We start from the raw sequence: 67,742 nt of genomic DNA, 5'->3' as shown, positions 1-67,742 counted from the left end.
AATAGGGGGTTGGCTGGATAAATCCACGTGAGACAACGTTATGCAGCCATTAAAAAGGATATTTTAAAAGATAAAAATATACCAGGGTGCCTGGGTGGCTCAGTCGTTAAGCGTCTGCCTTTGGCTCAGGGCGTGATCCTGGGGTCCTGGGATTGAGCCCCACATCAGGCTCCTCCGCTGGGAGCCTGCTTCTTCCTCTCCCACTCCCCCTGCTTTTGTTCCCTCTCTCGCTGGCTATCTTTCTCTCTGTCCAATAAATAAATAAAATATTTTTAAAAATAAAAAATAAAAGACAAAATTATAGACACAGATCAGTGATTGCCAGGGATTAGGGAAGGGAGATAAATAGGTGAAGTACACAGCATTTTTAGGGCCCTAAAACTATTCTATGAGATACTGTAATGGTAATTACATGACATTATGCATTTGTCAAAATCCATAGGACTGTACAAAACAAAGGGTGAACCTTAATGTAAACTATGAACTTTAACAATAATGCATCAATACTGGTTCACTAATTGTAACAAATGTACCACACTAATGCAAGGTGTTAGTAATAGGGGAACCTGTGGTGGGGTTGGGGGTTTATGGGAATTCTCTGAATTATCTGCTCAATTTTTTCAGTAAATCTAAAACTGTTCTAAAATATAAAGTCTAAAAAAAGAATGTTATAGAAGTATGTAAATATGAAAAGATGCTTATAAAACATTGCTAAGTTTAAAAAGAGCTACTAACCATATATTCAATATGCTCATTTTTGCAAAATTATACACATATACACAATATAATTTTGAATTTAAAATTCTGAAAGGACATATGCCAAAACATTTATAGTGGTTAACTCTTGGTGGAAGGATTATGGGTAATTTGTAATTTCTCCTTTATGTTTGCTTATTTAGAAATGCTCTTGGGTGGGGTGCCTGGGTGGCTCAGTCGTTAACTGTCTGCCTTTGGCTCAGGGCATGATCCCAGTGCTTTGGGATCGAGCCCCACATCAGGCTCTTCCACTGGGAGCCTGCTTCTTCCTCTCCCACTCCCCCTGTTTGTGTTCCCTCTCTCTCTGGCTGTCTCCCTCTCTGTCAAATAAATAAATAAAATCTTTAAAAAAAAAAAGAAAGAAAGAAAGAAATGCTCTAGGGTGCCTTGCTGGTTCAGTTGGTAGAGCATGTGGCTCTTGATCTTGGGATTGTAACTTCAAGCCCCACATTGTGTAGAGATTACTTAAAATACAAAAAGTCTTGGGGCGCCTGGGTAGCTCACTCGTTTGAGCATCTGCCTTCAGCTCAGTTGCCCTACCTGCCCCTACCTGCCACTAATGTTCTCTCTCTTTTACTCTCTCAAATAAATAAACAAAATCTTAAAAAAATGAGATTCGAGAGTGGGATCACCCACCAGCCTGTTGACAATGAGACCATCACTAGTGGTAGGTGGAGGATTGTTAGCTCCTGTGTGTGATAGTAATGCAATTGTTAAAATTTTCTCCAGTAATAAATTGGGATGTTTTGCCTGAGGAAAGGAATGCATGGGGGTGGGGGAAAACAATGTATCAGGCATTTGAGAAGTAATAGTATGTTTGTTGTTGAGAGTAATAGATACTTTGGAGAAAGGCCAAGTGTAAAAGTCAAAAGGGCCTTCTTGGCCATATATAGAGTCTACCACCTCCTGCAGCCAGAGGGCAGAAAAACCTGAGGATCGGGCTCAGGCGCAGGACTTAATTACAAGATTTGCCGAGCTCCAGAGAAGTTGAATTCTCGGCCATAGTAAATTGGCTACACTGAGGTTAGAGCTCTAATTGACAAGGAGTGGAAATGGGAGGCATGAGATGGCAATATCTGGGTCTATTTACCTGAAAATTTAGAACCTCCAGTTTCCTGGAGGGTTTATAACCTCTAGGCCTTTATAAGTTGCCCACTCCTTGTGAAAGATTAGTTTTGGGGTGCCTGGATGGCTCAGTAGGTTAAGCGTCCGACTCTTATTTCAGCTCAGGTCATGATCTCAGGGCTGTGAGATCGAGCCCCTTGTCTGGTGGAACCTGCTTAAGATTCTCCTTCTCTCTCTCTCTCTCTCTCTCTCTCTCTATCTCTCCCTCCCTCTCCCTCTCCCTCTCCCTCTATCCCTCCACAACTCCCCCCACCCTCTCTCTCCCTCTCTTAAAAAAAAATTAGTTTTTTCCCTTGCTTGAAGATGATGCAAAAATATCTGCCCTATACAAAATGGGCCTCCCCATCTGGATCCATCCCAACATCTCAACCTGGCCATTAGACCAATAACTAGGATTAAGTAACAACACAAATGACCAGGACATGGTAAGGGAGGAAGGGAGTATATCTAACAGAGCTGTAGAGCACAACCAATATACACTGACAGAGGCCAGGAGGATATAAACAGGACTACATTCTGAGAATTCTGAGGCTTGATCTAAGTAGGGCAAAGTTGAACCTGAAGTCAGATGAGGGGGAGGTTATCAATATGGGAACATTGTCCTGGGACACAGGGTTTAACACCCAGACAAGCACCCCGAGAAACAGTTCTAACATGTTGCCAGGATGGTTCTTAAGAGCTTGAAGAAAGCTATGGGTCATAACAAGTGAAGTAGAAATGTCAGAACTGCTGTGGGAGATGGGTGAAAGCAGGGGTCAAAAAGCTCAGAGGAGAAGGTTGAAGTGGATATATCATGTAAAGCCAGAAAACTCACTAAATGGCCCCGTTCCATGGGAGGGCCCTGAGGAATGTTCTGAGGAAAGGTCCACTGGCATCACTGAGAAGCTCCATAGCGGTTGCCCCTGCACTTTCAGAACAGGGTTTCTTGTTAGCAAATGAGAATGATAGGATCCTAACATAATAGAGGCCAGATGGAACCCCTAACCATCAGAAGCAAAGTAAATGCAATTATTGTAATGAACTATGAGGCTGGAATGGCAGCCAGAAGCATCTGACTTGCAGAGAGCTATGGAGATGGCTGATAGGACACAATGTTCCTAAGGGCAAGATGGCCAACACAGCAATTAAAATAAATCAAGGGTGGAAGATCAAGAGGCTGAGTCATGATTCATTGCCCAGTTTCTGGACTAGAACTTACAGTTTCCAGACCTAGAACGCAGTGACTAATGAAGAGGCCAGATCTCCAGAAGAAAGGGCTCTGCAACACCATGGCAAGTAGAGATCACAATGATACCTTCACTCCTTCCCCGAAGGGGTCTACTACCATTTACTTGGGCAGCCAGCACAGGGGAAAGGGAAAATATTACCCAAGGAATTCAAGGACTGTTGGACACAAGGAATTCAAAAGTCTGAGATAAAATTGATATTAGGGGATCAAAAACATCATTAGGTTCCCCCAGTTAAAGTGGGGACATATGGAGATCACATAATAAATGTAGTCCTGCCCCAGGTTCAATTTGCAATAGATCCACTGTGTATACAGATGCACCCAATAGTAATTCCCCCAATTCTCAAATGTATAGATTAAATTGACATATTTGGTAGTTAACAGAACCACCACATTAGTCTCATGACCTATAAAGTAAGAGCTGTCATAACAGAGAAGGCCAAGTAGAACTCTTTGAAACTTCCCCTTAACCCAACCAAGATAGAAATAAAAAGGATCACATCTTACAAGGAATGACAAATTAGTGACACTCTTAAAGATTTAAAGGATGTAGATGTAGTGGTCCCTATCATATTTTCGTTTGACTCAGCAGAATCCTAGACAGACTCTGGAGAGGATGACAGTGGTCTAGGAAAACTCACAAAAGTAGTAGCCCTGGTTGGAACTGCTATACCAGGCTTAGTATGTCTGCTAAAGCACATTAACGTTGCCTCAAATATATGATACGTGGCCACTGATTTGGTGAATGTATTCTTTTCCATCCCAGTGAGAAAGGAGGATCAGAAGCGGTTAACTGTCACGTGGGATGGACATAGCATGCATTTATAATCCTGCCCAAGAGCTGTGGTAACTTTCATGCCCACTCTCATAACGCATTCTGAAGAGACTTGAACCCATCTGGACATACCTCAGAACGTCACATTGGTCCCAATATCGAAGATGGAATATTAATCTGACTGGATAGGGTAAAAGTAGCAAATTTATTGGAAATCTTTGTAAAGACTTCCACGCGCTTTCTTTCTTATTTATTTATTTGAGAGAGAGAGCCCGGGGAGGAGCAGAGGGAGACGAACAAGCAGACTCTGTACTTGATCACTTCAGAGGGTGCCCAGGTGGCTCAGTTGGTTAAGCATCTGCCTTCAGCTCAGGTCATAATCCTGGGGTCCCGGATTGAGCCCCGCAATGGGCTCCTCTCTCAGCCAGGAGCCTGCTTCTCTTTCTCCCTCTGCCCCTCCTCCCGCTCATGCTCTCTCTCGGGCACTCTCTACCGATGTATAAATACATTTTTTAAAAAAATCTACCCGATGTATAAATACATTTTTTTTAAAAATCTAAAAAAAAAAGTTCTCATCACAAAAATAAGTAAAAGAACAAGAAGAGAAGGAAATGAAGGCTGCCTGACTGGTTCAGTCGGTAGAGCTTGTGACTCTTGATCTTGGGGTTATAAGTTCAAGTCCCACGTTGGGTGTAGAGGTTACTTAAAAAAATCTAAAAAAAAAAAAAAAGTTCGACTTGTCTAAAGTATCCATCAATAGAGGAATGGATAGAGAAGAAATTATATATATATATTATATATAGAAGAAATTATATATATATATACATATATATATACACATATATATACATATATATATATACACATATATATATGTGTGTATATATATATATTACTCAGACATAAAAAAACAATGAGATCTTGCCATTTGTGACAACATGGATAGACCTAGAGGGTATCATGCTAAGTAAAATAAGTCAACCAGAGAAATGCAAATGCTAATTACCATATGATTCCACTTCTATGTGGCACTCTAAAAAACAAAACAAATGAACAAACAAAACAGAAACAGACTCATAGATAAGGAAACAAATGATTGGTTACGGGGGGGGGGGTACTTAGTGGGGCAGATGAAAAGGTGAAGGGGATTAAGAAGTACAATACAGGGGTGCCTGGGTGGCTCAGTTGGTTAAGCGTCTGCCTTCAGCTCAGGTCATGATCTCAGGGTCCTGGGATCCAGCCCTGGGTCAGGCTCCCTGCTCAGCAGGGAGTCTACTTGTCCCTCTCCCTCTGCCCCTGCCTCCCACTGGTGCTTTCTTGCTCCCTCTCAAATAAATAAATAAATTAAATATTTTTAAAAAAACAGAAGTACGATACAATAGTAAGTCTTGGGGTTGCAATGTACAGCATAGGGAATATGGTAAATAATATTATAATAACTTTGTATGGCGACAGATGGTAACTAGACTTATCATAGGGGTTATTTCTTAATGTATAAAAATATCAAAACACTATCATGTACCCCTGAAACTAATACTGTATAGGTATTGTATGTCAATTATACTTAAGTTTAAAAAAAATGTTTAGCATGGTGCACTGGGTGTTATACGCAAATAATGAATCATGGAATATTACATCAAAAACTAAGGATATACTGTATGGTGACTAACATAACGTAATAAAAAATATTATGAAAAATGTTTACCTTGAACTAATCAAGACTGTATTTTTTTAAAAGATTGTATTTATCGGGGCGCCTGGGTAGCGCAGTCATTAAGCGTCTGCCTTCAGCTCAGGGCGTGATCCCGGTGTTCCGGGATCGAGTCCCACATCGGGCTTCTCTGCTGGGCGCCTGCTTCTTCCTCTCCCACTCCCCTGCTGTGCTCCCTCTCTCACTCTCTGTCTCTCTGTCACATAAATAAATAAAATCTTTAAAAAAAAATAAAATAAAAGATTTTATTTATTATTTATTTGACAGAGAGAGAGCAGAAGCAGGGGGAGTGGCAAGCAGTGAGAGAGGGAGAAGCAGGCTCCCCACTGCGCAGGGAGCCTGGTGTAGGGCTTGATCCCAGGGATCAGGACCTGAGCCAAGGGCAGACGCTTAAGTGACTGAGCCACCCAGGCGTCCCCTAATCTAGCCTTTAAATCTAACTTCCAGTTACAGGAAATAGAAGAACAAAGTCAATGACAGGTCAAGGAAGCAATCAGAAAAATCCAGTAAACACAGGTAAAGTGGTCCAGGTTCTTTAGTAAGCCAGTGTCATGAAAGAAAGAAAGAAAGAAAGAAAGAAAGAAAGAAAGAAAGAAAGAAAAGAAAAGAAAAGAAAGAGGGAGGGAGGAAGGAAGGAAAGAAAAAGAAAATTAAAGTATTCTTAAAATGGTTAAAGTGGAAAATTACAAAATTAAATTTAAAATGTTTAAATTATTGTTTTAAATTAAATAAGTTAAAGTACTATGAAAATATGCAAATTTTTCTGAAATGTGCTTTTTTAAAAAAGATTTTGTTTATTTGTCAGAGAGAGAGAGCACACAAGCAGAAGGAGTGTCAGGGCAGAGGGAGAAGCAGGCTCCCCACTGAGCAAGGAGCCCGATGGGGGGACTCAATCTCAGGACCCCAGGATCATGACCCCAGCCGAAGAGAGCCGCCTAACTGATTGAGGCTCCCAGGTGTCCCGAAATGTGCTTTTTAAAAAAAGATTGTATTTATTTGAGAGAGAGAGAGAGAAACAGAGCTCAAGTGAGAGAGAAAGCACAACTGATGATGGCTCAGTCGGAAGAGTATGTGATTCTTTTTTTTTTTTTTTTTTAAGATTTTTTATTTGGGGTGCCTGGGTGGCTCAGTCATTAAGCATCTGCCCTCAGCGGGGGTCATGATCCCAGTGTCCCCGGATCCAGAACCGCATCAGGCTCCCTGCTCAGCAGGGAGCATGCTTCTCCCCCTCCCACTCCCCCTGCTTGTGTTCCCTCTCTCGCTGTCTCTCTCTGTCAAATAAATAAATACAATCTTTTAAAAATATATTTTTTTTATTTGAGAACGAGAGAGAGCGCGCTGTGCGCGCGTGAATGCATGCTCGAGTTGGGGGAGGGGCAAAGGGAGAGGGAGAATCAGGCTCCCCCGCTGAGCTGGTAGCCTGATGCAGGGCTCGACCCCAGGACCTTGGCATCATGACCTGAGCCAAAGGCAGACACTTAACTGACTGAACCACCCAGGCACCCTACCTTACTCTTTTCTAACATTTTCATACTATTCAATTTTATTTATGTATCAAAATTCTATCCATTCATTAATTCAACAAGTATCTTTTTGCTATCTATGCACTATGTGCTAGTGAAAGAGCAGAGACCCATGCAAGTACACAAAGAACAGGACCCCTAGGGAACAGCAAGTCCAAAGATCTAAAACAAGAAAATGCTTGACACATTCAAGGAGCAGCAAAGCCAGTGTTGGTGAAAAACAGTGAGGGAGGATGAAAGTAGAAGGGAGTAAGATGGAAGAGGTGGCCAGAGGCCAGATCACGCAATCTTGTAAGGTCATCGAAAGACTTTGATGTTATTTTAAAAGTGGTGGGAAATCATGGAGGGTTAGAGCTAGTGTGTGGCATGCCCTGATTTATATTTTAAGATTTTTAATAATCTCAATACCCAGTGTGGGGCTCAAACTTACAACCCCAAGATCCAGAGTTGCATGCTCTACTGACTGAGCCAGTCAGGTGTCCCTGGTTTATATTTTAAAAGGATCCTATCAGGGACGCCTGGATGGCTTAGTTGATTAAGCTTCTATCTTCAGCTGGGGTCATGGTCCCAGGGTCTTGGGATCGAGCCTCACATGGGACTCCCTGCTCAGCAGGAAGCCTGCTTCTCCCTCTCCTTCTGCAGCTCCCCTTGCTTGTGCTTTCTCGTGCTCTCTGTCAAATAAATAAAATATTTTTTAAAAATTAAATAAATAAAGGGGTCTCATTGGCTCCCAGATGGTGAATGGATCGTAAAAGGGCAAGAATGAAAACATGGAGAACAGTTAAGAAATGATTACAGTATGTACTCTAGGCTAGAGATGACAGTAGCTTACAACTAGTGAAGTAGTAAAGAGTTGAGCAGAGACCAGATTCTGCATGTCTTAAATGTAGAACTGGTAAGATTTGCTGATAGATTGGGAATATCAGCTGAGTCAACAATGTAGACTGATTCCGGTCTAAGTGCAACAAAAGTCCACTGTTTACGTTGCCCTGAGGCACTAGAATACTCTGTATGTGTTGACAACATGAGAGTATGAGGACTGCTGGGAGTAGGTAAGCAAATAAGACAGAACTAACATTCTCTAACATCTGCACAGCAGTGTTCTGAGGTTGCAAGTAACAGAAACTGTTTCAGTCTAGTGTGATACAGAAAAAGGAAGTTATTGGAAGGGCATGCAGGTGTTGACAGTCTTGAAAGAACAGCTGAACCACCAGGCCTTAGAAAAGACAAGAACCAGGTGGCTGCAGGAATCTAGATGGCAAGAACTATTGGATAGTCTCTTCAGGGTGACTCTGGCATGAATCATCTCCAACCCTTGTCCATCTCTGATTCACCCTTCAAAGGATGCAAATTATAGGCATTAAGGATCTGGCTAGCCTCAATCATGTCAGCTGCCCACTCAGCCAGGGCAGAAAGGCTTCTTGACTAACAGACCTACCATTAGAGTATGTAGCAGGGGAAAGGTAGTACCCCACGGAAAAATCAAAATATGCTACTAGGAAAAGGAAAATCAGATACTAATAGAGGCAAAAACAATAGATACCACCACAGCTTAGCATGTGTTTGGCATACACATACTTCATCTCATTTGTTCATCACAATAACCCTATGTGATAGATATTAACATCTCTCAGGAAGGCTCAAGGAGGTTAGGTAGTTTATCCAAGATCATGAAGCAACTAGGCAGTATAACCAGCATTTGAACTAAGGTCAAAACGCTGCTTTCAAAACCCACGCTCTTTCTGTTACACCACACTATTCCACTGGGTAGAAGATTCAATTTCTACTATTCCTCAGTTTTCCCATCAGTGGAAAGAAGTAATTACTTGCTCTGAGTCTCCTGAGAAGCTTGGATATCTAAGCTAACAGGTTTGCAGAGTAGCCAGGGCTCCCTTGGAAGTGAGTGGCTATTCCCTTTATTTCTTGTTATTGATTAGAAGAGAAAAAGAAAAAAATAGTTTAATGAAATAATATTAGCCATTTTTCAAATGTTTACTATGTTCTAAACATAGTGTTTTGTATCCATCTTTGCATTTAATTCTATTAATAGTCCCATAAGATAGATAATATTACTAACCCAAATTTACAGTCAGTCTTAGAGAATGGAAGTTACTTCCCAGTAACACTGGCTTTCAAACCGAAGTTCCTCTGACTCCAGAACTGGTGCTCCGAACCATCACACTGCACTGAGCTCTCCTGCCCTGGTGGGACTGATGCCAGAGGAGTTTCACTTCGCCAACCATTCTTGGTAAGAGGAGGTGGTCTCACGTTCCTCACTGACGTAATAAGGGAGTCAGATTTCCTCATCTCTGAAGGCCCCCCTAACTCTGATTTCTGCTTCTACTGACAAGGCAAAGAGCTGAGTTCTGTGTTAAGCAAAGAGCTATAAGATTCTGTGTTATCCCGATTGTTTCCTAAAAATATTACCTAAAATTAACATTTGTGCAGTGCTTTGCGGGAGCACTTCGGACATCAGTTCCTCAGAGGGTAGAGGTCCTTGCCACTGTACCTCTGGGCCCCAGAAACAGCCTGGCCATCAGGTGACTGACTGTGACTCTTCTGATTGTAACTCAGACCAGAAGATATACCAGAAAAAGGAGGAGCATTTCCAACTAGTGAGAGTGATCGGAAAGAAAAACTATGTGAGCTCACACTGATTCCCTAGGGGCATCACCCACAGAAACACACAAAAGTGCTTGTAAAACACAGGCAGAAGGAAGGGCAAGGTCCCACTTCATGGACTTTGTGACCCAACCAGCCAGGGACTCTGAACCAAGAGGTGTGGCTTATTCCAGTAAAGAAGGGGACTCCCAGGGGCACATGGTTGGCCTAGTCCTTAGAGCATGAGACTCTTGACCTTGAGGTTGTGAGTTCAAGTCCCATGTTGGGCCTAGAGATTATTTTCAAAAAAGGAGGGGAGCACTCTCTGGAAGACTGAGGATGGAGAAGTGGGGGGCAAATCACTCTTAGAAATGGCTGGGTAGAGTGAACAGTGCTATATAAAAAAGAGAAGTTGGTAAGAAAAGCAGACCACCTTTTGAAACAAGCAACTTTCTTCCTTTTCTATTTCCTCTTGCCCTCATCTTTAGCTCTATTTTCTTTCTTCTCCATATTTTTAGGAGACTATGGAGGAGTAGATGAAATGGAAGGGAAATTGCTGCTCAATGGCGAAAAAAAGAAAAAAAAAGCAAGAACTTAAACCAACTTCTCCTCATTCTAGATGATAAATAGGGATTGGAAAAATCCATTTTTGCTCATGATTTTTCACTATAAAGAATAAATTTTCATCAGATCAATACACTATCTTTACTAGAATTCTGCTATAACATCACTAACCCATATTTAAGTGCAGAAAAGGCATTCCACCCTCACCCTGATGACTCAGACTTGAACTTAAGTCAGGTCTGCAAAAGGGAGATAACGCTGCAAGAGTCTCCATGGGGGTGTGGGGGGGGGGTTACTTTTTCAGCCAGAGTAGGTTTCCACCCGCATGCAGCTCTTGGATATTGGTTAGTGGCCAAGAGTGAACTGATGTCAGATGGTTCTCTGATGTTTGCCAATCCCCAGGTATCAGGGGCACAGCTGGGTGGGGAGGATTTCAGCCTAGAGTTCCATCTCCCAGGCCTCTGAAAAAAGTGATCCCATAGCCAGATGGTAGGGGATGGGGAGTGGGGAAGCCTGGAGAAAGGGAGGATTGGCCAGATTAGCACGTGGTTCCTTCACCAGAGCAGGGGTTCATGCATCAAAGCAGGACACAGATGGTCTTCCAAGTAATTAGAGAAATTAAATCCCCAGTATTTTTAATCCCTGTACATCAGACTGCTTAAAAAAAAAAAAAAGGAAGGAAGGAAGGGAAGATATGAAAAGCCCTTTGAATCTTTGCTTAGGCAGGATGCTACATCTCGACATTCCTTTCCAGAAGCACTAGGATTTCTCATCTTCCTTTTTTTTTTTTTTTTAAGATTTTACTCATTTATTTCAGATAGAGAGAGCAAGAGAGCACAAGCGGGGGGGGGGGGGGGATAGAGGGAGAGAGAGAAGCAGACTCCCAGCTGAACAGGGAGCCCAATGTGGGGCTCAATCCCAGGTCCCTGAGATCATGACCTGAGCTGAAGGCAGATGCTTAACCAACTGAGCCACTCAGGTGTCCCCTTGTTTTCCTTTTTTACGATTTCCTGAATCATAGTTGTTTTGTTTTGTTTTGCTTTGCTTTGCTTTGTTTTTTAAGTAAACTCTCTGCCCAACATGGGGCTCAAACTCACCACCCCAAGATCAAGAGTCACATGCTCTACCAACTGAGCCAGCCAGGCACCCCTCCGAATCATTTTATCCCTTCCCCCTTCTTCTGGCCCCCCACCCTCTCCCATCTGGCTCATATATTAAGGAGAATTGGTTGAAATATGATCTCTTGGCTGTGGTCAGAAATTTCTCTCTTATGGGTTCTTGCTGATTATTTCAGCTGACTTCCCATTAACAGTAGAAAAACTCCATTATCAACAGACTCAGTAACGTTACAACTTGATGTAGGAGGCTGGGGTGGTGATTACCACTTGATTTTGACCCCACCGTTAACTAGCCGTGATGGGCAACTGCTCCCACCCTTAACTAGTTGTCACTTGCACTGACTATACGCTCATGGTGGCAAGCATGCAGGATGTGGTGTGAGAGGTACCCTTTGACTCTGGCCAAGAAAAGGGGATTTTACAAAGGACAGGAGAGATAAATGACCTTAGCAGAGCTACCTGTGCATAGAATGAACTTTCCAGAGAGTGATGGGCCTTTGTATTTTACAAGGGTTTGTTGTTGTTGCTGTTTTGTTTTGTTTTTTAAGTAATCTCTACATCCAGTGTGGGGCTTGAACTCATAACCCCAAGATCAAGAGTCGCATGCTCACGGACTAAGCCAGCTAGGTGCCCCTGGGCCTTTGTGAGTACTGATCACATCACTATAGAGGGTGAATGATGCCCCTAACAGTGTGATATAGGGGGAAGATTGGATGGCAATTAATGAAGTTTTAGTCCTGCCTCTGCCAGTAATTCGCTGTGTCTTTTGCAAGTTGCCTTACCTCTTTGAACCTCAAATTCCTCCTCTTTAGAATGGGGATAATACTCTTCAGAGTTTTTGAAAGGCTCAAGTAGAGAAGTGCTGTGATATTTTGAAAAGCATAAAGGGTTACAAAATATAATAGAGTATGAATTTATCTGTCTTCTCCCCTAATCATTCTTTTATATTTTGAATGTATGAATAAATCCCTTACCCAGATGCTTACTCCCAACAGAAGGAAGTTGAACTGGATTATGCAATGATTTCAGAAGGCACCAAGCATGAACTGAAATGGATTTGAAGAGATGTAGATTATTGGGCCATGATTTCACAGGTTCACTGGGGGCATGTTTTCACTCATTCACACAACAAATAAGGCAGAAGTGGAGGTGTTCTTTTCTGTTGCTACAACAGCTTGTAAAGGCCTCTGGCTAACTGCTTTTCTAACTACCATGCGAGCAATCAGCTGGTGCCTGGGTAGGAGAAATGCAGTTGTTGGTCTGCTCTTTCTGAAGGCTTTGGGATGTTGGTTTAGAAGATTTTTAAAAACATCTCCAGGCGCGTGGAAGCATCATTCACAGGTTAAAATGTAGCAAGTGGCTAGGTTTCTTTTTCAGACTAGCAAATATTTAGACATTAATAATATTTAGTGTTGGCTAGGATGTGAGAAAATGGGCACTATCACAAAAGTATAAATTAGTAGCATCTTTGGAGGATGATGTGGCCATACCCATTCCACTCCACCCCAAATTTCACAACAGAATCAGGCTATGGAAAGGAAGAAGGATATTCCTAGATGCTGAAAGTCCATTTTATTATAATTCTGAACATGTTTAAAGCATTTTACAATTTATATATGTAATCTTATGTGATCTTCAATATAGTTCAACAATGTGTGCATAATCGTATATCCATTTGACAGATAAAGAAATCACCAAGGTTCAGATTTATCCCCCTGATTTGTTCAGAGTCTCACTGTTATCAAGTGGTGGAGGCAGGATTAAGAACCTTAAATTCCAGGTGGTACTCTTTTCCCAAACAACAAAATATTCAGAACACAGAGGAAGATGTTTTTTGCTAGAAGAGACTGACAATACTTCCTGGAATAAGATAGAGCATAAGTAAATTTTTTTAAAAAGAAACATTTGGTGGGGGGCGCCTTGGTGGCTCAGTCTGTTAAGCATCTGCTTTCAGCCCAGGTCATGGTCCCGAGGTCCTGGGATCGAGTCCCATGTTGGGCTCCCTACTCAGCTGGGAGTCGGCTTCTCCCTCTCCCTCTGCCCACCCCCACCCCCGCATCGTGCTCTCTGTTTCTCTATTTCTCTCTCTCAAATAAATAAATAAAATCTTTTAAAAAAGAAAAAGAAAAAGAAACATTTGGGTAGGCATAGTATATGCCAAAGGGTCACTTAGGGAGTTGAGAAATGGTTTTGATGTCCCCCATGGATTGTCAAAACGTGTTTGGTTGCAAGTAACAGAAACTACTCAAACTGCAGGAGGTTCCCAGTCATCAGGGTTGGTTACTCTCTCCTGGTTGTTTTCCTCAGTGTTGACTGTATTCTTAGATAGTCTTTCCCCATGGGATGGCAAACTGATTCCAGTGGCTCCAGCCTTGTATTCTTCTATTTATTTTAATGTTTTTTTATTATATTATGTTAGTCACCATACAGTACATCCCCGGTTTCCGATGTAAAGTTCGATGATTCATTAATTGCGTATAACACCCAGTGCACCATGCAATACGTGCCCTCCTTACTACCCATCACCGGTCTATCCCATTCCCCCACCCCCCTCCCCTCTGAGGTCCTCAGTTTGTTTCTCATAGTCCATAGTCTCTCATGTTTCATTCCCCCTTCTGATTACCCCCCTTTCTTTATCCCTTTCTTCCCCTACCGATCATCCTAGTTCTTATGTTCCATAGATGAGAGAAATCATATGATAGTTGTCTTTCTCTGCTTGACTTATTTCACTTAGCATTATCTCCTCCAGTGCCGTCCATGTTGTAGCAAATGTTGAGAACTCGTTCTTTCTGATAGCTGAGTAATATTCCATTGTATATATGGACCACAACTTCTTAATCCAGTCATCTGTTGAAGGGCATCTCGGCTCCTTCCATGATTTAGCTATTGTGGACATTGCTGCTATGAACATTGGGGTGCCAGCCTTGTATTCTTCTAGTATAGTAACGCCTGCATTATGAAAACCTTGTCCCTAATACTTCCAGCTTTGGCCAGAACTAGATTATGTATCCAATCCTAGAGTCAAACAGTTGAGTCAGCTTTAGGCCAAATCACGTGAATTAAGAGTAAAATCAGAATTCTGTTATCAAAAGCACAGATACTGTGAAGATCAAAATAACACTTACAAGACCCCGTAAGGTAATGCGGAGAAGTTAGAAGTTTTGGTGGAAAGAAAGCAGAAGTTCTGATGGAAAAAAAGAACATAAGGCATCTGTGATGCCTTACACTTAAGACTTCCTCAAATGCCCTTTTATGGAAAGAGAGAAAGCTTCCCGGGAACAAGATGAGCTCCTTTATTCCCTGTGAATCCAATTGTACAAGGAAGGCAATCCCCTCTGCTCTCTGTGACAAGGGAGATGTGCTTGTCCACTGCCTGGCCAGATGCCTCCTGCCTCACTGTGCTCTGTGGGGAGCTTCTGAGGGAGGACACGGTTTCCATCCTAGGGTTATTTCACTGGAGGCTGGAGTTAGCAGGAAAAACACAGAAGAGATGAGTCCACTGATACAGCTAGAGCTAAAAATCTGGAACCAGTAGGATATGGAAGAGCAAAGATGTGCGTTTGTGTGAGTCTATGTGTGTGTATGTGTGTATACATTAAATATAACTGCAGGAAAAGGAGGATGGATTAAAAGAAAGGAAGGGAAGGGGACATCTGGGTGGCTCAGTGGGTTGAGAGCCTGACTCTTGATTTCGGCTCAGGTTATGATCTTGGGGTCCAGGGATCGAGTCCCATGTTGGGCTCTGCACTCAGCAGGGATTCTGCTTCTCCCTCTCCCTCTGCCCCTCCCCCCACTTGTGTGCTTTCTCTCCCTCTCTCTCTCTCTCTCAAATAAATAAATAAAATCCCCCCCCAAAAAAAGAAAGAAAGAAAGGATGGGAAGGAAAAAAAGAGAAAGACAGAGAGTTTAGCTTTCTAAGGAAGTTTTGTATTCTCATGGCCTTTCTCCTATTCTTCCTGCTTTTCTTAGCATATTGACTAGACAGAAACAAAAATATCAGTGGCTTGATCAAGGTGAAAGTTTCTATCTCTCCCAGGTAAAAGTCTGAGCTGATAGACCATGAAGACCCGTCAGATCGGGGGCTCTGCTCCCCAAGGTCCTCCTGGAACTCAATTCTGTCCATCTTGTTGCTCCACCTGTGGCGTTACCTTCCTCATGCACAAGGTAGAATTTGACTCACCATTACCAAATCCCACAGACAGGAAGAGAAGGGTAAGCAGCTTCCTATTGAAGGTGTGACCTGAGAGTTGCCAAGATCATTTTAGCTGACTTCTCTTTTGGCCAGAAGGTAGTCATGTTGTCCTATCCAGCTGCAAAAGAAGTTTAAAATGTAGTATAGCTGACTGCCAAGTACCCAGCTCAGCTTAAGGGGAATCTATTACCAATTGGAAGATGGGCACATTAGGGAACAATTAGCAGTCACTGTCCTTCACCCTTCTAATCAAAGCCAGTTTCTACCCATCTTCTCCCTTGAAACCCTCTACATCCTTCAAGAATTAGCTTATGTGACCTCTTTTTTCTTTTCTTTTTTTAGACAGAGTTCATGCAAACAGGGGGGTGCAGAAGGTGAGGGAGAAAGAGAATCTCAAGCAGACTCCCTGCTGAGCATGGATCTGCCCTGGGCTCAATCTCAGGACCCTGAGATCATGACCAGAGCCGAAATCAAGAGCTGGACACTTAACCAACTGAGCCACCCAGGTGCCCCAATGTGACCTCTTTTAAGAAGCCATTCCACATCCTCTTGCTCCACTGAGCTCCCGTAAGTCCTTAGACTGTCTGGTATTTAGTTAAATTGGTTCTCCTACTAGTCTTTGAGTTCCTTGAGGGCAGGGATAAGGTCCAAGTCAGATCTCTGCCATCTACCATAACTATTACACAATAGGGCCCAAGAAATGAATACTAAATTAGTAAACCTTCTTCTCTTTTATGGACCTTTTGAGAGTAAATTGGAAATATCATTTGAATGTTGAAAAATTAGGTACGGCTGGTGGTTCAGTTGGTTAAGTGGCTGCCTTCAACTCAGGTCATGATCCCAGGGTCCTGGGATTGAGTCCCATGTCGGGCTCCTCACTCAGCGGGGAGATTGCTTCTCCCTTTGTCTGCCTCTCCCCTGGCTTGTACACTCACTCTCTCCCTCTTGCTCTCTCTGACAAATAAATAAAATATATATATTTTTAAAGATTTTATTTATTCATTTAAGAAAAAGAGAGACCATGATGGGGGGAGGATCAGAGAGAGAAGCAGACTCCTTGCCGAGCAGGAAGCCCAATGCGGGACTCCATCCCGGGACCCCAGGATCATGACCTGAGCTGAAGGCAGTCACCCAACCAACTGAGCCACCCAACGCCCTAAATAAACAAAATCTTTTAAAAAGAAGACTGTGCTATATTTAAGATTTATAGGAATGACATGACCAGATTCCTGTCTGTACACAAAGATCAACTGACCAGGGACAAAGAAGTTACATGACCTTCCTCATTTGTTTACAGATGTCAATCACCTTTTGATTTCAAACCTGCCCCAGCCCCACTTCTTCCTTTTGCTAACAAAAAAGAAGAAAAGAAACTTGAATTTCATGCTGAGGGGTTATGGTTCTTTGGGACAATAGTCCACCATCTCCTTGGTTTGCTGGCTTTCTGACTAAAGTTGCTTTCCTTGTGGCAACATCTTGCTTCTCAACTTAGCCTTTCTTGTGGTGAACAGAACAAGCTTGGACTCGGTAACAACAGCTGTACCTTTCCATTTTAGGAAATGCTTTTCTGAATTTTTAATTGACTCATTTATTTATTTTTTAAACTTCCCATTTAAAAAAATTTTTTAAGTTTATTTTTTTTAGCAATCTCTATACCCAATATGGGACTTGAACTGGTTGGTGCCTCCAAGATCAAGAGTCACATGCTCTTCTGAGTCAACCAGGCACCCCTAAAGTATCTTTTTTTTTCTTTTTTTTTTTTTGAGAGAAAGAGAGAGAGTGGGGGGAGGGGCAGAGAGAGAGAGCAAGAGAAAATCTTAACCCAGCTCAACACCCACTGCAGAGCCTCACAAGGGGCTCGATCTCACAACCTTAAGATCATGGCCTGAGCAGAAAGTAAGAGTCAGATGCTTAACCAACTGAGCCACCTGGGCACCCCCTAACCTTTCCATTTTTATTTTTACTTTTTAAAGATTTCTATTTTTAGAAATTTCTACACCCAACATGGAGATGGAACTTACAACCCCAGGATCAAGATTCACACACTCCACTGACTGAGGCAGCCAGGTGCCCCAAACTTTCCATTTTTAAATAATCTTAGATTTATACAAGTTACAAGAAAATATTGGGGCACCTGGATGTCTCAGTTGGTTGAGTGGCTGACTCTTGGTTTCAGCTTGGGTTATGATCTTGGGGTTCCAGCTCCACGTAGGGCTCTGCACTCAGCAAGGAGTCTGCTTCAGGATTCTCTGTCCCTCTGGCCCTCCCCTCACTCACACTCTCTCTCTCTCTCTAAAATAAATAAATAGGGCACCTGGGTGGCTCAGTTGGTTAAGTGTCTGGCTTCAGCTCAGGTCATGATCCCAGGGTCCTGGGATCGAGTCCCACATCGGGTTCCATGCTCAGTGGGGAGTCTGCTTCTCCCTCTACCCTCCCCCCTGCTCATGATCTCTCTCTCACTCTCTCTCTCTCTCAAATAAATAAATAAAATCATTAAAAAAACAAATTAAATTAAATTAAATTAAAAAATCAATTTAAAAAAAAAAGAGGCAGGAGGCAAAAACCAGGAAACTGGATAATTTACAAACTTTATAATCAGTTCCTGAAGGACTGGAAATTGTACTTAACACAAAATCTATCAGTGTGCACCAAATTATACATAAAATATAGAAATAGAATTTCTGCTCTCAAAGTAGTTGATGCTCTAATAAAATTTTTCAGGTTCTGAAAAAAGAAAAACGATGAAAGTACTAGGAAAATGCTAAAATAAAGACCACTTGCAACTTCAACTGGACCCAGATATTTAACGTGGCAGAACCAAAAATAAACTAGAGCAGAAATCCTGGGTTCCAGTCCTCACTCATCCACTGCATGACTTGACTTTTTTGGCTTCAGTTTTCTGTAAGAGTATGAGTTTAATGAGATGCACATTCTCTATAGTGTCTTCCATCTTTAGTAATCTATGCCCCAGGATCTGAAAAATATTACCATTCACAGGCCTTGGAGACCTCTAACATCTTTACATCACCAGAGAGCAGTTACTGAGTGCTTACCATCTGTCCCTGTTCATGTTCCCATGTCCTCCAGGTCTCTTCTTGCTGTTTTTATTATGGTTTGTATGAATTAAAACCCAAATCCTTTTTCCTAACAGAAATGCTTTCTTCCCAAGCCCTTTGCTAGCAAGGCTAGTTAATTAGCTCCAACACATTAAGGGTAGAGTCATACAGGGAATTGTGGCAACATCTGCTTTGTTTGTTCCAAGGAAACTGTGCAAATAAACAGGAGGCATTACTGTTACTGAGCATGTATAACATAATTAAATTTGTCCAAAGTATTTTAGACTATTTTCTTGTTATTTATTCTTCCTGGCAAGACCAAGCCAAATAGAATGTAAAAGGTAAGCAGGTCCTGGGCTCCCTGACCTACTGTACATCACATTGTGAAGGAAGCTTGTAAGGACTAAGTTGGAGGGATGGGAGTGAAGAGGACTAGAAATGTTGGGGTTTTTATTTAAAGCTAGAACAATAGTACAGTTTGAAATTATCTTTAAAAAGAACAATATGTAGGGGTGCTTGGGTGGCTCAGTCGGTTAAGCATCTGCCTTTGGCTCTGGTTGTGTACCCAGGGTCCTGGGATCAAGCCCTGAGTTGCCTTAGGCTCCCTGCTCAGTGGGGAGTCTGCTTCTCTCTCTACTTCCCTCCCTGTGTTTGTTCTCTCTCTCTGTCTCAAATAAATAAAATATTTTTAAAAATATTTATTTATTTATTTATTTATTTGAGAGAGAGAGAAAGCACCAGCACGGGGGTCAGAAGGAGAGGGAGGAGCAGACTCCCCACTGAGCAGGGAGCCTGACATGGGGCTTGATCCCAGGACCCTGAGATCATGAGCTGAGCTGAAGGCAGATGCTTAACCGACTGAGACACCCAGGTGCCCCAATAAATAAAATCTTAAAGAAAAAAATGTCCCACACCCAGAAGCCTCCTTGTGTTCTCCTCCCAGTTAGTAACCGAGTTAGTAGAGTTAGTAGTAGTTTGACTTTTTTTTTTAAGATTTTATTTATTTATTTGACAGAGAGAGAGAGAACACAAGCAGGGGGAGCGGCAGGCGAAGGGAGAGGGAGAAGCAGTCTCTCTGCGGAGCAGGGGAGCCTGATGTGGAACTCAATCCTAGAACCCTGGAATCATGACCTGAGCCGAAGGAAGACACCTACCCGACTGAGCCACCCAGGAGCCCCTACTCTGACTTCTATTACTATAATATTGGGATATCAGATACGTATTTGGTCTTTGTTCTGCTTCCTGGCACAAGAGTTCCTAAAACTCTTATGATTTTCTAAGTGATAATGGTGAAAAGCACATCTTTTGTTATTTATAATAAGTCTGTCTCAACCAAACCTGAATTTATGTTAATGGGGTGACTCAAGATGTTTCCTTAGGGGCACCTGGGTGGCTCAGTCGTTAAGCGTCTGCCTTCAGCTCAGGGCGTGATCCCAGGGTCCTGGGATCGAGCCCCGCATCGGGCTTCTCCGCTAGGAGCCTGCTTCTTCCTCTCCCACTCCCCCTGCTTGTGTCCCCTCTCTTGCCGGTTGTCTCTCTCTCTGTCAAATAAATAAATAAAATCTTAAGAAAAAAAAAAAAGATGTTTCCTTAGATGGCTTCAGGAAAGGGGCTGGTTGCCAGGGGAACCAACCATGTGATTCCAGGTTTGGAATTTTCAGCCTCAACCCCCCAGCCTCTGGGAAGGGAGAAAGGAATGGGGATTGAATTACCAAACGTTAATGATTTAATGAATCATACCTTCATAATGGAAACTCCATATAAACCCTAAACTATGGGGTTTGGAGAGCTTCCAAGTTCGTGAATATATCTACACGCCATGAGGGTAGTGCACCCCAAACTCCACAGGGGGAGAAGCTTCTGTGTTCAGGACCCTTCCAGACCTCACCCTATGTACCTCTTCACCTGGTTGTTCATTTGTATCTTTTATAATATCCTTTATAATAAACTGGCAATGGTATTTATTTTCCTGAGTTCTGTGAGTCATTATAGCAAACCTAGATAGGTTATCATGGGAACCCTCAATTTATCTACTACTGATTGACATTTGAACTATTTCCCATTTGTGGCTGTTATGAATAAAACTATGAATATTCTTTTGCCTTTCAGGGGGCAGAAACACTCATTTCTGTAATTTAACCAGAAATAGAAGTTCTGGATCATAAGGTACACATACTCAGCTATAGTAGGTACTGCCATAGATTTTTCCAAATTGTACCAATTTACATGCCCACCTGCAATGTATGAGCGTTCCAGTCATTCTACCTTCTTACCAATTCTTGGTATCATCAATGGTTTTTTGTGGGTTTTTTTTTTTTTTTAGATTTATTTATTTATTTGAGAGTGAAAGGGAATGAGAGAGACAGAGAGACAGAGAGAGCATGAGTGGGAGGGACAGAGGGAAAGAGGGAGAGAGAATCCCAAGCAGACTCCACACTGAGAGAGGAGCCTGACATGGGGCCAATCTCACAACCCTGAGATTATGACCTGAACTGAAGTCAAGAGTCGGACACTCAACCAACTGAGTCACCCAGGCTCCCCCGACAATTGCTTTTAAAATACTGATGATATCATGGTGCCTGGGTGGCATAGTCAATTAAAGCATCTGACTCTTGGTTTCGGCTCAGGTAGTGATCTCAGGGTGGCGAGATCTATCCCCATGTTGGACTCTGCACTCAGCAGGGAGTCTGCTTGAGATTATCTCTCTGCCCCTCTGCACCTGTGTGCTCTCTCTCAAATAAATACATAAATCTTAAAAAAAAAAATAAAAGCAATTGTGGACTTTTAAATTTCCAGGTGAATCTTCATTCCACAGAAATTGTGAGCTCTGCTGGGAAGTGCATTTGGGGCTAGTTCCTGGGATGCCAAGATGAAGTACACTAACCTTAAGGATGAGCCTGCAGCCTCTGACATGGGCAGATAACCAGGATCCAAGTGCAGCCCAGCATGAGCCTAGAGATTCTCAAAGGAATTCCAGACTCTTGCCCAATGGGCTTCTGGGTCATCAAGGGCATTGTGAGGCAAGACAGAACTGGAACAATAGGCTCAAAAAGGAAGCTGAACCACTTCTGACCCATTCGCTCTGTGCATGTCTCTGAAGGGATAGGCCTGACCAAGTAAGATGGTGCCGCCTTTCCCAAGGTGGCATTAGAGATTAGCGGCAGTGCCCACTTGGGATGGCAGAGGACCCTGTCTCAATCTGGTCTTTGTTTCGACTTGGAAAACAAATCCAAATCTTGTAGGCAGAACTTCAGATGGGTCAACAGAACTCCCTGGAGGTATGAGGCCTGAAGCAACCAGCAGGTAACTGGGCACTACAGCCCGAGGCCGGTCAACCCTAAGCAAGAGCATCCTGCTTCCTCAAAGGGTTTCTTTGCCTGAGGAAAGTGGAAGCCAGCACTCAAATTCCTACAAAATCTTCTGAAAATGGAGGCAAGGGTGATCTTGAAGAAGCCCCCTTATCTAACTGATGGACAAGCAACGGCCACTCTCTGTGGTTCAGAATTTCACTCAATCTGCCTTCATGGAGATGCAACCAGGGTCCTGAGTGAGAGGCAGACAGTGGCAGTCCCCTGTTCCTGTCCTCAATTTAGAACCGCATGGGGGACGTAAGAAACAGATAAATTAAGGCGTGAGGTCTGTTTCATAAAGCACAAAAGACAGTGCGGCCGGCAGGTCAGGAGAATCTAAAGGGAGGAGAGGCCACAGCTGAGGGGAAAATGACCGGAGGGGCTGTTGCGGTTAGGACAGGAGGATTAGGCGGTGCCAGTGGCCAGCAGGGAGGCTGGAGACTGAGTGGAGAATGGAGCTTGAGGGCTCCCGAGGAGTGGGAAGAAGGCTGCCAAAAGCCCAGGGAGCAGTCTGGGCTGGTAATGCCAGGCAGGGCACCTACTCCGCAGAGGGGAAGTCTGGCCACGCGGGCGTGGATTCTGAGCCGGACAACACCTTGCGAGGGTGAAGGAAGGAGGTCCTGCCTCCTGACACAGAGTCCAGCCCTTGGTGGCAGGGCTCCGTTTGTGATAGGTTCGGGGAAAGTGCGGCGCTCAATAAGAGATAACCAGTGGCCGCTGCCGGGTAAAGGCGTGTGCTGGGCCGTATTCCTACGCGGAGCGAGGATAGTCGTCCTCACTTCCGGGTACTTGCGGATGGGCGGGCGGGGGTCCGAGGTCGGCCGCCAGAACGCAGAGTCCTCTGACCCCAGGTCTTCCACCTCCAGCGGCCGTCTGACGACCGTTGGAAATGCGCGGGCGGCAGCAAAACAACCGCCGCGGACTCTCCACTTGCAGGCCCTAAACCCCACCCCTGAAGGCCCGGCGGCATCGCCGTGGCGACATGCTGCGAAGTGCGGCTGCGCAAGGGTGACGGAGCGCGGGCGAGGGGGAGGGGGTGTTTTGGTTCTAGCCGCTCGCCGTCCTTTCAGACTCGTTGGTCTGAAAGCTTCTCGTTCCTTCCTCCCCTGCCCCTGCCCCTTCCCTTTCCCTTTCCCGGCCCCAGTCCTCCCTCCCTCCTTTCCCTGTGCTTGTCTTCTCGGGTCCGGGCCATTTTCCGGGCCAGGCGCACAAAAGTGCGTGGCCCCGGGGCCCAGTTTATGACCTGCCGTCTTGCTAACCCTCGCTACCCCCGCCCCATGTGGCTGCGGGGCCGCTGCGGCGCTGCCCACTATGGCCCGGAAAGCAGTTAGCAGGAAGCGGAAAGCGCCCGCCTCGCCAGGAGCTGGGAGCGACGCTCAGTGCCCGCAGGTGAGGGTTGAGAGGCCTGGACCCTTATATCTCCGAGGCACCCAGAGGGGGATAGGTTCTAAGGTCAGGGAACCGGAACCGGAGACCGAGGTCTGTAGGCAGAGGTGGGGCAAGAGCGGAACCCCAGGCTTTTGGGACAGGGACGGGCCCTCAGGAGTTCATAGGAGATCAGAAAGGCCGGAGGAATGAGGAGCTAAAGGGAAAGTTGGAAACGGGACATATTCCGCGGAAGCCCAGCAGCTGGTAATGGGGCTTGAGGGGAAACTAGAATCTTGGCTTTGGAGGAAGGAAAACCGACGAGGGGAATCAGAAAACCTCCCAGATGATACTGGGAGGGAGAGTGAAGTCCCTCTTCCTGGGCCCCGGGAAGGGGAGATGATTGCGTCCTTTATATGGGAAGGAGTTTCCGTCTGGATACTTAAAGCCCTGAGGTGGGCTTTTTTGGCCCTTAGGACCCATATAAAAAACAGCAGTTCTCAGGTATCATCCCTATAACGCCCTTGTTGAACGCCTATTCGGACTCAGATTTCCCGTGCCTCCTACCCCGTTAGTGTGTGATTTTTCCAATTCTTTAACCGCCTGGAGTGTGGGCCTGGTGACAGGGGGTCGCCCTGATAGCGCATCCCTGGAAGTCCTGGAACCCCAGGCTGGCCCCAGCTGCTCTCTCCATGCTCCACGGGGAGTACAGACTGGAGAGGAAGAAGGGTCCTGGGTAGAGATGCAGCCCAGTTCGGCATGGTAATAATTTGGTCCCTCATTCCCTTCCCTATCAAGGATAACTTTAGGGGCTCTGAATCCTTCACCCCTAACAGGGCTAGTAAACCTTTTGACCTCTTTTCTGCTTCCTTTCCCTTGTCTTTCAGTCCTTGTTTCTTGTAGGTAGGTTTGACTATGAGCAGCATCTTCTCAGTGTTGGAAGAGTTAAACTGGACTTTCTATATTGAGATTCCTATTCTCTTGTACTTGTATTTCTGTTGTACGTAAATTGCAGGATGAGTTCTTGGTGATTTCTTTGATTTATTCTGAAGAAAGGTAGCCAAAGCCCTAATTTCTAATGTTGCTTTCCACAGTTTGGCTGGGATCACTCACTTCACAAAAGGAAAAGACTCCCCCCAGTGAAGAGATCCTTAGTGTACTACCTGAAGAATCGAGAAGTCAGGCTTCAGAATGAAAGCAGCTACACTCGGGTGTTGCATGGCTATGCAGCACAGCAACTTCCCAGTCTCCTGAAGGAGAGAGAGTTTCACCTTGGGACCCTTAATAAAGTGTTTGCATCTCAGTGGCTGAATCATAGGCAAGTGGTGTGTGGCACAAAATGCAACACGGTAAGTGTCTGGGAGTTAAGTGAACCTTATCTTAGGGCCTGGATGCATTTGGGCTGCACATGCTCTGGAACCTCTCACTGCTCATTTTCTCCATCAGTTTCTTTTGGGAGGAGATTGCCTCACTCTGCTTTCCATTCCCTCCCTATCTGTTGTTAACTTCTTCCTGTCTTTCTGTCCCTTTTCCCATTTCCTCCTTTTCCGGATAAATCTTCAGAGGACTGTTTCTTTAGGCCTCTTGCCATACAGCTGTTCCACTGCTTTTAGAATTTTTTTGGCCTCACCTTTTTATGTTGCTTAAGTCAGAGACCTTAGAGGAAAGACTTAGGAAAGAATGATGCTCAGGGCATCAGTCAGGATACATAAAAGTGGAAACCTAGGTCTTATCTACTAAGCTAAGGGCATATATAAAAATATTTTAAGTAGCACTTGGAGCGTGCCTGGGTGGCGCAGTTGGTTAAGCGTCCGACTCTTGGTTTTGACTCAGGTCATGATCTCAGAATCATGAGATTGAGCCTGGTGTTGGCCTCAGCATGGAGTCTGCTTGAGATTTGTCTCTCTTTCCCTCGGCCCCTCCCACTTGCGTGTGCGTGCTAAGATAAATCTTAAAAAAAAAAAAAAGTATCACTTGGTTCAGGAGAGGAATAAAGCAAACCTTTTTTTTTTTTTTTTCCCCGAACATTCTTTTTTAGGAAGTAGAATTTAAAGTAGAATTAAAGATTTCCTTTAAGAAAGGGCAAAGAATGTGTGCTTGGTGGTATATTTCAGGTTCTTTGCAAAGTAGCCTCCTGAAAAGGATTCAAAAGAGAGAAAAATTAAGTATTACATGAGGAGAGTGTTTTTACACAGAATGAATTAGAAAATAGCTATAAGTGGATGAAGGGAAAAATTTATCAGCTATATAATAAGCACAATTAAAGGCATAGATAAAATATGTCAATCCAGGATTGGATATTGCAGATATGATTGGAACGGAGGGACACAAATATGATGTCAGAGGAATAGCAAGAGGCAGGGCCTGCAGGTGGGAAACGATTCCAAATGAAGCATGAGAAGAGATAGGATAGAGCCCCAACTCCTCTTTCCATTTTTCAGCTCACCCTGGGTGAACAGACAATAGACATGTCGTGATGGTAAATTCACCTTAAACGGAAACACGTCTTGGATTAACTGAAAGAGGGAAGGTTGCTGTAGATCAAGAGTGTCATAAGTACTAGAAGTGTTTTTTTATAAAGGAGATAGGCAAAGATTTAAACATGAGTTTTAAGGAAATAATCATCGTGGTGGTTGGGGCCCAGCTGGCATTTCCTCTTCTGTTGAAGGTTGCTACTTGTCATACAGAAGCCTTTCGAAACTGAATAGTGGTGGCAAGCCTCAACAAAACTTCCTTTTCCTAGTCTCTCAGGCAACCACTCTGGTTTACGAGAACTGTCATTATTGTCATTTGGAGTAGAAGAAGAGTCTCCCATTTGGAGAAATTCATTCCACTCTCCATATATACCATTATAGTGTTTTGCCCGGCAAATGTTGTTGAATTATAAACTAAGTTAATGATAGTCTCCTTCTTCTTGACTTTATTGGCCCTGTTTCAAAAGTTTGCATAATGTTAAGTAATAATTTAATGTACTCTTAATACCTACCTCTTTCATCCTGTTTCCTCATAACCTAACATGTTTACATAAGGGCCTGTTTTCTTTATAATTTGTTTTGTTATTTGTTTAGCTTCCAGAACCAAAGCAGGGAACCAGGAATGCTGCTCTTTGAACTTTGTGAGGTTTGACAAATGATTCCCTTATCTGCGCCTTTTTTCCCCCATCTGTAACGTGGGAGTGGTAATATCCAGAGCTGAGAAGGTGGCTGTGCACTTCTCGGGAAATACTTGAAGTTAACAATATCTTCCTTATGCAAAAATAGTAGTGGTGATAATGAATGCAAAGCTTTTTCCAATGTTCTTTGCATTCCCTGGGACTTCCCTCAGTTTGAAAGAAAGGAAAATTAAACAATTAGAATTGTCTTTGGATAGTATGTGAAGATTTGGGGGGAAGAATGTCAGTAGTAATGAAGTGTCAGTAATAAATGAAGTTTCGATGTATTGAAATTTTGCTATCAATGAAGCAATTTTAATGTATTAAGTCGGAAAAGTATACCACAACCATTTATATCCTAAAATAGCCTGTTAATTAATGTACCTGCAGCTCAGAAGCTGTTTTTGTCTTGGATGCTATTGGTATTCATCAGCATTTAACTGAAGGTACACAAATGCTAAAAAAGCCAGGTTATGGGGCTCCTGGGTGGCTAAGTTGCGTGTCTTCCTTTGGCTCAGGTCATGATCACTGGGCCCTGGGATCGAGGCCCCTGTTGGGCTCTCTGCTCAGCAGGGAGTTTGCTTCTCCCTCTCCCTCTCTGTGCTCTCTCTCTATAAATACAATCTTAAAAAAAAAAAAAAAAAAAGCCAGGTTATTTTCAAGTTAACTAGCTTGTGGCAATAGTATTGAAACCTCTGCTGAGGCATTAGATCATTCTTTTTGAAAAAAAAGGCAGCAGATATATTTTGTAAACCTTTCTGTAGCTTGATACCTGAGGTGAGAATTGCCCTCTGCTGTGGGCTAACACTTAAACTAGGAGCAGTCATTCAACCTTTGAATTTTCTGGGCCCAGTAAGCACAAGAAGGACTGTGAAAATGTCCAGCATATGTTTTAATCATTAATAATGTTTGTATGGTTATATTTTACTAAATTAATAAAAGAAAAAGGGGTAATAGCCTTAATTGGAACATGGGCCTGGAAACCAGGATGGGTAGGTATATTTCCCTGTTTTAGGGTTACAAAGTCAGATTGTCTACAGAGCTGGACAGAAAAACTAAATAAGAGAAGCTTGCCAGGGGCGCCTGGGTAGCGCAGTCGTTAAAGCGTCTGCCTTCGGCTCAGGGCGTGATCCCGGCGTACCGGGATCGAGTCCCACATTGGGCTCCTCCGCTATGAGCCTGCTTCTTCCTCTCCCATTCCCCTGCTCTGTTCCCTCTCTCGCTGGCTGTCTCTCTGTCACATAAATAAATAAAATCTTTAAAAAAAAAAAAAAAAAAAAGAGAGAAGCTTGCCAAGCACAAGACAGTAAGTTGTGGGGACTGCAAAGAGCCAGAGAAGGTATTCTTGGCTCCAGGCCGTTGTTGCCATGCAAGAATTTGAGCCTATTGAGCCTATTGTTAATTTTCCTTTCCTTTTCTTTCTTTCTTTCTTTCTTTCTTTCTCTTTTTTTTTTTTAAAGAGAAACTGGGAATCTGGATTTTTATGGGGGAAGTATCAACCACTTATGAAGATTATTTAGGATCTGGTGTGACAAGAGCTTTAGGTATCTGGAAGAGAATTGGGAGATTAACGTTGGAAAGGCTCTTTAGGATCAAATTATGGAAGCCATTGAGTGTCAAGCTAAGATTTTATTTGGTGGGGAATGGAGAGACAAGACCCAGGGATTTTAAGCAGGGAGTGACGCAGTTTTGGAGTAGTGCTTTAGGGAAAGCAGTTACAGGATGCTAGTGCTATAGTATAAATGAGGTAATAAGGGCCAAAAGCAAGATAGTGCAGGGAGAGAGAGGAGAAGACATAGAGAATATATTTTGAGAGAGGCGCCTGGCTGGCTCAGTTGGTGGAGCATGCGACTCTTGATCTCGAGGTTGTGAGTTTGAGCCCCATGTTGGGCATAGAGCCTACTTAAAAAAAAATTTTAATACATTTTAAGAGGTATACAATCTGTAGATGGTGATATGCTCAGATGTAATGCAGAGGATTAAGTTAAAATTGATACTGATGTCTTGAAAACCTGGGTAACCGGAAAGATGGCAAGAGGAAGGAGTATTGAACAGATTTGAAAAGAAAATGAGTTTAATTTTCTGCTTTCACTTAGTTGAAATTTAAGTGGGGGTAAAGATTGAAGTTAGTGGTTTGGGAATAGTCATCTATATATAAGGGATTATTGAAATTAGTGTACTACCATGGGGGAGAGGGTAAAGAAGACACTCTTAAGTTCCATAAACCTTCCCTAAAATTGCAAAAATTTCATTACATGAGTATTTTCTGGGCACAATGAGGGGGTTGTGGTATGGGGAGCAGTCCATAGTTCTCATTACATTTTCAAAGGGAGTACTGTGAGCCAAAAATGGGTAAGAACCATTGATATTGAAAGGGTACCTAAAGATAGAACCTTGGAGTAGGAACGTCAGAGAACTAGGAGGGGATATTTTGGGGCACCCGGCTGGCTCAGTCAGAAGAGCATGTGACTCTTGATCTCAGGGTCGTTAAGTTTAAGCCCCACATTGGGTGTAGAGATTACTTAAAATAAATATATATATTTTTTAAGATTTTATTTATTTATTTGACAGAGTTAGAGACAGCCAGCGAGAGAGAGAACACAAGCAGGGGGAGTGGGAGAGGAAGAAGCAGGCTCATAGTGGAGGAGCCTGACGTGGGGCTCGATCCCGTAACGCCGGGATCACGCCCTGAGCCGAAGGCAGACGCTTAACCGCTGTGCCACCCAGGCGCCCCAAAATAAATATAATTTTTAAAAAAGAGAAGGAAAGGGAATATTTTGAGAGGGGGCAATTTGAAGAGAAAGATGGTGATAGAGTGGTAATATATGTAGAGTATGAGGTATATAATTGTAGATTCTTATTTCTCATTTACTAATGCCCTTCAGCCAAAGACTATCAAGAACTTAGTATAGTAGATACAACTGCTTATTGCAGCTCCAGAGAACCTACACCAAAGGGAACCATGGGACCTCCCAGTAAGAGGGTGTTAGAAAGAACTTAAAAGGGCGATTTGGGGGGAATGCTTAAAGAAATGGGATTTTCACAGGAAAATTTCCTGTTAAATTATTTTCACCAAGACACCAAAGCCTAGCTGAGAGTACTAGGTTAACTCCTAGATGTCAGGGCTGCTTTCTTTTTTCTCACCATTTCCCAGAGTGATGGGCAGGGGTATACTGCTGACTTCACAGATAGAGTTGGTGGATTATAATGAAGCAGAAAAGGGGTGCCAGGCTGGCCCAGTTGGTAGAGCATATGAGTCTTGATATCAGGGTTGTAAGTTTGAGCCCCACATTGGGTATAGAGATTACTTAAAAATAAAGTTTAAAAAAAATGAAGCAGGGGCGCCTGGGTGGCACAGCGGTTGAAGCGTCTGCCTTCGGCTCAGGGCGTGATCCCGGCGTTACGGGATCGAGCCCCACATCAGGCTCCTCTGCTATGAGCCTGCTTCTTCCTCTCCCACTCCCCCTGCTTATGTTCCCTCTCTCGCTGGCTGTCTCTATCTCTGTCGAATAAATAAATGAAACCTTTAAAAAAAAAATCAAAAAAAAAAAAATAAAAATGAAGCAGACAAAATGAGTTTGGGCTGCGATTTGCAGTCAGATGGGAGGAAGGAGAACTTTGAGGAGCCTGATATTGGGTGTGGGGAGGAATGGTAGACATCAGGGTTGAGGAAATAGCTGTAATGTTGTCCCTGAGTTTCCATATGAATGATAAAAGCAGAATATGAAATCCAGTCTGATACACGGGAAAACAAAATATGGTGAAGTGTGGGAGTTTTGCTCTGACCAGATCTTTAATTCATGCTTCTTCATTTTACTATTTTATTCCCCAAAGGGATTATACCCTTTTATTTTTATTTTTTTTTTAAGATTTTATTTATTTGAGAGAGAGAGCATGCACGCACAAGCAGGGAGAGCTGCAGGCAGAGGGAGAAGGAGAAGCCAACTCCCCGCGGAGCAGGGAGCCTGATGTGGGACTCGATCCCAGGACCCGGAGATCGTGATCTGAGCGGAAGGCAGACGCTTAACCGACTGAGCCACCCAGGTGCCCAAATTAGCCATTTTTCAAATGACCTGATTATTCTCTGCCTAGTAAGAAATGTGCAGATTTATCCCAGAATTAGTCTTATGTTATTTTCAGAATATTTGACTCTCTTACTTTATTTTTAAAAAAGATTTTGTTTATTTATTTGAGAGAAAGAATGAGCAGGAAGGAGGACAGAGGGAGAGAGAGAAGCAGATTCCGTGTTGAGCAGGGAGCCTGACGTGGGACTCAATTCTAGCACCCAGAGATCATGACCTGAGCTGAAGGCAGATGCTTAATGGACTGAGCCACCCAGGCACACCTCAGAATATTTGACTCTTGAAGAGGAAGATTTTAGATGTAGAAATGATAGAATTGCTATGTTGATTCTGAGCCCCATTTCTTATTAACGTTCTGCTTATAGACAAGCCCCAGGTACCTTCTCCTAAGGCTTTCTTCTCCCACCTTTAAAATAAATGGAGAGAGAGTAGTACCTGCCCAGCAGAGTCATAAACAGAATTAAATAAAACGTTGGTTAGCACAGTGTGTAAAAGTTGTATTTAGTTGGGGCGCCTGGGTGGCTCAGTCATTAAGTGTCTGCCTTCGGCTCAGGGCGTGATCCCAGAGTCCTGGGATCGAGCCCCATATCAGGCTCCTCCGCTGGGAGCCTGCTTCTTCCTCTCCCACTCCCCCTGCTTGTGTTCCCTCTCTCGCTGGCTGTCTCTCTCTCTGTGTCAAATAAATAAATAAATAAAATCTTAAAAAAAAAAGTTGTATTTAGTAAATTGTTGATGTAATTAATCGTGGTGGTGATTTGATGATTCTAGATTTTAGGTGTATTTCTGGCCAGACTCAGGTATGCTTAAGGTAAATAGTGAACATTGCTGTATCCTATAAATGGCTTCTTTCTGTATGCCAGTCACATCCCAAGTAGCTTAAACACGTTTAAATAATTCATCTAGGGGCTTCTGGGGGCTCAGTCAGTTGTGTCTGCCTTTGGCTCAGGTCATGATCTTGGAGTTCTGGGATCGAGCCCCATGTCGGGCTCCCTGCTCAGCGGGGAGTCTGCTTCTCCCTTTCCCTCTGCCCTTCCATCCCCGCTCATCCACTCGCTCTCTCTCAAATAAAAAAAAATATATTTATCATATACTATTATTATATAATTATATAACAAAGTACAATTAAGAAATTATATTTCATTATAGAAAGAATACAGATAAAAGCAAAACATTTACTGTGTACAAATTATAATATCTAGTTGTGATAAGGATGTAGTGGAACAGGTACATATATACATTGCCACTAAAACCCTTTATTGACAGTAATTTGGTATTATATTTCAAAAATCTGGTACATATTACTTGTTGAATGAAGAGCCTAAAAGTATTACACCCTTTGACCTAATATTTTCAGACTAGGGAATTTATCCAAAGGAAGAGAAATCTTTTTTTTTTTCTTCAAGATTTTATTTATTTATTCATGAGAGACAGAGAGAGAGAGGGAGGCAGAGGCAGAGGGAGAAGCAGGCTCCCACCGAACTCCATCCCAGGACTCTGGGATCATGACCTGAGCCGAAGACAGACGCTTAACCAACTGAGCCACTCAGGAGCCCCAAGAGAAGTCTTTTTTAACAAGATAGTCATTGGAAGCTATTTTATCTAAACACTAACAAAAGGAGGGATGCCTGGGTGGCTCAGCATCTGCCTTCAGCTCAGGTCATGATCCTGGGGTCCTGGGATCAAACCCTGTATGGACTCCCTGCTCAGCGGGGAGTCTACTTCTCCATCTTCCTCTCCTTCTGCCCCTCCCCCTGCTCCTGCCCACACACACTCTCTGAAATAAATAAATTGAATCTTAAACAAAAAATACTAATAAAAGGAGAATACTTGAGTATTTTATGGTAAATCATATCTGCATGATATTATGCAGAAATTAACATAATTATGAATACTAATCGCACACAAAGCTTTTTTTTTTTTAAGATTTCATTTTTTAGGGCACCTGGGTGACTCCCATAGTTAAACGGCAGCCTTCAGCTCAGGTCATGATCTCCTGGTCCCAGGATCCAGCCCTGTGTCCCTGTTGAGCAGAGAGTCTGCTTCTCCCTCTCCCTCTGCCCCTCCGCGTTCCCCCGGGCCCCCCCATGCTTTCTCTCTCAAATGAATAAATAAAATCTTTTTTAAAAAAATGAAAAATTATTGTATTTCTTTGAGAGAGCAAGCGAGAGAGCTTGGGGCTGGGGGCAGGCAGAGGGAGAAGGAGAGGCAGACTCCCCAGTGAGCAGGGAACCTGAGGTATGGCTTGATTCCAGAACCCTGGGATCATGACCTGGTCTGAAGGCAGCCACTTAACCAACTGAGCCACCAAGGAGGCCAAACACACAAAGTATTTGATAAGTGTAACAAGGCATAAAATTCTTTTTTTTTTTTTTTAATTTATTTTAGTAATCTCTACACCCAGTATAGGGCTGGAACTCACAGCCTCGAGATCAAGAGTTGCACGCTCCTCTGACTGACCCAGTCAGGCACCCCAAGATACAAAATTCTATCTGTGCTTATTATAGCTACACACATTTATGCATGCATGTGGTTAAGGAGTAAACAGGAACTGGACAAATGAAAAAACAGATTTGAAAAGAGAGAGGGGGCACCTGGCTGTCTCAGTCGGTGGAGCGTGTGACACTTGATTCTCGGGATCATGAGTTAAAGACCCATATTGGGCATAGAGATAACTTAATAAAAATTTAAAAAAGGGACACCTGGGTGACTCAGTTGGCTGGGCGTCTGCCATTTCTTCAGGTCACGATCCCAGGGTCCTGGGATTGAGCCCCTCCTTGGGCTCCCTACTCAGCGGGGAGCCTGCTTCTCCCTCTGCCTGTGGCACTACTCCTGCTTGTGCTCGCTCGCTCTCTCTCTCACAAATAAATAAAATCTTTAAAAAATTTTTTGTTTAAAAGAGGATTCTGAGTGCTCTGTCTTGCTTTTTTTACTTCTATTGTTGATAAAATATTGTTAATAAACTTTTTTTTTAAGATTTTATTTTTATTTATTTATTTGAGACAGAGGAAGAGAGAACATGAGTGGAGTGAGGGGCAGAGGGGGAAGCAAACTCCCCACTGAGCAGTGAGTCGGACACGGAACTCCATCCCAGGACCCTGGGATCATGACCTGAGCCGAAGGCAGATGCTTAACCGACTGAGCCACCCACGCACCCCAAACTTGTTTTTTCTTTAAATGTTACTTCAGCTGAATGACTCTTGTTTTTTCTTAGCCTAAAACAGTGGCGGAAATGGCCTTGCTCAGTTACCATTCATTGCTTGTCTCCTGACAAAGATTTAACACAGTTATGTATTATATACCTCCTTTGGGGAGAGGGAATAAAATACACTGGTAGGATATATAACAAAAGGAGTTTCCTTTCTGAGTCACACAAGGAGTTTTTTGGAGCTCAAAATAACAGAGAGAGATCTTTCTTCTCAGTGGGCAAGTACACAACCATATTGTCCTTAAGTCTTTGTGCTATAATGCTCAGGAAATAAAAGTGAAAGAAAAAGGATTATATAGTATTATCATTGTTTTAATACTGTTATTATTGAAAGCTTATAATTTCTTAATATACCAGATAAGTAATTAATATGTGACTATAATCTCTGTTCTCCAGTAATTTGTGGCTTAGAGATAAGTAAGACTTGCTGCTAATTCTGAGTAGATGGCTTTATACCTAAAAATGCTGTAGGGGAAGAAAAAGCTGAGAATGTCTTGTATAGAAATTGTTTTCTTCTGAGTAATCTGTACATAAATATTCGCATCTTTGAGTGCTACAGAAATCAATTTCTGTCTTCCACAGAAAGAAGCGAGGACTTGTGTAAAATAAGACAGTAGGTCAGTTCTTTTATTTACCCTTCTATTTTTCTTTTTTTAAAATTTTTATTCATTCATTTATTTTTTTTTAAAGATTTTATTTATTCGTTAGAGCGAGCAAGCACACAAGCATGGGGAGTGAAAGGCAGAGGGAGAAGCAGGCTCCCTGCTAAGCAAGGAGCCCGATGTGGGACTCGATCCCAGGACCCTGGGATCATGACCTGAGCCAAAGGCAGACACTTAACCAATTGAGCCACCAGGCGCCCCTATTCATTTATTTTTTTAAGCTGGGCGTGGAGCCCATCACAGGACTTGAACTCAACCCTGAGATCGAGATCTGAGCTGAGATCGAGTCAGACACTCAACTGACTGAGCTACCCAGGGTCCCCGTGCCCTTCTATTTTTTCTGATTGGATGGTACCACTTGGAAGGAGGACACAGATTTTCTAATTATATGAAAGCAATACTCAGTTGGGTTCTGATTTTGTAGTTTTAAGAGGAGTTTTTTTAACCAAATGTTTGTCAAGGTACTTCAAGTAGCTAAACCTCTGTGGTATGCTGTCAGAGGCTCTTTACTTGTTGACTTTGGGGTGGGTACTAGGCAGAATCTTAGGTGTTGTGCTAAAAGTGACTTTGAGACTTATTTTTATGGGTTTTTTAAATTTATTTTTATTTTTTTTAGTAGGCTCTATGCCCAACATGGAGCTTGAACTCACAACTCCTAGATCAATAGTCGCATGCTCTACCAACTGAGTCAGCTAGGTGCCTCAGGACTTATTTCATTTTTAACAGAGCCCTCCAGAATCAGGGATTAGAAATCAATTTATTGGGGGCATCTGGAGGCTCCGTCAGTAGAGCATGTAACTCTTGATCTCAGGGTTATGAGTTCAAACCCCATGTTGGTTGTGGAGATTATTTAAAAATAAAATCTTTTTTAAAAAGCTTATTCGGGGGCGCTTGGGTGGCGCAGTCTTTAGGCGTCTGCCTTCGGCTCAGGGCGTGATCCCGGCGTTCCGGAATTGACCCCACGTCAGGCTCCACCGCTGGGAGCCTGCTTCTTCCTCTCCCACTCCCCCTGCTTGTGTTCCCTCTCTCGCTGGCTATCTCTCTGTCAAATTAATAAATAAAACCTTTAAAAAATAAAATAAAAAGCTTATTCATTTAATACCATAGCATGAACAGCTTTCCAGGTTAATAAATACCTCTACTCCATTTTTTTTTCAAGTAAACTGTACCCCCAGCAAGGGGCTTAAACTCATGACCCCAAGATCAAGAGTCACATGTTTTAACTGAGCCACCCAGGCGCCCCATTCTTTTTTTTTTTTTCTTTTAAGCTTTTATTAACTAATCTCACCCAGTGTGGGGCTCAAACTTACTACCTGGAGATCAAGAATCACATGTTCTTCCACTGGAGGCAGCCAGGCACGCCTGAGCACCCCATTCTTAAAAGCTCTATAATAGTCTATTATGTGGTTATATTGTGGTGTTTCACTATTTAAAAATTTATTTTAGGTGCACTGTGTGACTTGGTTGGTTAGGCGTCCAACTCTTTTTTTTTTTTTTTTAAGATTTTGTTTATTGTCAGAGAGGGAGAGAGCATGCACAAGCAGGGGGAGGGGCAGGCAGAGGGAGAAGCAGGCTCGCAAGGAGCCCCATGCGGGACTCGATCCCAAGACCTTGGGAACATGACCTGAGCTGAAGGCAGCTGCTTAACCGACTGAGCCCCCTAGGCGTCCCAAGAGTCCAACTCTTTTTTTTTTTTTTTTAAAGATTTTTTTTATACATTTGACAGAGATAGAGACAGCCAGTGAGAGAGGGAACACAAGTAGGGGGAGTGGGAGAGGGAGAAGCAGGCTCCCAGTGGAGGAGCCCGACGCGGGGCCGATCCCAGGACTCCAGGACCACGCCCTGAGCCGAAGGCAGACACCCAACAACTGAGCCACCCAGGCACCCCTCAAGCGTCCAACTCTTGATTTAGGCTCAGGTCATGATCTCAGGGTTGTGAGATTGAGCCCTGTGTCAGGCTCTGCACTGGCATGGAAACTGCTTAAGATTCTGTCTCTCCCTCTTTCCTTTCCCTCTTCCTCTCTCTCTAAGTAAGTGAATAAAAAATAAATACTCTTTTTTTTTTTTTTAAGATTTTATTTATTTATTTATTTATTTATTTATTTATTTATTTATTTGGCACAGTGTGAGAGAGAGAGAGAAAGCACGAACCAGGGGGCAGAGGGAGAGGGAGAAGCAGGCTCCCTGCTCAGCAGGGAGTCTGATGTGCGGCTTGATCCCAGGACCCTGGGATCATGACCTGAGCCAAAGGCAGATGCGTAACCAACGGAGCTACCCAGGCACCCCTTCATTTTATTTTTTTTTTTAAAGATTTTTTTAAAGGAATCTCTACACCCAGTGTGCCCACTGTGGGGCTCAAACTCAAAATCCCAAGATCAAGAGTCGCATGCTCCACCTGACTGAGCCAGCCTGGTGCCCCAAAATTAATGCACTCTAGTTAAAACTGTTCATCCATCATTATTTCCTTAGCTTAAGTTCCTAAAATTGAAAATTGTAGGGTTTACACTGTTTAATTTTTGATACATACTGTCTGACCATTTTCTATTGTTTTCTTCGTCTTGACTTTCTTCTTTGCTCTTACCCATCTTCTAGGTTTGGGATAGGGAATGGATTCTTCTGCTTCAGTTTCAGTTGTCTTCCCTTTACCCAACTTTCAGGAGACTTAGGCTGTCCACTTGCCTTTTCCTGTCGGGCTTAGAATAATTTATGTTTGTTTTTTTTTTTTTTTAGTAAGTGCTTATTGTTATTTTTCTTTTCAAATATTTTATTTATTCATTTGAGAGAGAGCATGAGCAGTGGGGAGAGGCAGAGGAAGAAGCAGATTCCCCCTGAGCCAGGAGCCCCACATGGAGCTCACCATGGGGCTTGACATGGGGCTCGATCCCAGGACTGGGAGATCAGGACCAAAGGCAGAAGCTTAACCATCTGAGCCACCCAGATGCCCCAGTATAATTTACCTTGTTGTCTGTGTGACCTATGTGGATTTACTTTCTTCATTAGGCTGGAGCTAAAACACTTTGGAATTTAAGTAACTTTGTGAGCCCCTCCATTTTATTAAGCTACCTTGATCTTTCTATGTGTACACATTTTGCGTGTACCCTACATACACTATACATACATTCAGAGATGTACTCTAGTCTTATAAGCTTCCTGATTGTAAGGACTTTGCTTTATTTTTTTCCCATCTATTCTAGAATGTAGGCTGCAGGGAGCCATTAAGACTCAAACTTACCTTGCCATGCTGCTAGTTCCTGGCAGGGATCCCAGTAGGTTAATGTAGAACAGCCCCATTCTGGGATTTGTTACAGAAGCTGCATGAAGCCTTGGTCCCTTGTCAGAGAGCTTGGGGAGATATTCTGTGGCAGCTCATTCACATCCCTTTCCCTTCCTTTGAAAAAGCAAAAAGGTTCTGTCCTACACATGGTGCTTTGTCATTCCTCTGCAAGAGTGAGGTTGGGGTAAACTCCTGGTGTCTTGGGCCCTCTGGAGACCCAAATGTTGCCAGCTTTTTCATTTTCCTTGTGTCAAATGTTTTTCATCAAGAGTAGATGAAACTACACCATACAAAACTGAACAAACATTGGAATAATGTATTACTATTAACTGTTACTTGTTCAGCACCAATTCTGTGCTGAGCCCTGTGCTAGACGCTTTATGTTTTATTAGATCTCTTAGCGACCCTAGAGGCAGATATTATTCTAGTTTTATAGATAAGAAACAGGATTCAAAAAGGTTAACTGACTTGCCTAAGATCGCACAGCTAATAGATAACAAATGTGAAATTCAAATCTAGATTTCTTCCAGTCCTAAAACTGGAGAGGTTGAACTCAACACTTTCTTGGACATGAATAGATGAAACCTTATCTTCACATCTTTTCTGGATGGCAGAAATGGAGCCCTGTTTTAAGACAGGAATGGCCAAAAAAAAAGGCAAAGGAATGGCCTAACACAGTGGACTAAAATAAGCTTTAGGCAACCCTCAGATTTCATAGGAGAAACTTGGATCTTTCCAGATTGCCGGTCGGTTTACTCTTGTATCTTATCAGATTCATTCATTCCTCTTAGTATACAGAGCAGATTCTCTCTACATCAGTGTTTCTCAAGCTTCAGTGTACCTGGAGATCTCGGGAAACTCCAGATTCTGATTTAATAGGTCTAGGGCGGGGCCTGAAATTCTTGGGTTCTAACAAGTTTCTCAGTGCTCTTTTGAATAGCAAGGGTTTAGTGATTGTTAAACCTGGGCAGTCATCCGACTTAACTGGCCTGGAGATCTTGGGAAGAAGGTCAGTTTTACAGGCCCCAAAGTCAGAAATTTCTAATTGGAGGAGTTTTAGGGTAGGGCCTGGGAATTGTTTTTGTTTTATAGTTTTTCTAAGAAAGAAAATTCCCCCAAGTTATTGTGATAATCAGTTTGGGAATCATTAGTCTAGAAAGTAACATGTTATAGATGCATTGTCCCACAAAACCACCAAGGTGTAAGTGGGCAGTTAATTTTGCTTCATTAAACATTTGAGTGGCTGTGTTGTATAGAGATTATTTGCTCTAAAAGAGTAAGAAACCCACTCATGTTTATTGGAAGGGATAGTTTGCAAACTCCAAGAGCAGGAAGTATCTCTGGATCTCAGAATGAAACAGAACTAGGTCTTAGAAAACCATTAGAAGCTAAGGATGCTCATGCTGTCTCTATTCTGTTTCCTTCTCTCTGGAGACTGGCTTTGGTAGAAATTAGCCGTCCATCCAGTTTGGTCTAGTACCACCAAGCCAGTTTCACATTCCTAAGAGAATTTGATCAGTCCAGTATAGACTCTGGACTGGTTCTCCCTGAGCCAGGAGGCCATCTCTGGATAGTTCTCTTATCTGGAGACCAGGGCTTACATCAAACACACCTAGATGTGGGGTTCCCCCTAACATTATTGGGCAGGCTCCCTGAAAGGTGTCTTCTACATGCACTTACTATGTAGCCTTGCATTGTTGAGGCAGAATTATAGAGCCAAATAAGATAAATCCCCTGCTCTTTGAATTTTAGCTTATTGGGGGAGAGAGACAAAGATTTTAAAGCGGTGATACAGTCTAAATGTTGTGGGTAGAGAGCTGACTGGGAAACCTATAAGAGAGAAACTTAGCCAGCCTGGATATTTAGGGAATATTCAGAGAGGACGTGTCTGAACTGAATCATGAAAAATAAGTACATGCTGGCCAGGTATAGAAAAGAGGGAGAAAGCATTGCTGGCATTGTGAATAGCATGAGCATGAAACAAAATAATTATATTCCATTAAAGATTTTTGTGTGAATAATAGTTAATAAGCTGATATTTCTAGATCATAGGTCCGTGGCAGGATGTAAAGATAGAGAGGTTGAGCCACGTTGAGGAATCTTGATGCCAAAACTCTAGGGAGTTTAGATTTAGGTTAAGAGGAACCAATGGATTTTTTTTTTTTTTAAGATTTTATTTATGGGGTGCCTGGATGCCTCATTCGGTTAGGCATCTGACTCTTGGTTTCAGCTCAAGTGGTGATTTCCTGGGAGCCCCATCCACGGCGGGCTCCTCACTCCGTGGGGGGTCTGCTTGAAAGATTCTCTCCTTCTGCCCTTCCCCCTGCTCGTTCTCTCTCTCTCTTTCTCAAATTAAAAAAAAAGATTTATTTTAGAGAGGGAATGTGCAGGCGAGGTTGTGAGGGTGGGGGCGGGGGACAGAGGGCATGGGAGAGAGAGAATCCCCAGGCAGACTCTCCATTGAGCCCAGAGCCTGATGCAGAGCCCAATCCTGTGACCCAGAGACCATGACCTGAGCAGAAATCAAGAGCCAGCTGCTCAACCAACTGAGCCACCCATGTGCCCCTATGGATTTTCTTTTCTTTTCTTTTCTTTTCTTTTCTTTTCTTTTCTTTTCTTTAAGTATTTTTATTTATTTATTTATTTATTTTTGCCAGAGAGAGTATGCAAGAGCATGCACGAGCTGGGTGGGGGGTGGTGCAGAGAGAGAAGCAGGCTCCCCACTGAGCTAGGAGCCTGACATGGGACTCGATCCCGGGACCCTGGGATCATGACCTGAGCCAAAGGCAGACGCTTAACCGACTAAGCCGCCCAGGTGTCCCACCTACGGATATTTGACATTGGGAAGATTGCCATTTTTATGAAGATGACTGATAGAATATAGAGAATAGTTTTGATGGTGCTCTTGCCTGAAGGTGCAGAGACCAGTTGCAATTGTCCAGAGAGGTGATGAGAAAGAGGATGAGAGGAAGGAGCCATCTGAAAGAATAGTTTCTCCTTTCATAGATCCTTCCTGTGCAAGCAGTAGGTTACTTTATACAAAGATCCGACATGATTTGGCTCCATCACAAGAATTGCTGAGAGGATTTTAAGCTAACTTCCTAGGCTAAGGTATATGAGGGTACAGATTATTTCTCTCTTGTTCATAGTCACATTGCTAGCACCTGGAACAGTACTTGGTATTTTAGTTGGTGCTGAATGAATGAGAGAGTGAATCATTTAATCCCATAAAGAGTTTAATTAAACACTCTAGGAGTGTTCTTTCTCTGAGACTGATCTTTCCCATAAAATGTTTTTCTGAGTTAAATCTTGCAGAGTGGAAAGGGGTTAAGTTGGAAAAGGGGTGGAGAAGAGCATTTCAGGCAGAAGCAGCATCATGAACAAGGCATGGAGGCATAGCAGAGAATGGCGTGTGTGCTACAGATAACTCTTACCTTGTCATATGTCTCCAGTCATTCCAGCAAACCTAATGTTTATAGTACATTTAATAGTAGTTGTGATGGGCTCTGGGAATTGTTTTGTTTCTGTGCATGGGTAAATGAGAATTAGATATATAAAATATGTCCAAACTGGCAGAAAAGCTTTAATTGGGTTCTTTAGGTCCATAGTCTAATGCATTTCGTCTTTGAAGCTGTCTTTGAATCCCAGGCAGAATTTACTACTTGCTAATCTGTTCATGTAACGTATTATGCCTATCGCGGTTGTATTTTCTTATTTTCATATTTCATTTGACTAATAGCCCTGACTATGCCTTTAACAATTCCCAGGCTCTAACATGTAGTAGACATTAATTTAAGTTTCATGGTTAATTGAGTGAATCGGTGTTTCTACCCAGGGTTAGCCACATGAAAGAGAAACTGTCAGCTTCTGTGTCCCTTTTCTTGTAGCTGTTTGTAGTGGACGTGCAGACAAGCCAGATCACCAAGATTCCCATTCTGAAGGACCGGGAGCCTGGAGGTGTGACCCAGCAGGGTTGTGGCATCCATGCCATCGAGCTGAATCCCTCCAGAACTCTGTTAGCCACTGGAGGAGACAACCCCAACAGTCTTGCCATCTACCGGCTACCTACACTAGATCCTGTGTGTGTGGGTGATGTAAGTTTCCCCAGTAACTGTAGTTAGAGGTAGCTTTGTTTTTAAGCAGAGTCTGATAGGTAACATGGACCCCCCTCCCACATGCCCCCTGGGAAAGAATAGTTTCCTCTAGATTTCTGCTGACTACAGGGCATGGGGGTGAGATGTGAGGGTAGAAATATCAGAATGGGGACTGACCTTCCTATAGGGAGGTATATTGACAGAGAGCATGTGTTTGATAAAGGGGTGAGCAGCATACTTCAGGGGCCAGCATCAGTGGGTTGGTGTTTGAATCCAGTGTCCATACAACTCCCACTGCCCATAGTCAGAGAGCAAAGTTTATTAAATCATTCAACTATTTATTGAGCTTTTTCTGTCCAGGCATTGTATTTTTATTTTTGGTTTTTTTTTTTTTTTTAAAGATTTTATTTATTTATGTGACAGAGAGACAGCCAGCGAGAGAGGGAACACAAGCAGGGGGAGTGGGAGAGGAAGAAGCAGGCTTGGAGCGGAGGAGCCTGATGTGGGACTCGATCGGGAACGCCGGGATCACGCCCTGAGCCGAAGGCAGACGCTTAACCGCTGTGCCACCCAGGCGTCCCCAGGCATTGTTTTAGACATTGGGGACATGCAGTGAATAAAACAGATAAAGTTCTCCACCTCTTGAAGCCTGCATTCTAGTGGAGGGAGACATATAAATCAATACATAGACCAATAAATATTTTCCAGGAGTATGTCAGAGTGTGATAAGTGCCATGGAGAAGAGTAAAGGCAGTTTAAAGGGATAGAGAGAGTGGTGGAGAATGCTTTTTCAGAGGGTGGTCAGGGAAGTCCTCGTTGATAAGAATGACATTTGAGTAGGGAGATATAGAGGAAATGAGAGTGAGTACAAGTCATGCTGAAGTCTGGAGGAAAAGAGTTCCAGACGGACGGAACAGGGAAGAGGTCGGGTATAGCTGTTGTACCAGGAAGCACAGAGGAGAGTGGTAGGATGAGGTTAGAGGAATAAGACGTGGGTGATTATGTGTAGAAGCCCAAAATAAAACATCCAGAGGTAGAAGGCCAGAGCTGTGTGTCTACCTGACATGTTCATTGCCTGTAGGAATGCCAATTTCATTCCACCTTTGAGCTCTTCAAGACAGAAGTTAAAAATTGTGGGATCCTGCCCTATGGGTTAAGATCATCAGAAATCAGAATTGTAATTTTTACAGATATATTTTCAGTCAGGCTATATGCTTTTCAGGAGTGTGAGTTGTAATCCTTTTTTACTCATTTCTTTTTTTCTCTCTCTCTCTTTCTTTACCTGTCACTCCTCTCCAAGGATGGACACAAGGACTGGATCTTTTCCATTGCATGGATCAGTGATACTATGGCGGTGTCTGGTAAAATTGACCTTTTGTATGGGGTTTTGATGTGGCAGGGTGGGAGGGAGACTAGAAGTTGAAAGGGGTAGCAATTGATTGGAAATAGCCCAGTAAACAGACCATTGGCCAGGAGATCTTATTACCAATATTGGCTCTTTCTCTGACTTACTGTGTGTCCTTGGGTAAGTCATTTCCCCTGTATATTCCTGATCTGGAAGAATTCCTTAGCATTCTTCATTTATTATTCATACTCTGCCTTGTTCCCAGAAGTATGTGTGACAGTGTGTTAGCCACAACGTTTTTGCGGGGCTTCATTGTGACAGTGGTTGTGAAAGTGTTTTGGAATATGTGTAAAGTGTTAGGAGCAGTTATTTTCTGTACAACTATATAGTTAGTGTGTTTCTTGTTGATAAAAGCTGTATAGGATTGGGGGAATCTCTTCCCCAGTGGTAGACGTCAGAAAAAAAATACATGGAAGTGAGTGTAGAGAAGGTAATCTAGAGATACACAAATGCTTTCTGGATTCCCACAGCAGCCTAGAAAGTAGGCTGAGAGTGCTAACGAGTTTGGCTTGAGACCTATATGTAAAAATACAGCCCCCCAGTTCTAGATTCCCAAATAAAAATAATCATAGTAGTAGCTAAATTAAGTCCCTCACATATGTTATTTCATATAATCCTCAGAGTAGTACTAAAAGATTTGCATTATTAGCCTCATTTCACAAATGAAAAGAGTTCAATTCTGAGAGGTTATTATAACCTGCCAAAGGCCACACAAATACTGACAGGTGGAATCAGGATCTGAATCCAGATCTGATTTCAAAGCCCATACTTAGAACTGCAGTAACGGGTGCCTGGCTGGCTCATCGGAAGAGCATTTGACTCTTGAACTTGGTGCCATGGGTTCAAGCCCCACATTGGGTGTAGAGATTACTTAAACAAATGAAACTTAAAAACAAACATCTACACCAGAAGCCAATATTGCATTGTATGTTAACTAACAAATTTTAAATAAAAACCAAACAAAAACTACTAACAGAGCTAAGGGAACATAAATATTTCTTCTTTCAGTTCTTTCCAAGGCAGTAGAAAGCAGCCAAGAGGGAAAATAAATCTAATGAATAAGCATGGTCAGAGGTCAGCATTACCCAGAAGTGGTTCAGAAGCTTTTGGATTCTCTGTCATTTGTCTCACCAAGGAACAAGAGCTGCTTGAGAGCAAAGGCCTAGTCATGTCAGGCCTTTTTCTTTTTTTTTCTTAAAGATTTTATTTATTTATTTGATAGAGAGCACAAGAGTGGGGTAAGGGGCAGAGGAAGAAGCAGACTCCTCGTTGAGCAGGGAGCCCAATGGGGGACTCAACCCCGGGACTCCAGGATCATGACCCAAGCCAAAGGCTGAAAGAAGCTTAACCGACCGAGACACCCAGGCACCCCCATGTCACCTTTATAATAGGGATTACCTGTATGACAGTAACCTGTACTAAATGTGGTTGTTGGGAGCCAGGACTTGGCTTTGCTTTGGGAGCCTCCCATCTCCTTCAGATACCCTGCCAACATCTATGTTTTCAGGCAGATAATTCCCAAGTCTACATTTTCTGAACCAGTATAGCAGGTTTTAAGAACACTGATATTAGAGGTCTGAATTTGAATCCTGGCCCTACCAGTTATTAGCACTGTGATCTTGGGTAAGTTACTTAAGCTTTTTGAGCCTTGGTTTTCCTCATCTGTAACTTGGATACTTCACAGGGTCATTGAGAAGATTAAAGGAAATAAAGCATACTGAAAATGCTCAGGGGTGCCTGGGTGGCTCAGTTGGTTAGGTGTCTGCCTTCGGCCCAGGTCGTAATCCCAGGGTCCTGGGATCGAGTCCCACATCGGGCTCCTTACTCAGCAGGAAGCCTGCTTCTCACTCTGCCTGCTGCTCCCCCTTCTTGTGCGCTCTCTGTCTGTCTCTCTCTCTGGCAAATAGGTGTATACAATCTTTAAAAAATAATAGAAAACTTAGTAATTTTTCCTTATTATAAGAGTAATATGTGTTTATCATAAGAAATTTTATATATATATATATATTTTAAGATGTATTTACTTATTTGACAGACAGCACAAGCAGGGGGAGTAGCAGAGGGAAAGGGAGAAACAGGCTCTCCGCTGAGCAGGGGTCCTGATGCAGGACTTGATCCCAGGACCCTGAGATCATGACCTGAGAGGAAGTCAGACACTTAACCGACTGACCCAGGCACCCCCATAAGAAATTTTTTTAATACAGATAAACAAAAATGCAATAAGAATTATCCTCAATATCTCTACCCAGGGATAACCACTGTTAATATTTTGAAATATATCTTGCCAGTCATTTTTCAGTACTTTTTTTTTTAGTTGGTTAAAATGGGATCATACAGGGATGCCTGGGTGGCTCAGTCGGTTAAGCGTCTGCCTTCAGCTCAGGTCGTGTTCCTAGTGTCCTGGGATGGAGTCCCTCATCGGTCTCCCTGCTCAGCCGGAAGCCTGCTTCTCCCTCTGCCTGTCTCTCCCTCTGCTTGTGTGTGTGTGCTCTCTCTGACAAATAAATAAATAAAATCTTTAAAAAAATAAATAAAATGGGATCATACAGAGGGATGAATATATAGATAAATGTGCCAAGTATAATGAAATGTTGGTTGTAGAATGTAGATGTAATTGAACAGTTCATTATAAAATTCTTTGAATATTTCTTGAGTTTTTCATAATAAAACTTGTGTAGCTTTATTTTTTAATTTGGATAATAAACCATGCATAGTTCTCCAGATGTGTCCTTCTCTCTGGCCTTTTCTAGATTTCACATGTAATAAAACCTCTGCTTTGAATCCCTGCCCATAAGCCTTATGATACAAACAAATTGAATGATATTTCTTTCCTGTTAGATAATTTGTACTACGAAGCATTCAGGAGATTTGTAGTGTGGGGAGGACACCTTCTAGTCTAAAGGAGAGTTGGCAAATAACTTTACTGGAAAGGAATTTTATTTTTATTTATTTTATCCATCCATCCATCCATCTATTTATTTATTACTTTTAAATAGGCTCCACACCCAGTGTGGAGCCCAATGCGGAACTTGAACTCAGGACCCTGAGATTAACCAACTGAGCCACCCAGGTGCCCCTAGAAAGGAATTCACTGCTTCGTTATTGTTTGCTAAGGAAAACTATCTTTTTAAGTATTCATTTTCTGTAGAACAGTCTTTTTATTTATTTTTTTTAAGCAATCTCTATGCCCAACCTGGGCTTGAGCTTATAGCCCCAAGATCAACAGTAGCATGCTGTACCAACTGAGCCAGCCAGGTGCCCTACAGTATCCCTAACCTTGGAATTATGGTCCCTGTGGGTCCATGGAAAGCCTTTGAGAGGTTCATGAACCGGGGCGCCTGGGTGGCATAGCGGTTAAGCATCTGCCTTTGGCTCAGGGCGTGATCCCGGCGTTCCGGGATCGAGCCCCGCATCAGGCTCCTCTGCTATGAGCCTGCTTCTTCCTCTCCCACTCCCCCTGCTTGTATTCCCTCTCTCGCTGGCTGTCTCTGTCGAATAAATAAATAATAAAATCTTTAAAAAAAAAAAAAAAAAAGTTCATGAACCTCCCTGAAATTGAATGTACAATGTGGTGTTTTGTGTATTTTCCTATAGAAAGGGGTCTTTAACATTCCTAGGTCTCTCAGAGGCATAGCACCACTGATTTAAGGTGGAGGGTCCCAAACCCTGCTACCCATCAGACAGCGCCTGTGCATGCATGCCCAATTGACCTAAGCATTTGGCTTGGAAAATCACTGAGCTTTCTCAAACTATTTAATAGTCTCTTTTAAAAAATCTCACCAAAGGTTAAAGGTTGTATTTTAACTCCTACATCTTAGTTGAATCATTCCTCTTGTAGCTATTAATGTGTACTGTTCGCTGTTTTGCGGTGGACCACCTGACCAAGCTTCAGCACATATGAGGATGATGTACAAAGAGCTAGACTAAGAAAGCACATCTTGGTTTCTGTAGAACTGTCCCATAGAGAGTGGGTGTGTCTGACATCTGTGGTCTCCTTGCCCCGTAGGCTCACGTGATGGCTCTATGGGACTCTGGGAGGTGACAGACGATGTGTTGACCAAAAGTGATGCCAGGCACAATGTGTCGCGGGTCCCTGTGTATGCTCACATCACTCACAAGGCCTTAAAGGACATTCCCAAGGAGGACACAAACCCTGACAACTGCAAGGTCCGGGCTCTGGCCTTCAACAACAAGAACAAGGTATGAGCTCGCCAAAGAGGAAGCCTCTTTCTCTTGCTTCAGCTTCTTGGCTTATATCTTGGCACTTGGCTTCTCCTTCCAAGTCAGTCCTTGCTAACATAGCTTAGGTCTGAGCCCATGGAGGATTAAAGGCTGAGGGTTGCTGGTGAGAAATTATAACTGAGATTATGAAACCCATCCCTTGCATTGAGCTCTGCAGTATTTCTCTGGAGGGTCCATATTTGTGTGTCAGCCTCTCAGAGTTACCGTAGGGCCACTCTGATTTGACTGTCTCTCATTTGCACATGCCTTTGCAGGTGCTTTATTTTGGGTGTGATTTTCATACATGCTTCTGAAAACGATCGCTTTTTTCTCTTTGGTATTCAGTTTGTTTTCATTCTTCACTGCCTCTTCTTAACCTACCAGCAGGTCTTACCTAATCATTGAGTCAGATCTGAAACTGGGGGTATTAAGTAGAATGTTGGGGTGGGGACTCAGAGCCAAAAGGGTAGAAAAGCTCCCAAAATCTGAATCAGGCCACATTTTGAAGGGTAGTTCCCTCAGTCTTGTATCTCCTGGCCAAAATTATGGCCTAAAGATAGATGGAGATCCTCCACCCATAGAAGCCATTTATGAAACTGCCCTTCATGTGTGTGTTTGCTGGAACTATCCAACGGGATGTCGTGGGAATGATTGCATAGTAAGAGCTTTTTGAATCATGGGTGTTTACATTACTGCTAGAACCTGGCTTCCTTCTTGAGTTCTCCCAAAAAGAACCTTGATTTAATACGCTGTCCAGCTGCATTCCATAGAGGGAGATGATGGGCTGACAATCCCTGGCCCCCCTGTTGGAATCATCATGGGATAAGAATGAAGAATGGGAGGACCCCAACCTTCAGGGTCTTCCCCTGCTTACTACCCTATATTAGTTGCTACAGATTGAAATATAACCTGTTTTTCATTGCTCTTGTAGGAACTGGGAGCAGTATCTCTGGATGGTTATTTTCATCTCTGGAAGGCTGAAAATACACTGTCTAAGGTGTGATGAACTGACTTAGTGGTTTTATCTAAAAACTCACCTTTTGGTTAAAATACTTTTATTCTCCCTGAGCCTTTTCATTCTTGTCTGAAGCCCCGGTTTTCCAAGGGTCTGATGTTACCGCACAGTGCGTGGAATTCTGAGTGTGACATGCCTATCTTAAGTCTTTTAAAGAGATCAGAGGGGAAGAATCTTTCACATTGCAAGGACTTGCTGAGAGACTCCTTTAACTAGCAGTCCTCCAGTCCACAAGGCATTTAAGTGTTTGCTTATGGATTATTGACCATTTGGCATGTTGAAAGGGCAGGAAAACCTAGAAGTTAGAAATCACCGGCAACTAAAAATCAGTTAAACTGGGGCGCCTGGGTGACTCAGTTGTTAAGCGTCTGCCTTCGCCTCAGGGCGTGATCCCAGGGATCGAGCCCTGCATCGGGCTCCCTGCTCCTCTGGGAGCCTGCTTCTTCCTCTCCACTCCCCCTGCTTGTGTTCCCTCTCTCTCTGGCTGTGTTTCTCTGTGTCAAATAAATAAATAAAATCTTTAAAAAAAAATCAGTTAAACTAAGATAAACTATCTCTGAAATAATAGGTAATGAGACTATTTACAATCTTTACAAGCAACTTTTACATAAAGTCAAACCTACGCGTGGATCCTTCTACTTGTCCCAAAGGCCTTTGCTGCTTATTGCTTCTGTGATACTCTTTCTCATGAGGAAGCAGAGCTCTAGGAATTACTGACTCCTTCATGTCAAGCAGCCTTTGAGCTCCACTGACCTTTCTTGGTGCTTTACATGCAGTAGGCACCCACTACACTAAAGGTTGGCTGAATGACAAGGATCCAGGGTCAAGGCTGAGTGGTGTTAGCTGAGGTTGAGCCAGTCCCATGAGTGTGCTTTTTGTAGTGTGCAGCTCCCATACAATTGGGAAGCTAGGCTGAGGGTAGCCAGAAATCTGCCCCTTTGTCTGAAGAGCAGTAAGGAGGGCGGTAGCAAAGAGGGTCATGGCAGAGGTCAGAGTGTGACCTTGGCTTTAGTGCCCTGGGGTTATCCCTGCAAATAACCTGTAGGTCTAGGCCCTTCTGTTTCTGATTATTTAATTCCAGCTTCATCTTTTTCTCTGATTAGTCCTCTTCAGTACTGAGATCTCATTGTGTATTACAGTCACTCTCTCTTTCTCTTATTTACTTAGTGGTGGAACAGGGCATTATTTTTGTCTTTTTGTCTCTGACTGTGTGGCTTGTGTATGAAGGACGCTTACAGAATTGGGCATCTGACTAAGAACACTGCCCTGTAGTATGCTGTCTGGTATTGCCATGGGTGCATCACTCCTTTCTCTGTTTCAGCTCCTCTCCACCAAACTGCCATATTGCCGTGAGAATGTGTGCCTGGCCTATGGTAGTGAATGGTCAGTATATGCAGTGGGCTCCCAAGCTCATGTCTCCTTCTTGGATCCGCGGCAGCCATCATACAACGTCAAGTCTGTTTGCTCCAGGGAGCGAGGCAGTGGTAAGAGTCCTGGTATGGCCCCTATTCAGCAGGAAGACGTTACAGAAGATGAGACCTTCCACCTTCAACAACCTTGAAGATGGAAGGGTCACAATTGTTCAGGGGGGAAATGACAAGGGAGCAGAAGGCTAGCTGAAGACAAAGCATAAGCCGACACCCCACAACCTCCCTCCACCTGCCACTCCTGGGTGTGACATGTGTGACATTCTTCTAGGGATCTCCAAACTGTCTTAATGTTAATACCTTGCTAGAAGGGAAAACAGCCTTAACTTGACAATGGCCAGACCCCTGGTATCTTGTAGGTAGGCATCTTGTAGGTCAGTCCTCTTTAGCAGATGAAGGTTCTTTTGAAACCTCCCTTTTCCTTACTCCCCCCAACTCCAGAGTGTATAATCAGTCAGCCACTCCTCAAGACCCTGGGGCAGCAGCTCTTGCTGCCCATGGGTCCTGTCCCTGTGCTTTAATAAACCACCATTTTGCACCAAAAAAAAAAAGTCCCTGTATGCCCCTGAGGCTTATAGCTGCCTTACAGATGGGTTTTGACTTTCAGTTTCTACGTTGGTTTCCAAACAAGTATAGTGATCTTTATGAAACCTGGTGGAGGTGTTTGGTGACACAAGAATGGAGCTTAAAAACCTGCAAATGGCAGCAGAGCTTCAAGCACCACAGGCAGATTTGTGGCCTCGTGAAGCCTTTAGTGGAAACCAATAGCGAGGATATTGGTGGTTTTCATATTCTTTTATAGATCCTGACTTTCCTGTGGTAGTTTTTTGCTGATGCCCTGCCTTAACTGTAAAACTCATTTACGCTAAGGGATGATGTGCAGTGAGGAGGAGTTTCCTGAGGGCATGAGGAAACTTTTGAGGGTAGTGGGTATATTTGTTATTTTGATTGTGGTCATAGTGTCGTGGATATATACATATGTTAAAACTTCAAATTGTAGCTTTAATATGTGCAGTGTATTGTTTGTCAATTATACCTCAGTAAGGCTGAGGAAAATAACGTAGGTTAGTTCTGACCACTGGGTGAATTCAGCTTCAGCCTCCCATCTTTTATAACATATTTTCTCTGAGAGCACTCTTTCTTTATCAAGGAATAAAAAGACTTATGTTTGTACTGTACTTTAAGATTTCAAAATATTTTTTTCTGCCATCTTACATCATCTTACCCAGAACCCTGTGGGAAGCAGGTAGGAAAAGGTAAGGTTAGTGTTTACCCTATTTTATAGATGAGAAGACTGAGACCCAGAGCAGTTAAATAATGTGCTCAACATAATACAGATTGGTGGGAGAACAGCTGTAGACTAGAATCCAGATCATTCAGGTTATCAAAGTGTATTTTCTTCATCTCACTGTTCCCATTCTCATGCAAAAATGTAGCTATATTATCCTGGAGGTCCTAAAAGGCACAATATGGATTAGAATTTAGCCTCTCTCTTTCAAGTAGTGTTTATTTTCATGCAGATACTGTAAAAGTGGCTTTTGTTTGGGGTTTGTTTTCAATTACTCTAAGACACTCATGTTTCAGAGCAGAGAGAATAATGTGTGCAATGAGAGTTGTAAGGGGAATAATAAATAGGTTTGGCTGGAATAATGTCTGCAATGAAAAACTTTTAAGAGGGGTGCCTGCTGGGCTCAGTTGGTGGAGCATGCAACTCTTGATCTCAGGGTTATAGGTTCAAGTCCCATGTTGGGTGTAGAGAGTACTTAAAAATAAAATCTTTGGGGCACCTGGCTGGCTCAGTCGATGTAGCGTGCAATTCTTGTCTTGGGGTTGTGAGTTTGAGCCCCATGTTGGGTAGAGAGATTACTTAAAAATAAAAAAATCTTAAAAAATGAAAAATTAAATAAAATCTTTTTTTCTTTTCTTTTTTTTTTAAGTAGGCTCCACACCCAGCGTGGAGCCCAATGCAGGGCCCGAACTTACAGCCCTGAGATCAGGACCTGAGCTGAGATCACGAGTCTGATGCTTAACTGACTGAGCCACCCAGGAGCCCCTAAAAATAAAATCTGAAGAAAAAAAGCTTTATGAGATTTTGATTACTATTACAGGAGTAGCTTTCATGCCTAATAAGGAAATACCAATTGCACAGATATTCTCGAGCACCTCTTATGTGCCAAGAGACATCTTTGTATCCCGTGCACTTATTTGATCCACAGATGCAATACCAGATAAAGACCTCTTGCAGTGCCATGTTAGTGGTTTTAGGTCAGGTAGAAAGAAGTCCTTTTTAATATAATGATTTGTAAATATGCAGATTACCCTGTTTCAGTGACATACTGAAGGAGAGTTTAGAGTTATAAAAGAATACTTCACAGTGAGTCTAGGGGAGGGAGGTTCTGAGTATACTTAAGGTCTTAGGCCAAAGGCATGTTAGGCATCATCAGGCCTCTGGCACTTCTCTGAGGCTTATGGAAGGGTTCCTGTTAGTGTATGAATGGGCTTTGTGGCACCAGGGTTCTCAGGCTTTCACATGAGCTATACCTGCCATATGCACCTGGGAGAGGCATTGTCTGGTATTTGGAGGTGCCATGTGAACTCAGTGCCAGAGGAGTACAGGTTAATAGACTGTCAGTGTGTGCTCTCCCTACTCATTGCCCTTTACTTTTCTCTCTCTCAGGGATCCGGTCAGTGAGCTTTTACGAGCACATCATCACTGTGGGCACAGGGCAGGGTTCCCTGCTGTTCTATGACATCCGAGCTCAGAGATTCCTGGAAGAGAGGCTCTCAGCTTGTTATGGGTCCAAGCCCAGACTAGCAGGGGAGAATCTGAAACTAACCACTGGCAAAGGCTGGCTGGTGAGTAAGCCCCTGCCTGATATGGTTACTGAACAGTGACAGAAAAATTGTCTTCAGTCTACCCACCTGCTCCCACCCCTACTGATACATCAGCTACCCACATACTTTTTCAATGGAAAGAGGCACTCCTTAGAGCAGAGAAAGGCACTTTCCCTTGATTTTGCTTCTGTGTCTACATGTCCGTGGGAAAACTTAGGCCCAGTAAGATAAGCTAGTTGACTTGGGATTTCCCCCAGGTGAAGAAGGAACCCCCCCCCCCACTGTGGCTGCCATTGAATTACTAAAGAGTTTGCTTCCAGCTGTCCTGAGACCTTAGGTTTGTATAGAGTTCTTCAACCTGTTCATTTCCTCCCTAATGTTCATTTGGAAAAATGAGGCTCCAATTCCCATGAGCACCAGTCAGAGTCTCCTGACATCAGGTTAGATGCAGAACCCCCTCCTCTTAAGACCAGAAGGCATTCCTGTCCCTTTCTGTCTCTTTTCTGCCCCTTAGCCTAGAGGTGCTAACAGAGTCTCTTTTTCTTCCCATAGAATCATGATGAAACCTGGAGGAATTACTTTTCGGACATTGATTTCTTCCCCAATGCTGTTTACACCCACTGCTACGACTCGTCGGGAACGAAACTCTTTGTAGCAGGAGGACCCCTCCCTTCAGGGCTCCATGGAAACTATGCTGGGCTCTGGAGTTAATGACAACTAACTCTCTCCCAAAATGCAGAGATTTACACTAACTTCCATTCTTAGTTTTCTTGTTTCTTTTGATTTTCTTCCAGTTGTGTGAGGCCCTCATTTTAGTGGGAACACAAGAGTTTGCCTATGGTTTAGGCACTTGACAGGAAGCTCTGTACAGAATTCTGAAGCGTTTTTTGTTGTTGGTTTTTTTTTCCTTTTTTTGCTTTTGGTAATCAGAATTTTACTGTCTTTTTTTCTTTCTGGCTTCTCAACCAAACATTGTTAATTCTTATTTTTTCTTTAAGTGACACACACTCTCCCCTTTCGCTTCTTTAGGCTGGCATACTCATTCTCATCCTTACTTCACTCTTGAGAGGTGGGGCTCCTTTATAATTATGTGGTTGCTGTCAGACTTTCTGTGAAAGTTTGGGGGCTGCGTGTGTGTGTGTGTGTGTCTCTGTCTGTGTGTGAGAGAGAGAGAGAGAGAAAACTTGGGTGCCTGCAAACACCGTGTGTCACTGAAATTACCTGGAGTAAGAATTACTTGTAATTAAAATATTTATAAAAAAAAAACAACTTTATTCACAGAGTCAGCTTTGGCACTAGTCTTTATCTTGTTTTTTAAAGCCTAACAGCACTGATTATAGGAAGTAAAAACAAAGAAAAACAATCACCATCAGGAAAACCCTTTGAGTTAGATTGCAGGCTTCCTGGTGACACTCATCCCAGGACTCCAGAGTGATCCATCCTCTACCTAACTTCCCAACTTTGTGTTCACCAGCTGAGAATACTTCTGTGTGTCATTTCCACTTTAACTTCCCATCTGCTTAGCCAGTGGCCACTCCCTGAAAACATCAGGGTCTCCATCCGGATGCAGCTCTGGAGGCTGCAGAAGACTTGGTAGAACTTGGTAAAGAGAATCCCCATCCCAGCCTTTCTTTTCCTTCCTCAAACAAGACCTGATCTGGTATCTCAGGGGCCTGGAGCAGGGGGCCTTAAGTCTGCTAAGATTCAAATACTCAGTCCCCTTGGCTTTGGGGAGAAACTTCTCCTTTGCCTTTCTTCTCATCTCCCCAGTGGGTTTTGCTTTTCTTTTCTAAATTGAGTTCAGTCCGGGAGGGTGGGGGTTAGCAGGGGGTTTATCTGTGTGTATCGAGTGCTTCATGCGTGGAATGTTCATTTTCTTATTCCAGTGGGGCTGGAATTGAAGCCACCTCTCCCACTCTGTTGGCTCAGCCCTGGGGTGGTGGTGGGTGGCCTATAGCCAGCAACATTGTGCATGTAAAAGCATCGATGTGACTAGTAATTTGTTCTTCCCTTGAACTGTGTTTAGTCTGAGGTTTTGAAACTTGCAGGCAACTGACTGACCGTGATGTCCAGTTATTCCTTGCTTTTTACGCATCATGTTGCAGATAGCAGCTGTTCCCACCCACAGAGTGCTCCTCCATTCTAAGCACATACTCTGCTTCTGTCAACAGCCCATCCTGGGGAATGGAAAAGTCATATTTATTCCTGCACTCTAGTTTCTAAATTGCTGTCCCAGCTATCTCCCTCTGCTCTGGGTCTAAGTGGGGAGATTGAAAAAAAGAGTGCCTTCTCCTCGGTAATGGGGGCTGGTGGGTAAGGGAGACAGCAAGTCCACCCTATCTTGGTGATACCCCAGGTGCACACCACAGGTTCTAGAATTCTTATCTTCTAACCTAGAGAAATAGGTGCTATAAACAGGGAATTAAGTAAAATGCTGGATATGATAGATCTTTTAATTGTCTTAATTTTTTTTCTATTATTAAACTACAAGCTGTAGATTTCTTAGTTCTCACAGAACTTCTATCATTTTAAACCAACTTGTATATTAAAAAAAAAAAAAAATCTTAAGTAGGACGTTTTGTACTGTTGCCAGACCCTCTTCTGTGATGGGCAATATGTTTGATTGTTTGAGATTTTGTTTTTAAAAATGTAGCACTTGACTTTTTGCCAAGTTAAAAAAAAAATAAATATTATTCCAGTTGCAAAGTGGTTTGAGTGAGTATGTATAGCCAAGAGACAGAAGGAAATGACTGGTTGGAGGGTTACCTTGGGGGGCTAGGATTGCTTGGAACAGAAGAGGAACACAAGAGTTCCCTCACAGTTAAAGACAGGTCAAGTGCAAACACACAAACACTAAGACCTACTTGTGCCTCGTCTCCAGCCCTGGACCAAGATCAGTGGCTCTGGGGTCCAGTGGAGGATGAGTATGCGCGGGCTGAATGTGAGCAGGAAGGCTGCTAGTCCCTGCTCTGAATGACTGGACTTGAGCAAGGTGTCCAGCTCCTTTACCTAGACGGGCTGGTGATAGGCTCTGTCTCCTTCAGTGGAGGGTTCCCTGAAAGTGGCTGCACAGTGCCCAGAGAATAGGATATCTTTTTTAAGTTGGCACCATTGCTCCTAGCTGCCCTTTATAAGGGGGAGGAAACAGCGACCATGGTGAGTGATGCTCTTCCCAGAGCTTGTTTTTGGCTGAGAGAAAGGCAGACCGCTGAATCATACCAACTTCCTCACAGCCATTTCTGGAGGACCCATCGGGGCTGGGCCACAGAGCCAGGCAAGGCAGTACCTTCCTCTGTCATATGGTACTTACTCTTCAGGAAAGCTAGATGTAGCTGCCCTTTGCACCTGCCTCAGAGGCTGACTAGTTCAGAATGATTCATACAGGTATTTACCTGTATAATCAAAGGCGATAAAACAGGAAGGGGGAAGTGAATTGGTTGTAATTGAGAGGGCTTCCTAGAGAAGAGCCTTTCCCAAAATGAGGTTTTGAGAATACCCAAGCCATGGAATAGTGATGGGTGTTTGCAGAATGTGCCATGGTCAAATTATTTCTGGGACATGCAAATTTAAACAAAGACATGCTTCTTTACTTCCCAACCTCAGGTTTTTAGTTACTATGGGACTCATGTTCCTGGAACATGTTCAGAGAAAGGTGACAGGGATATGGGGGGACCGGGCTTAGGATGCTGTCCTCCATGGAATCTTGGCCCTGCTTCTTTTTTCCAGCCAGACTTTCCAGCAAAGTATGTATCTCACAGAAAAGCTTTGTGGACTTTATAGGGTCCCTCCCTTTCCTTCCAGCAGTCCCTATTCCCAGGCCATGAAAGAACTTCCTTGTTATCCCTCAGGCCATATGCCTCATTCCAAGTGGTCTACTGGCTCCTCCCGTCATCTTTTGGGTCCTTTTGCAGAAGGCTTTGGAAATTAATTTATGCTCTGGGTTCCCTACCCTTGCCACTCCAAGAGTTGATTAGTACTAATCTGGCCTCCAGTGTTTCTAATAAAGACTCCCGATCTAGGCTTCTCTGATGCAGCTGCCACACAGAAAATAACAAGTCAGGGTGTCAAGACCCCTGGCTTAGCATTGGGGTCAATTGTAAGAGTCAGCCTATGACCCATCCTTTCCAATTGGCTGATGTCTGGGAGTCAACAATGGATGGGGGTTGGGGAGGAATCACTCAATGTTACTTGCTATTAGCCACATCTCATTTCATGCTAGTGTGCTGAGGCAGCTTGGAGCTTTTCAAGGATAGAGACACAGGCTAAGTCTGGAACCACCAATGAAGACAAGAAAGTTTGGGTTTCTTAGCTTGGTTCTTCTGCCCTTACTTCAACTCCTCTGAGGAATAATCCAGAGAAACGTGAGAAATTTGTTTCTATGCTACTCCTAGAGAGAGAGGTGTGAACCAAGCCGCTCCAGATGGGGTTGTAAGCCATTTTATGATTCATCTCTCCAAGACAGGGCTGTGAGCTGTCCTCTCAAATTCCTGCTGGGTTGAGCCTCACATCTGAACACTCCTCTTGATTAGTGTGTAATTGCCGAAGTCAGAATTTTTAAAGGATAATAATACTCATTAACTGAGCTCAGAGTCACATGTTTACTGCATTTCTTGTTAAGCACCATTCAGAGCTGTAATTAACATCCCTAGTGCTATGGACAGGATGAAAACAAATGATCAACTTCTGCCTTAAAGAAAATAAACTTCCCTCACTTGTAGCTACTTTCTTTTCTTAACTGGTGGCAGCTTAAACAGAGGACTAGAAATAATAATGAGGCTCCAGGGTCAAGGCCATTTGCCCATTGCAGATAACACTGTCCTGGGTACCATGGCCTGAGGTGTGGTGGTAATGTACTGCTTATGTAAGAAACATCCTTCATCGTCACCACCACCACACTCTCTGCTCCTCCAGGCTCTTTTGCTAAAAACACAGAATTATTGCCCCAACCACCATACTCAAGTTTCCCCCATTAGATCTTTTTCCCCCACTGGGGGAGAGGTGTAGTCTATCACTGATTAGAGATACTGTTACTGTTTCCTCAAGGGGGATCCATGCCACCCCCCAAGTGCTGACCAACCACTCAGGGTGTGTGTGGACCAAAAGGGCAGGGTATGGGTTCTTTTCTAGTTCTGCAGCTGCTTTGGCCATGACTGAACAAGTCTTTTCCTCTCTTTAGATTTTCGTCTTCTACAATGAGGAGAGGAGTTCAGATTAGACATTAGATGATTTCCTGAGTCCTTAACATCCACAACTATTCTAGTGCAGCGAAGTCTAAGAATAGGAAGCAATCCCTCCCCTCAAGCAGTTTGTCCTCAAAGCAGGTAATATATTATAGCAGGGCTTGTTAAATTTTGTTATGTGTCTTATTTTCTTAATGGCTTCCAATAAAACATTGAGAATTGTGGGTCGAATAGTGTCTCCCCAAAATTCAAGTCTACCTGGAACCTCAGAATGTGACCTTATTTGGAATGAGGGTCTTTGCAGATATAACTAAGTTAAGGATCAAGATGAAATCGTATTGGGTTAGGGTAGGCCCTAACTGCAATGAGAATGCCTCTCTCTTGCACGTGTGCTCGCTCTATCGCAAATAAATAAATAAAATCTTTAAAAAAAAAGATAGGAAAGGACATATGGGAACGTGCAAAGAAGACAATGTGAAGAGAGAAACAGATATTGGAGTGATATATCTCTAAGCGAAGGAACACCAGCCGCCACCAGAAGCTGGGAGAGGCCAGGAAAGATCCCCCTAGAGACTTGGGAAGGAGGGTGTCCATGCTAATGCCTTGATTTTGGACTCGTGGCCTCCAAAACTGTAATGGATTTCGGTTGTTTTAACACCACCAAATTTGTGGGACTTTGTTTCGACAGCCTTAGCAAACTAATATAGGAATACTCTGAGGAATTTTCAGATACCAATTTTTATAAAACCACATTTGAGATTTAAGAAAAAATTTTCTTTTGTGATACTACAAAGATGAATGGTACTCACATAATAGTGCTAAGACTTGTAAAAGAAAAATTAAAGCCCAGAACCACACTTGAATTGATTCTTCCTGGAAGATCTGTTCCTTCTAGGGCCAAGGCAGTAATCCCCAAACTGCTCACTGCTGGTTGCTTTTTCCTACCTATCACAAACTGTCTAAATATTTTTAACTTTTGCTTAAGGTCATCTTTTCACAGTGCACATTACAGAGTCAGGATGCTTTCCCATCCTGAGTTTATTGGCCGATAACACAAGCGGCTCTCTGCAGTCCCCCTTGATAGCAGGAGATAATAGGTCTAAGTAAGTCCTGTCAGACCTAAACTTGCTCTACTATAGGGTCTGCTTGGTGCCTGCCTGTGCAGACCTGGAGTTACGAGCCAGAGTGAGAGAAAGATCCCCAAGGATCAAGGATGCGTGCATGAGTCAAAGATAGAAAATGCGTGAGTCATTAGATAAAGTTAGCATTGACTTTATTGTTTCTAGGCTATTGGTTAATCTCACTGGTGGCTGTGGTCTTTATTAGGAACCCTTAGCCTATCAAAATGGATTTATCGTGTTGAAAAATTATTGATTATATCCATTGACCCAGCAGTTTCACTTCTGGGAATTTTAGGAAATGTTCTAGGCAAGCATGCAGGTAGATGTTTAAGGATGGTTTGTCATAGCATTAATTAAAAAAAAAAACACCTGAGGGCGCTTGGGTAGCGCAGCGGTTGAGCGTCTGCCTTCGGCTCAGGGCGTGATCCCGGCGTTATGGGATCGAGCCCCACATCAGGCTCCTCCGCTATGAGCCTGCTTCTTCCTCTCCCACTCTCCCTGCTTGTGTTCCCTCTCTCTCTGGCTGTCTCTATCTCTTTCAAATAAATAATAAAAAAATAAAATCTTTAAAAAATAAAATAAAATAAAATAAAAAATAAAAAATAAAAACACCTGGAAGTATCCTAAGTCTATTAATAAGGAAATGGCTAAATGCAAAATTGAAAGAAAAAGGAGAGGCGCCTGGGTGGCGCAGTCGTTAAGCCTCTGCCTTCGGCTCAGGGCGTGGTCCCGGCGTTCTGGGATCGAGCCCCTCGGCTGGGAGCCTGCTTCTTCCTCTCCCACTTCCCCTGCTTGTGTTCCCTCTCTCGCTGGCTGTCTCTCTCTGTCAAATAAATAAATAAAATCCAAAAAAAAAAAAAAAAAGGAAAAGGAAAAGAAAATGTAAAGTATTTGCAGGTCATGGAGTACCTGGGTGACTCAGTCAGTTAAGCATTCAACTCTTTTTCTTTTTTTTAAGATTTATTTATTTGAGAGAGAGAATGCACACACATGCGAGCAGGGGAAGGGGCAGAGTGAGAGGGAGAGAATCTCAAGCAGACTCCTCACCAAGTGGGGAGCCCGATGGAGGGCTCAATCCCACAACCCTAAGATCATGACCTGAGCCAAAATCAAGAGTCAATCATTTAATGGACCCAGCCACCCAGGCGCTCCCAAGCATCAGACTCTTGATCTCAGCTCAGGTCTTTAACTCAGGGTCGTGAGTTAAAGCCTCATGTGGGGCTCCACACTGGGTATGGAGCCTACTTAAAATATTTGCAGGTTGGGACACCTGGGTGGCTCAGTCAGCTAGGCGTCTGCCTTCAGCTCAGGTCATGGTCCCGGGGTCCTGGAATCGAGTCCTGAATTGGGCTCCTGAGCAAGGAGCCTGCTTCTCCCTCTTCCTGCTGCTCCCCCTGCTTATGGTCTGTCTCTCTCCCTGACAAATAAATAAATGAAATCTTCAAAAAAATATATTTGCTGGTTAATCTCATCACTGAAAGAGAGACCACCAGATATTATGTGCCTCCTGAAGGGTTGCAATAGGAAGTTTTGTTTTCGTTTTTTTAAGATTTTATTTTCAAGTAATCTCTATACCCAACATGGGGTTTGAACCTGCAACCCTAAGATCAAGAGTCACATGCTCCACCAGCTGAGCCAGCCAGGCACCCCTGTGATAGGAAGTTAACAGCATCACTAACAAGTAATCTTGTTACTTGATCTAAACAAGCACCGATCCATCAATTCTAAGAAAATACAGTGGCGGGTGCCTGGGTGGCTCAGTCAGTTAAGCTTCTGTTTGGCTCAGGTCATGATCCCAGGGTCCCTGCTCGGGTTCCCTGCTCAGTGGGAAGTCTGCTTCTCCCTTTCTGCCCCTCTCTCCCTACCCCCTACTCGTTCTCTCTCTCTCTCGCAAAAATAAACAAATAAAATCTTTAAAAAAAAGAAAGAAAATACAGTGGCTAGAGGAACATATTAATGGCATAATGGGGATGCAAACAATCAAATCCAGGACGTAGGGGAAATGACCTGTTTTTTTCCAACAAACAAATAGCAAGAAGAAAGACAACTGCAATAGATTAAGGGAGACTTGAGACAGACATCGAGCAAATGTAATGTGTAGATGGTGTTTACATCCTGATTCAAAACAATGCAAAACAATGCTATTGTAAAAAGAAAATCAACACTGGATATTAGGTTATTAGGTAATAATAATGATTGTTGGGGCACCTGGTTGACTCAGTCGGTACAGCATGCAACTCCTGATCTCTAGATTGTGATTTCAAGCCCCATGTTGGGCATAGAGATTACTTTAAAAAAAAAAAAAAGAAAGAAAACTTTTTAAAAGTAGTGATTGTTACTTTTTCTAGGTATGATAATGATATTGTGGTCATGTTTTTATTCATTCATTCATTCACTCACTCACCTGGCTGACTCAGTCTGTAAAACACTCAACTCTTGATTTCAAGCTCATGAGTTTGAGCCCCACTTTAGGCATAGAGCCTACTTAAAACAAGACTAAACAAAAACCTAAAACAAAAATCCCTCACTTCCTTTCCTTTGGTATGAACTTTCTGCTTAAACCAGCTAGCTCATTCATCCTCTCAACTCACAGGGCACTTTCCTTGTCAAAACTGCTCGCAATCAAAAAAGAAATTACTCACAACAAACTCCTGTCAAAATCGTTCAAGCTCAGGTCCTAATCTTCTAGAAAATCTTCCATGATCACACTCCTTCACAGGGATCCTTGTTTTTTGGGGTCTTTCCAAGCACAGGCAAATACAAGATTTTCCTGAGAGATCCAGAAACTTCTGAGGAGACTGGGTAAATTCTCCTTTGGGCCAATGAATCCATCATCCACCCAGTAGGGGGAGCCAGAACTTAGTTCCCAAACTCTGGAGGTACCACCCCTGCATTAACTCAGTACAGTGTGAGCCAAGATATGCTTAGTAAGTGGGGTTTTGGGGTTTTTTTTCGGTAATAAAGATTTTATTTATTTATTTGACAGAGAGAGAGAGACAGCGAGAGAGGGAACACAGGCAGAGGGAGAAGCAGGCTTCCCGCTGACCAAGGCAGGGAAAGAGAAGGGGCAGGCAGAGCTTTAGTATCAGTCTTGAAGGAGAGTTTTGCTGTTTGTTTGGGGGTGGGTTTGCTCTAAGGAACTTTTCGGAGTAGCAATCCTTAAACCAAGTTCCTCTTTACATTTATGAACAGATTCTTTACAAAAAGATATACACACAACTTCTCAAAGGTATGTGTACATGTGTGCGTGTGTGTGTAGTTAAAAATCAGGTAGGAGGCAGCTTGGAGGAAAAGTGCTGGGTCTGTTCTCGTTAAATCCTGTCTCTAATGATTAACCAGCTCTTTGGCTGTAAGGTGTTTGAATCTGTCTGGGTTGATTGTGAACTTCCCCGATAAGGGATCCGAAGGTGCTTTGAAATAGAGCACAACTGTAAAGCGTTCCCACGGCTCCCAACAGCCTGAGCCATCTGTTGAGATTTCACAGGCCCAGGGATATGGCAGGTCTCCTTCACTTAAGCTCAGTCCAAATGATTGTGACTCTGGGGCAGCCAGGAGCATAGCGACTAGCTGGTGTTTACTTTGACAAAAAGCTTCAAGTCCTCGAGCATCCAGCCAGGATTTTACCAAAGCAGGAACCATAAGCCTCTGTATCCCTCCTGGTTGCCACCTCCGCTTTTAACCAGAGAGGAGAGAGGCTTAGCCAGACTGCCCATGCTGGAGAAAGAATCCCTGTGTGGCCCTTCCCCCAAGACACAGGGGGCCTAAGCAACGCTGGAGAGAGCTCTGGGCTCTCTGAGACCTTGACAGGCAGCTTCTCAGATAACACTAAGAACTCTGCTAAGAGCTGAGCTGGGAGAATTAGAGAGAGACATTGGTACTCATACATTTCATAGTCCTACTTCTGCCATTGCTGACCAGGGTTAGGGGGTGACCAGCATCAGCTCTGCCCCACCCGCAAGGCCTCGGCATCTATAGGTCCAGGTTGGGTCCACCTGTGTTTGGAGGTAGTGCTGATTTGTGTTTTCCCTGAGTTCTTTGCCCACCCCAGGTCTCTGCTGGCTGTGGCTACAGCTGGGGACAGTAGTCCTCTGCAGGGGCTATTCCTCAGCAGGGCGTGTTCAGGCCCGCAGGAACTGGTTTAACTGGCTTCTGGGAGTCTTGGCTCCACCCCAGACTCCTTTAGCTTCAGGGAAGGGAGTTGGAGGGGTGGGGGAGGGGGGACAAGATACCGCCAAAGGGAACCGTGAAGTCAAGAAATCCTTGGACAGGTAACTACTCTGGAGGGGGTGGGGGGTGGAGCTCCAGGCTTCCCTCAGATTCCACCAACCTATCTCGTCACAGGTCCCAGAACAGAGGCTCCAGTCTCTCCTATAGCTTGGGTCACTTCTGATCGTGCAGGAAGTTGTGCTCTGAGAGAAGTCTTTCCCGCCCGGCACCACTGCACAGCTCTCCAGGAGTGGTCACCTACGGTCAGGACTCACTCTCCGTAACACTTGACTCAGGCTCCTTAAGGTCAGGAACTGAGCTTGCTTTTTACATTTTTAAAATAATTTTATTTATTTACTTGAGAGAGAGATCACGAGGGGGTGGGGCAGAGGAAGAGGGAGAAGCATTTATCTATTTGAGAGAACAAGAGCGCCAGTGGGGGGAGCGGCAGAAGGAGAGGGAGAAGCAGACTCCCTGCTGAGCAGGAGCGCCACCCATAGTTTTCTTGACTCCTGTTGTGTCTTAGTTCCTGGTGGTTTGCTCTGTTGCACTTTCAAGCGAAATCAGCGGGGCATAAACAGCATTGTTTGAAATGCCAGGGACGCCTTAGTGGCTCAGTCAGTTAAGCATCTGCCTGCAGCTCGGGTCCTGGCATCGAGTCCTGCATCTGGATCCTTGCTCATCAGGGAGCCTGCTTCTCCAGCTCCCTCTGCCCCTTCCCCGCTTGTGCTCACTCGCTCTCTGACAAATAAATAAAATCTTAAAACAAAGAAAAGAAAAAGAAATTCCAGTAAATAAAATGATGAGAGGTATGCTTTCCTTGTACCCCTCAAGATCTGCTTTCTGTGCTCCTCAGTGCTTCTATTTTGTCTCTTAATAACAAGGTTCCTTGACCCTAGCTTTTGATTATATTTAGCCAATGGAGAGGAGGGGGAAGAAGGAGAGGGATGTGAGAGTGTTTATTCCCCATGGTACAGTCCACCTTCCTAAAAGCAGGGTCCCTGCAGACCCCTGTCAGGTATCCCTTCCCTTGTACTCTGTGCTTGGCATGGACTGTGCTTGAGATTCTCTCTCCCTCTCCCCGTCCCCCCACTTCATGCCCTCTCTCTCAAAATAAAGTCTTTAAAAAAAAAAAAAGAATTTTCTCCTAATGCTTTTTTCTCAATTTGTTTCTTTTCATCTATTTCTATATATCTAGTCTCTCTCTGTATTTTTTCCTTCTTTTTATTTCTGTTTCTTTCCATTAAAACAAAGAAAAGGAAAAAAAAGAAGAAAAAGAAAAAAGAAAACATTTCCCTCAGCACCTCCTTAGCAGGGGAGAATCAGGAAGTTCTTTTTTTTTTTTTAATGATTTTTTATTATATTATGTTAGTCACCATACGAGAATCAGGAAGTTCTTAAACAAAGGCACCTGGCCCGCATGCAAATGAGGCAGCCTGACCAGCACCTGGAGCTGCCAGTTGCAGTGAAGAAGTCCCAGATGCTGGAAACTTTTGGCCTGAAGAAGTTTTCCCACGCTGAGACCAAAGCTGACCGTTAATTTTAACTCTACACATGGGGCTGAATTTATTTTGGACAGAATTCACCTGGCTGTCTCTTGTACCACTGAGGTGCCTTATACCTGTGATTTCAGGGAAAGTGCTTGAAAACCAGATGGGGCGCCTGAGTGGCTCAGTTGGCGAGGTGTCTATGTGCCTTTGGCTCGGGTCGTGGTCCCAGGGTCCTGGGATTGAGCCCCCACATCGGGTTCTCCGCTCAGCAGGGAGCCTGCTTCTTCCTTTCCCTCTGCCCCTCCGCCCCGCTCATGCTCGCTCTCTCTTGCTTACTCTATCTCAAATAAATAAATAAATAAAATCTTAAAAAAAAAAAAGGAAAAGAAAAGAAAGGGAGGCTGAGATTTGTCTTTAACTGGAGTCATAGATGGCCCTAAGATTTCTAGAGCTGGAAGGACTTCAAAGATTATACATAATAAACCTCTTTGTTTTACAAATAAAGGAACTAAGATCCAGAGAGACGAATGGTTTTGCCCGAAGTCACACAAATAAATTAAGAGCAGAGCTAATAACAGTTAAAAGGTACATAATGCTGGGCTCTGCTCTGAGTGCTTTTCGTATATCAACTCATTAAATCTTCACAACAACCCTGTGGAGGAAGCATTAGTTATTATCATTTCATTTTACAGATGAGGAAACCGAGGCTCACTGGGCAAAGAAACTTGCCTGCATTGGAGTCTGTGTTCTCCATTACCTCACTTTACCACCATCAGGATTATATTGTAACTTGATGTAGCTTAATGTGTCCTGTAGCTTGAAATAGGTGTGGTGGGAATATTTATATCACAGAAATCAGCAAATGCTACAAATCAGGCTTGTTTTCTTGATTATCAAGCCTGAAGAAAGTGATGTAGGGGCGCCTGGGTGGATCTGCCAGATAAGCGTCTGACTAGATTTTGACTCAGGTCATGATCTCAGGGTCCTGGGATCGAGCCCAAGTTGGACTCCACGCTCTGCAGGTAGTCTGCTTCTCCCTCTCCCTCTACCCCTCCCCTGGCTCCTTCTCTCTCTCTCTCTCTCAAATAAATGAATAAAATCTTAAAAAAAAAAAAAGTGATGTAGATGCAGAGGCTTAGGGAGATGCAGAGACCCCATGAAAGAGATGGGAGGATTGCCCCCAAAGCAGCCTTGGACCTCAATAGCTTCCAGATGGATGGCATTCCCACTCATGTGTAACCTTTAAAGTAAAATCCTTTTAGGGTTCCTGGCTGGCTCAGAAGAACATGCAACTCTTGATCTCAGTGTCACGAGTTCAAACCCCACGTTGGGTGTAGAGATTATTAAAAAAAAAAACACAAAAAAAATAAAGTAAACCCCTTTTTTCTTAAGGCTTCCTCATATCAACAAATGGTGGGGCGCCTGGGTGGCTCAGTCGTTAAGCGTCTGCCTTCGGCTCAGGGCGTGATCCCAGCGTTCTGGAATCGAGCCCCACATCAGGCTCCTCCGCTATGAGCCTGCTTCTTCCTCTCCCACTCCCCCTGCTTGTGTTCCCTCTGTCGCTGGCTGTCTCTATCTCTGTCAAATAAATAAATAAAATCTTTAAAAAAAAAAAAGGTAAATTCCACTGGGGGGTTGTGTTTAGGCATAATTTATGTAAAATAAAATGCAGTTATTAAATACTCAGTTCATTGCGTTTTCACAGCGTATACACCCAGACAGCCACCTCTCCAGATAAGGCATAGAACATTTCCTTGACCTCAGAAAGTTCATTCAAGCCTCTAACCAATAAATTTTCACCAAGGCTCCCATCCTGCCCTTCCCCAACCACTTTCTGATTTCTTTCAAGTAAATGGTGTTTCAGTCTTCCAGTTGCTCAGGCCAAAAACCTTGGTGTCATCCTTAACTCATCTTTTTCTCTCACATCCCACATCCAACCCATCAGTATTTCCTGTCAGGTAGATTTCAAAATATATCTAAAATCTAACTGCTTAAAAAAAGAAAAAAAAAAATATATATATACATACACACACACATATATATATAATGAGTGTATAAATATATATAAAATGTATATATAATATATAAATATATAAAAATGTATATGTATAAAATGTATATATAATATATAAAAATGTATATAATATATAAAATAAATAAAATTTAAATATCTGCTTCTCATCAACTCCACTGCTGCCTCCATCGTCCCAGCCACATCATCTCTCACCTGACTGGTCTCCAGCTTCCTCACATTCACATGCCCTCTCCCTACAGTCTGTTCCCAAAGCTGCCTGGAGTGATCTTTTAAAAACGTCAAGTTCAGGGGCACCTGTGTGGCTTAGTCAGTTAAGTACCTGACTCTTGATTTCTGTTCGGGTCATGATCTCAGGGTCCTGAGATGGAGCCTGCTTAGGATTCGCTCTCTTCTCCCTCTGCCCCTCCCCACTCATGTGTGCTCGCTCTCTCTCAAGAAAAAAAGTGAAGTCCGCGGCATGATACAACTGTGTAAAGCTCTCCAATGCTGACTGTCTCTTAGAGTAAAATTTACCTCAAAGTCTCTGCTCTTGGCCTGCAAGGTCCTCTCCACCTTTTGGATCTCCGTCTACTCCGTTTCCGTGGCTCACGAGGCTCTGGCTAAACCAGACTCGGCCGAACACACGAGCACATTCCTACCTCAGAGCCTTCGTCTTTGCTGGTGCCTCTACCTACGACGCTCTGCACGTGGCTCACTCAGTGCCTTCAGGTTTCTGCCCACTTGCTATCTTAGTACAGAGATCGCCTGCGCATGCTAAATAACATATTCTTCTGGCACGCTGGCCCCAGACTGTTTATGATTTCTTCCTAGTCCTTACACCTCACATTAAATTATGTTTGTTTATTGTCTGTTTCTTCCAGTGGTTGTGCTGGTAAAATGTTTGGCAACTAGCTCTCTGAAAAGTAGGAATGCACAGACAGACACACATAATCGTGTTTATAAATTTCACTGACATAAAGATGTATTCAACACAGT

The 67,742-nt window shown here is 43.4% G+C and overlaps 1 protein-coding gene and 1 long non-coding RNA gene across 3 annotated transcripts; one reads left to right on the top strand and one right to left on the bottom strand.

Annotated features, from left to right (window-relative positions):
• Positions 1-12,956: 12,956 nt before the first annotated feature.
• Positions 12,957-22,993, bottom strand: LOC130544029 (uncharacterized). The gene is made up of 2 exons (XR_008959900.1): positions 21,534-22,993; positions 12,957-15,711 (listed from the first exon to the last, which is right to left on the bottom strand). It is a non-coding gene; the product is annotated as an uncharacterized LOC130544029 (long non-coding RNA).
• DCAF12 (DDB1 and CUL4 associated factor 12) lies at positions 22,801-55,441 on the top strand. Of its 2 annotated transcripts, XM_026506359.4 has the most exons (9): positions 22,801-23,388; positions 24,459-24,713; positions 41,626-41,832; positions 43,133-43,193; positions 47,244-47,437; positions 48,390-48,455; positions 49,795-49,957; positions 52,578-52,756; positions 53,288-55,441. In XM_026506359.4, the coding sequence occupies exons 1-9, from the start codon at positions 23,311-23,313 to the stop codon at positions 53,444-53,446; spliced, it is 1,362 nt and encodes a 453-aa protein (XP_026362144.1). In that variant the 5' UTR covers positions 22,801-23,310; the 3' UTR covers positions 53,447-55,441. The 2 variants fall into 2 exon arrangements, with proteins under 2 accessions (XP_026362144.1, XP_057169512.1); XM_057313529.1 differs by lacking the exon at positions 41,626-41,832 and having other exon boundaries at positions 22,816-23,388.
• The last annotated feature ends 12,301 nt before the right edge of the window (positions 55,442-67,742 follow it).

Source organism: Ursus arctos, unplaced genomic scaffold (genome assembly GCF_023065955.2).
Source record: "Ursus arctos isolate Adak ecotype North America unplaced genomic scaffold, UrsArc2.0 scaffold_18, whole genome shotgun sequence".
Taxonomy (NCBI): domain Eukaryota; kingdom Metazoa; phylum Chordata; class Mammalia; order Carnivora; family Ursidae; genus Ursus; species Ursus arctos.
Note: the sequence above shows the minus strand (reverse complement) of the source record. Positions and strands in the feature narration are given on the sequence as shown.

Excerpts from the sequence above, each read along its gene's own strand:
- DCAF12 (XM_026506359.4), top strand. The coding sequence starts at position 23,311 with ATGGCCCGGAAAGCAGTTAGCAGGAAGCGGAAAGCGCCCGCCTCGCCA. Across the intron at positions 43,194-47,243 it reads TGATACTATGGCGGTGTCTG|GCTCACGTGATGGCTCTATG; the intron begins GTAAAATTGACC and ends CTTGCCCCGTAG. Across the intron at positions 52,757-53,287 it reads CCACTGGCAAAGGCTGGCTG|AATCATGATGAAACCTGGAG; the intron begins GTGAGTAAGCCC and ends TTCTTCCCATAG.